This window comes from Cavia porcellus, unplaced genomic scaffold (assembly GCF_034190915.1).
Source record: "Cavia porcellus strain 051 isolate PalLab524CR breed Dunkin Hartley unplaced genomic scaffold, mCavPor4.1 scaffold_7, whole genome shotgun sequence".
NCBI lineage: Eukaryota > Metazoa > Chordata > Mammalia > Rodentia > Caviidae > Cavia > Cavia porcellus.
The window spans coordinates 83,853,572-83,925,660 of NW_026947490.1; the positions used below are offsets into that span (position 1 = coordinate 83,853,572).

General features: G+C 36.4%; 1 protein-coding gene across 1 annotated transcript; it reads left to right on the plus strand.

Moving 5' to 3' along the window:
* Positions 1–5,772: 5,772 nt before the first annotated feature.
* Positions 5,773–32,561, plus strand: LOC134477102 (zinc finger protein OZF-like; the record flags this gene model as incomplete). The annotated part of the gene is made up of 3 exons (XM_063254072.1): positions 5,773–5,958; positions 31,428–31,942; positions 32,027–32,561. Coding segments are annotated over exons 1-3 (1,236 nt in total), but the record flags the coding sequence as incomplete, so codon positions are not given.
* Positions 32,562–72,089: the final 39,528 nt, after the last annotated feature.

Below are 72,089 nucleotides of genomic sequence, written 5' to 3' on the forward strand. Positions count from 1 at the left end.
CAGGTGGTATGTAGTTCATTCAGAGGGTGATTCAGAGTTCAGAGCCTTTCTGTGTGCTTTGATTCTCAGAGAAGTGAGGCCTATATGCACAGGACTTATGGAAGTGGCAGGACACTCATTTCCTCAGACAGGAAAAGCACATGGATCCTCACAGCACACTGCTGCATGGCCTATGGAAAACTACTTTGTCCTCCAGCTGCATTATGTCTGTGTGAAGAGCTAAGAAATTTCTGCCATGTTAATATGCAAATAACTCAATTTGCTTGAGGTAAATATGGTTAATATGCAGTACCTCATTTTTCTGAGGTAAATATGGATAGGTCTGTGGCTAGGTGATTCCACAGCCATCACTTTCTTCTACACCATGTTCCTCCCCATGAACCTAGCATGGAGAATCCTCTCCTTGGCGGCAGATGTTAAATGGAAGGTCATCCTGAAGGTTAAGGTTGCAAAGGAGAGCAGAGCTTGTCAGGAGACACTGACTCCAACCTCTGTCTTCCATTCACAAGTGATAGAATTTTTGGCAAAATTAGATGACAGAAAATAAAGTAAATTTGCCTTTATTTTACGGATGTGGAGAGAAACTACATGACCACCGGGGCCTGGATTTCTCTGGTGGACCCATGGTCTGGGGTCATACATAAAGCTTTGGTCTTAGGTGGTGCCTAAAGGGGCATTGCTGACACCCGAGCACCCTATTGGAATTCATTTTGCACCACAGGTAAATTGTCTAGGGGTGGGGAAAATGATCTCAAGGTAAATGTCCCTCAGTGCCACCTCCCACCTCTGTAGTGTCCTATCTAGGGAAAAATCCTTTCATTCCTCTTTTTTTATTGTTAGGAAAAGGACAAAGTTTTTCTCTCTCTTACTACTTCCTGATTAAAAGAGGTGCCATATTGGGGTTTATGAAGGTTGATGGGATGATGGTTGATGCCCAGGCAGAAGCTGGTGCCAGGTGTTTCAGTCAGGACAACTTTATCATTGGTGAATGCCTGCATGTTAGACTGGAAAAATAAAGAGACAAGGTGCTATGAGGAGACAGGCCACTATCATATTTAAGGACCCAGGTGAGGTAGAAGGAAATATGCCTTTGATTTAAATATCTATAATCATTACCATGGTGAGGTAGAATTCTGAAAAAATAAGTGTGGGGTTAGAAGGAGTGAAGTTATGACAGGTGATTATTCTGGCTTCTGAAAGGGTAAAAGTTAAGAGAGTAGGTAGGGTGGACTTGTCTCTGCTCCAGGAGCTGAGCTGGAAATAATAAGAGGAGTGGGGATGGCCATGGCTATGTCACTGAAGGGAAGGTAAGAGCCTAGCCCTTCAGGGATGTCATGTTTGACCATCAGCTGAGGGTAGAGAGAACTAAGACAGTTGTCACATAGAACAGTATGAAGACAATCTTACACATTATGTGGGAGTCTTTAAGAAAGATTGTTAAGAGTCCTATTGTAAAAAGGATAATTAATAAAATGTAAGAAATTAGGAATCAAACTGGATAACAAAATGACATAGACCAAGAGTTGTGGCTGTGAGGACTTGGTGAAACAGAGATGAGTGGGTGAAAAGATAATTAGATTTAGGGCTGGGAGGGCACCATTTGAGGAATGTGGAAGCAGGATGGCAGTTTAGCAACTCTGAGCTCTTTTGGGGATGCCAAGAAGACCATTGGGCCACACTACCTTGGTTGTACTCTTGGGATGATTTGCTGTACCAGGACTTTAGTAAGTATAACAGTAGTTCCCCTTGTTGTAGAAAAGGCTTTTGTCTATCTTGGAAAAGTACAAACAAAGGTGACAGATATTTGAGAATTTTGTGGCAGGGCAGGTGTGTAAAATCTGTCAGTCTGGACCAGTGTTGTATCTGAGAAATTGATAAATAGGAAAGGAAGGGGTTACTATGTGTCCCTGAGGAGAGATTTTACTAGAGATAACTAGTGTAAGCTGTTGAGCTCTCAGAGTGTCTGGGTCAGTCTGCGTAAACACAAAGGAATAAAAAAGGCATTTTAAAGATCTATTACAAAATTACTAATATGAGTTCTATGACTATGTCTATATATGAGTGGTGAGGCATGGCATGGGCAGCACAGGTGAGATTAGAGGTATGCCAAACTATGGAATTGACCAGAGAAGAAATTAATCTGGGACCTGCATGAATAAGGCCATGTCTATAAATACTGCATAGGCTGGTCATCAACACCTACTATAGAGGCTGAGGACTTAAGTATAGAGAATATCTTAACCTGAGACATCTAGTGGGATTTAGGGCTCTGAAAAGGACACCTTACTGGGGGCTGTGGGCCACAAGACCCATTAGTCTTCAGCAGCAATTCTGAGCAGATCTGGCAGCCATGAAACTGGCAGTGATGGAACTTCCTGTGTGGTCAAGGAATTAGAAGGTGGCTTACCAACTCTCTAGCAGCTAATACAGTCCAGTGGCCCTGGGGCCAGGTCCCAAAGGAATGCCAGGATTGAGACATTCTCTTGTGCAATGTCCTTCCTTGCTGCTCTTGAAGCATGGTCTGGGAGCGGCTCAGGCAGCTCTACCTTTTGTCAGCTTACCTGTCTCAGTGTTCCAAGTGTTGATTAGATTATGTTTTATTTCTGTTGTTGAAAACATATTAAGAAGTTCTCTCTGTGGGTTTGAGGACCAAATTTAGCCTTTTGTCTTGGGATCTGGCCCACAGTGGAAGGTATCTGTCTCTTTTTCTGTAACAAGACATTTGGTTTTTATCTTGCGTAGGTGTACCAATTAAGTCAAAAGGAGACAAAGGCAAAGAATCATTTAAGTATGCAGGAGTCAAATAATACAATCAACAGGGTATTTATGATTATAATTTTAGTAATGGCTTCTCATAAGGAGGATAAGTTCCAGGGAATTCTAGAAACTCACATGCCATTCATTTGTAATATATAAGTACCTCTTATGTTGTTAGAATGTCTAATGGCATCTGATTTTTGGAGCATGGCCTGTTTTATTAATTTTGCTCTTTTATTTAGGAAAGAGATCAGCTACAGTGTCATTTAATGTCAGATGACTATAGTTAATTATGGCTCGGTGGAGAGCTGAGCCAGGGCCAGCAGACAGGCTGGGAAGGGCGCAAACCTGACCCCTCCCCCTGTGCTGGTCTCCGTTCTGCATGTATCATATAATCTTTTTTTTTTTTTTTTTGGAAAATATCCAGTGGATCCTAGCAAAAGGAATTTATAATTATCTCTTAATTTCAGTTGTTGAACATCCAGAAGATTGATAACAATACAGCACAGTATAGGCAGTAAGCTTAACTTGGAATGTTAAATGGCTATTAACCATGGGTATTTTAACATTTGAGCACTAAAGAAGTTTGTGAAGCATCTCTAAGCATATGTCTGGTTTTGAAAAGAAACACTTGTCATCATAATTAAATGACTTTTTGTTTAAAAATTATTTGACTGGTGACCTTGGGTTGGTCTGATCTGAATCTCCTGATTAGAAATCAAGAAAAAGTCATCAAAAACAATCCCAATTTTATATCTGAAGGCATGAATATACTATCAGATTAGCAACAATGAATTGTCTTAGTTATATGACCTTTAGATGAGGTATCTGCCATAAGGCTATGGAGATTATTGGGGGCTCTAATTAATGAACAAGAACTGCTTAAAATTACCAGGTGGCCTCTTTCCTGTTTATCATTTGAAGTCCTGTCCAGTGTCTCCTCACCACAAGGGATTTTGTTTAACCAATTTTTGCATCAATTTGACCAGTTGGCAAACTAGGTGAATCATGTTTTCTAAAACTATAACCCAAATAAAATTTGATTAAATGGTTTGAAAATTGCTAAAAGAGGCAAAAAGATTGTTGAGCTCAAATAAAAATGAACAGTTGTTTACAGAGCAGGCAAATTGATAAACATGGGTAGATGATCTGTACATTATAAATGAACTGAACAAACAGATAACAGATATATAGACTGACACTCATCTTATAAAATTAGAGTTCACTCAAATACATTTGGCCAATCTGAACTATAATACATAGACTAGTTTGAAGCTTCTTGTAGACCAATTAATAGAGATCTCTTGAAATATGAATACCAGAAAAGGAATCTATTTTATGGCTAATCTGAGATAGCTCAGAAAGTTTAAAAAAAAAAGACTGCCAGGGCACTACACCTTGCCACCTTGCTGGGCGACCCTTGCCTCCCACCCCCACCCCATCATCCTGTCACCACCTCTTCTGCACTGCTACCTGGAACCAGACTCCTGGTCTGGCCTGAGCTGAGCCACACACAGTGTATGGGGCTGCCTGGGAGGCACATGGAGCCCACAGGGGAAGTGCAGAGTTAGCACATGGTGTGAGATCCCAGAGCAGCCCACACAGGCTAGTCTGTGTGTACCACGCGCCGTTGCCATCCAACCTGCCTGTGCACAGATAAACACAGTCCATGTGCACCTGCACCCATCCCAGCCACCTTCGTGCACTGAGGAGGGATTGAGAAATTGGAGCGAGATGGGTGAAGAGGGAGGTGAAGACCATGCAGAAATGTCAGGCTTTGGCTGAGAAAGCTGCAGAATTTGGTGTGTGACATTCAGACAAGAAACTGGTAAAGAAAGGAGCTGCATCCTAAGTGTTGGGCGGTGGAGAGATCCTGGAGGAGCAGAGTGAAAGATACATCCTTAGAGTGAAAAAGGCCTAAAGATGAAGAGCTTCTGCCAACTTGCCACCATCATGATGAAAACATACATAAACGATCAGCTTTCTGGTTTTGCATAGCCCTTTAGAGGCCAAGACCACCAAGGTTATGAACCAGGCAGCCCAGAAGTGTATTTACTTGGGAAGAGGAAAAAGTATTTCCCACTATTGAATAAAATTAAAATGAGCCAAAAGTGGAGTTTGGCTAATCCAGAAGCAGGTTGTCACCTAATCTTTTGGATGAACGGTTAATTGGTTCCAACGCTTGCCCTGTAGCCATCACCAAAACACACGGGTTCAGTCCCAGGAGACTACAGTAATGGTTCTGCCTCAGGTAATCTCTCAATTTCTCAATCCCTCCTCAGTGCACGAAGGAATGTGAGAACCACTACCTCAGTTCAGTGATGGAAAAGGAAGATCCAGTGCGGGCCCAGCTCAAAATTATGGAGTGATTCTCGGATGGGGGTTGGCTCACCTGCAGTAAATGAATTAGGGCAGTTCTCTTTGCAGACCAGCAGCGACAAGTTGAGCATCTCCAGCATGTTAATAAATGAGGAATTAATCCAGGAGGCAGTCTAGTCCGTGAATAAGCAGGGGCCTCAAACTGGGAGGACCCCAGGAGTCACTTGCGCTGATGTTCCTGGCCAGGGAACCAACTGATAGGATTTTGGCTGAATTAGATGACAGAAAATAAAGTAAGTGGCCTTTATTTTAAGGATGTGGAGAGAAACTCCATGACTGCCGGGGCCTGCCTTTCTCTGCTGGACACATGGTGTGGGGGCATCCATATAGCTTTGGTCTGTGGTGGTACCTGAAGGGGCATCACTGACACCCAAGCAGCCCACTGGAATTCATTTTGCACCCCTGGTAAATTGCCTCGGGTAGGGAAAATTACCTCAAGGTAAATGTCCCTTGATTCTGCCTCTCACTGCTATGGTTTCAACAGGTTCCTAAGGTGAAGTGCAGCTGGTGCCATCTGGAGTTTAAAAGAGAAAGCCCAGTTCCTCAATGAAGGTCTCCTGTAAGGAGACTGTATATAACTTCACAGACTGCCTCATACAATGTTGTGACAGAGGCCCTGGTCTGTGCCTGGAATGGATGAAATGGACTGATCCAGAGGTTGGAGAAACTGAATATGCTGAGAAGTTCTACATCAGGGGCCCCTCACCTCAGATACATCCTCCAGCAGAGCTTACATGGAACCGAGCAGCCCGAGACTCCAGGACATGGTCATGCATTACTGTTCAAAAGACACAGTATGGCACCATCTGTGTGAGACCAAATGTAAGCTTCCCTATATAGAGAGAAAGTTTCATTATCCAGCACTAGTTTTCTCTATTATTGGCATTTCATGTTAGCATGATCCTTTTCCTTCACATAAAACATCAATCATGACATGCAGCTATTAACTCACAAATTTTAACTGAGTCTATTTTTAATTCCTAAAATGTTATCATACTATTTTGTCAACTAAAAATTTGCTTCAAGCAGATTGTAAATGTTTAATTTAGATTTTTTCTAAAAGAAAATCATATTAATAGGGCTTTTAAGGTAGTAAGTGTATTTACTTTAAATGGAATGTTTTATTATATTCTACAGCTTTGTTTATTTTTATTACCATGTGCCGTATATACAGTACACATTTTGTATGATAAATTAGTGCATCACACTCATGTGTATTCAGGTCATTTTTTAGTGTACATACATATGTGCACAACTACTTTCAAGGAAGCAATTGAAAATTAGAGAGCAAGTTTCTGAGCACAACCTTGAGAAACCACTACATATTACAAGCTATTCTGTTGACATTCCTGAAAACCATAAGTAAAATATCTGAGTGACACAATATTAAACAAGATATGTAGATGGCAAATAGTCATGTGAATGCCAAATTGCTATTATTTTAGTTATGGAAACCCCAATTAATTATCAAGAAAGCACAAAATGCTTTTTTCAGTGAATCCAGTCTCACAAGATGTTACCAGCCTGCTAACCTGCTGAGCAGTAGAAACTCACACTCCTTGCTGCTGGGAGCTCAACAAGACAAAACTACATAGAAGATACTGAGATGCACAGCAGACTTCATCAGAAAGCACACCACAGTGAAGAATACGCCTCAGGTTTTTTTTTTTTATTTAAGAGGAAAAAGAGAAAAGCACAAAACAAAACAAAGCGGTGTAAGGGTACACGTAATACAGAACTACAAAAAAAAACAATAAGAAATCACCTGTTAATAGATTACATATTATCATCTTAGAAATAGTTGCTCAATTCACAGTATCAAAGAATACATTCTGACAGACTAAAAAAGGGACTGAGGGGAAGAAGGGAGATATTGGTGAATGAGTACTGAAGGACTGTTCTATGGAGCAGGAGGTGCTAGTTGCTTTTGCAAATTGAGATCAGTATGGTAACAGTTCCACACTGTGAATTTCACAAAGCTAGCAGAACAGAGTTGGAATGATTTTAACATAAAGGTTAAAAATGCTTCTCCTGATTTATATTCAGCATGAGTTTTACATGTATTTGAACATCACATGTTTTCCCTAAGATAATTAAAAACTTCATGATTTTAGGATACATTTAAAGAAATTCAAATAAAATAAAACAAAAAGTTATATTCGACAAACATTGGCATGAAATTATTTTTTTCTTCTTAACTCATAACTGCCCCATATGACCAAGAACAGTCTCATTCAATATATGAAAAGATAAAGAAATGTGGGACAAAAGTAGACTGAAATGCTCTGAATAATGATGTGCTTTATTTTTAAAGTATGTCCATTTTGCTTTCTGAAAGAGTCACATAGTTTCTTGTCCTCAAGTATTGGTTTTTCTAAATTTGATAAAAGTTCATTTGCTCTTCTATGCACCTTCCTTCCATTGACATTGTGCTCTCAATTGAAGGTGTCAGATCACTCTCACCATCTGAATATAGATACACACAGATTATTACAATTCCCTCTGCTCCCTGAAAGTGTTTTTCTTATTTAGCTCATTTCCCTACTCTTCCATTATACACCCGAGTTAGTGTTGAGGCTTTTGTCACAAGTCTTCACAGTGGCAGAGTATCTATATTTTGGAGCATGATACAAAGGACCAGATGAGAAAATCGATGTGTTGTGAAGATTTTGGCTGGGGATCATTATCAGGGTAACAGAAAATGAACAAGGGTTTCTGTATAATCTCCTTGTATATAAAAGTTTTTGTTTATACTATCACATATAATAAAATCCAGTAAGATACAACACATTAAGACTTATGGAAACAGAACAAAAGCTTGATGGGACTTCAAAACAAGATGATATTAAATCATCATTACATATTATGATGTCATTTCCTCCAAAATAGCTGTTTCTATCATCCAATCTTCTCTGCCACATTTCTGTGGAGATCTATTTCTGTCATTAGTTGTCAGTTTGTCTTCTTCGTTTTGTTTTCTGCTTCATTCATTGTGGCCTCTCTGACACTATTTCTGGATTCTTGGTATTTTTCTTTTTTAGAATATCCTGCAGTATTCTCTGTAGGGTTGAATTGGTGGTTACATATTCCCCTAGTTCCTCTTTATCCTGGAAGCACCTTGTTTTTCCATCAATTTCCAGGGATAGTTGTGCAGGATATATCAATCTTGGCTGGAGGATATTATCTTTCAAAGCTTGAATTATTTCCCTCCACGCTCTTCATGATTTCATGGTTTGTGCCAAAAAGAATGCTGTAGATCTTATGGGTGGTCCCTTTTAAGTGATCTGTTTCTTGTCTCTGATGGCTTTTAATATTCTGTTCTTATATTGGATTTCTGGTATTTTGATTATTAGATGCCTGGGTGTATCTCTGTTTGGGTTGTAGGTGGATGGAGTCCTGTATGCTTCACACATATGAGTATCTTTACTTTTTGCTAAATTAGGAAAATTCTCTTGGATTATTTCTGCGGGTAGCTTTTGTAGTTCATTTTTTTGTGTCCCTACTTCTTTTATGTTCTTAATTCTTAATTTATAGTTCCTCTTATCATCTTCTAGCCTTTGTATTATGGCTGTTTGTTTCTTTGTTATTTTTAAGAAGTTTTTCATTTCATGCTCCCATATTACAAATCTGCCCTCCAGTTCAGATAGTCTATCCTTAGTTTCTTTCAAGCTGTTATGCCAGTTTTTGATGGAGTTTTTCGTTTCCTGGTAATCTGTTTGAACCTGTTTCCCGTATTCTATGTTTTCTCTATCAAACAATTCTCCCCCCTTTTTTTTGTTCTTCCATTCCACCATCTGTTTTTTCTTGGGTGGTGCTTAATATTTCTCCAACTATTCTGCTTATGTCTTGCTTCAGGTCATTAATAACTCCCTTCCTGAACTTGTCTATGAGGCTCTGGAGGTAGCACTTTATGTCTATTGGTGCCATGTCTGCTATTGCCTGTTTCTCAGGATTGGGGGCAGAGGAGCCTTTCCTGTTGCTCTCTCTTCCCCTATTCTTTGTTCCTTATATACAAGGATACATAGGAGGCCCAGCTTCCTTCCCTGTTGCGGCCTGCCCCTCCAGGTCAATCTACCTTCAGGGGCTGGGACTTGGGTTGTGTTAGCCTACTGGGTCTCAGCCAGCAACATCACATAGGCTAGGCACTGCTCACCAATCCCACTTGAGAGGGGGACATGTGACTGAAGTCACTACAGCGTGCTGTTCTGGCAAGTCTTCCCATTCCCAGAATGTCCTCTGTTGGAGCCTCCTAGACCATGGAAGAGTCCCCAGGTCCCTCACTCATCGCCAGTTGATGCATGGCTCCCCACCCGTCCTGCTCTCAACTCCATTCACCGATTCCCATTCGCAGAGCTTTTGCACGTCTTTCTCCCTGCCAAGCCGATTCAGACACAGCAGCGGTGGCAGGAAACCCCAATCACAGCTTCCAATGGCACAGGCTCCAGCTTCCATTCTGAGGCTTTATCTGTTCCTGTTATAGCACCAGGATTGCATTCCCAGTTGGTTTTTCTCACCCAACCCCAGTTGGTTTCTCTTAGCCCAGTTCATTCTTGGGTCAGCAGGGTATATCTCCTCTTGCTTAGGATTCCTCAATCCACAGCATTCCTGGATTCTAAGCTGGGTCTCTCAGAGAGCCTCGGTAGCTGCTGCTATCTGTACACCATGTTCTCCCAGAAGCCCCCAGATATGAACTCAGCCACCAGAATCTGGCTAAAAATTTGGCATGCACTAGGTAATTATCTTATATCAGAGACATCACAGTATTCACTTGTGTAGAAAAAAATCCTGGAGAAGATATCAATATGAATTATGACTAACATGGATGAAACAGTTCCATGCATAGGGGCCAAGGTAGAGACCACCAGTAGCACCAGTAGTAAAATCACTTTCATAAAGGATTTCCTCCAGAATTAGTATAAAAGCCACAGAATGATGGGCTGACAGAAGACAAACCGAAATGCTCATTATTTTCTTTACATGATCATTACATACAGCTTGACATCGTGCAAAGCCACAAAACAGAGAATACATCTGCCAGGGCTGAATCCTGTCGGTGTTGCTCCCAGCCGGCAGGAAAGACACACGACAAAGTCTGGCGGTGTGCAACCTTGTCTTTATTTGTCTCCGCGTGGGCCCCGCGAGGCCTCCGCTCTGCCACCAGCCCTTTCTCGCCGGTGGACTTTCTCTATCTCTCTCTGTGCTTCTCTCTCGTGGCGGGAGAGGCATTCACTTTTATAGGGTAACAGTGGCCAATCAGTTCAAAGCGCGTGATGCGGGCTGATTGGCTAACATCAGTTGTTGCTAGGCAGACTATTCTATTGCGTGGGCTGCTTACGTCACCAGGGCAATCAGGGGGCAGGAAGCAGGCGCCAACTTGGCTCACTCGATGGGAGGGGTAATTTAGCTCAGGCTTTGCTCCTTCCTTACAGGCCTCACGTCCGCCAAGTAAAACGACCGGTGTCGGCCGCGGCTCCCAACAGAATCCCACATCAGCAGTGCCACATTCATCAACTCCCACACATCAGGGCCAGATATGAGGATCCCAGCTCAGTCCCTGATACAGCCCCTGATTCACACATGAAAATCATCCTAGGTGCTAGAACAAGAAATCTCTGTCACCTGAAGGTTGGGAATGGAGGTCTTCATCCTGCAGGCAACATGGAGATGCTGCGGACCCTTCTGTGTCTAATGCCAACTCCACTGAGTGAGAATTCTGGGGTGTCTAGTTCTTTTAGGGGTCAGGATATGGGAAGGGAAAGACTCACAATGTCTCTCCTTGTCCTCAGGTGTGCTATTTGATAGGACACTTTGATAATCAGGACCCAGCCTGGTGAAGCCCCTAGAAACCCAGACCCTCTCCTAAAATTTCACCAGTGACCCCATCAGCTGTAGTTATGCTTAGAGTTGAATTCACCAGCCTCCTGGGAAAGCCCTACTATGGATGAAGTACTAGACAGGGAATACAAACTAAAACTCAGCCTTCCACGACCGCATCTCCATCACAGCTGACACAGCCAATAATTTTTCCTTGCAGCTGAACTCTGTGACCTCAGAGGACATGGCAGTGTATTACTGTACCAGATTTCAGGAGTTTCTCACCTGCCCCAAGTAGCTTCTTCTCACTCCCGCTCCTTCCCAAGTATAAACCAACACTCTACACAATAAGAACATGGCTTAAAGTCAGCGCCTGCCAATTCCACAGCCTTTTCAATCTAGTATTTTCCTGTTCATCTGTTTTATAATATTAGAAAATAGAGAAACACTTTGCAGAAGCCTATTCAGATGTAATTTGTGTCTTTTAGTCTTTAGATTTATTATAATGCTTTTTCCTTTCTTTTGATGTGGTTTGTAATGTCAAGACATCATCATAGGCACAGTGGTTCCCAGACACAGGCATGATAAGGATGGTGTCTTACCCTTTGCCCACAGGGTCCTCATCTGCTCATGGAATTTCTCACTAGTAACATCTTAGTTTGGCAGTGATGTCCCTTTGTGGGCAGAGGGGCTCAGGGTTTGGTTTTCTCTCATATACTAGCCAGCACTTCCCAAGGAATCTAATTCCTTGGTTTAATGTATGAAAGATCTTAAATCTCCCTACAGTTTTAAGCAAAAAATGTGGGTGTTACCTGGTTCAGTGGTGGCAGATACACTTCAAAACAGCATATTGTACACCACAAACACAATTTCAATTGTCTGTTAAGAACTAAATTTACTTTCTACTAAGATCTTCTGAGTTGGAAATCTAATTCCATTCCCATGTCCCCATTGCTGTTCCTATCATGTGTGAGAAACACACTTCCAAAATGTCTTACTTTCCATAAATTTCAGTCGGAATACAAATATTAACAATTGTGTCTCTGTTTCACTCACTGCAGGATCGTTTGCTGGTGGAAATATATGGAGCAATTCACCCAGTGCTTTAGTGTGTGTCCACAAGGAAGCAGAACACTTACAAAGAAGATCCATTTTGCTGGAAAAGAATGAATTGTAAAATTTGAAAGGGGAAAATGGCAAGGAAGAGAAAATGTGTAAGTGCAGTGCTAGTGACATAAAATCTGCAAGAGTATGAGGGCAAATTCTTGATGTGCATAAAACAGGTATCTGATAATCATAGTGACAACAAGAAATCATTTGAAATAATTATAATTATTCACATGAAAGTCACAGAACACAGGACAACTTAGGCATGGATAAATGTCACATGGTCAGTGCTAGGCTGGGTAGCTCCCATACACAGTAATGCCCGATCTTGGATATATTGATAGTCACGCTCGCTCAGCATCCCATATGTTGCCTTTCAACTCATACACGCAAATTAGGCTCTGGGCTAGCAGAATAAATTCCTGTCAGCAGCTAAGCTGTTGGGAATGTCCTCATCCTGCAGGCAACATGCAAACAACATGGGCATTAGGGTTAGTCCTGAGGTGTCTAGATGTTTAAGGGGTCTGGCTGTTGGAATGGGCAAGTTTTCATGACTCCCCTTTTCCTCATGTGTGATGTCTGATCTGATACTTTGTGAGTCAGAATCAAGCCTATTGAATGAGACAAGCTCAAGTCCTTTACCTGCACTGCCATGAGGAGCTCTGTCTCCTGTTATTACTGGAGTTGGAGCCACTAGCCCCTGGGAAAGCTTTACAATGGATGGGATACTTGATATGGAGCACAGTATACAACCTGGCTTTCCAAGTCTGCATCTCCCTCACTGGTGACACAAATAAGAACCACTTTTACCTGCAACTGAATTCCAAGAACACCATCACATTTTCCTGAGCAAAATACACAGAGAAGACCTCAGTGTAAACTCAGAAATAAACCTGGGGTGCTTTTAACTGGCAAGAAGTTCTCCTGATCAACAACAACAACAACAACAAAAGAGTTTCGGGTGCATATGCAGTGTTGTTAAGGATGTCCATATGAATTGTGACATGATACTTGCTACTCAAGCATTTCCATCTCTGTGTCTCTACATCCCTCCAAGTCTGCCATATAGGTATTGACAGTAATCACTGCTCATATTTTGCTACTCTTGTTTCCTATGGGTGTATCTTTAATTGTGCTGGAAAACAAATTTCTCCTCACCAACCTAGCAGCTTCACTCTAGATTCATATATACCATTGTTTTCTTTAATATGGCAATTAATCATCATCTAAAATGAATATACTAATTTTTCTGGATTGACTTTTATCATTGAGCAATAAATTCTTCATTTTAGTAAATTAAATGCATCAAATTCCTATTTCTGAGTTCTGAGAACTCAAAGTCCTCTCTTCTCCCCGGCCCCCTCAGAAGTCCTAATCGCAAGCTTCAGTCCCAGCAGCACACAGTGACCTCATGGAGGAAGGAAAAAATGCAGCCTGGCTGGACTCAGGGCAGAATCCAAGGGCTTTCATGTTCTCTTCCCATGACAGTGCATTGAGCAGAACTTTGGCCTGCTCTTTCCATTTAAACTTTTGAACTTAGCGAATCATTAATTCAGCAAAATACAATGTAGCCATGGTCACACTTATCCTAGGAAGTCAGATGCACATCCACCTCCTTTGTTTGCCTTGCACTTGAGCTGGACCAGCATCATCACTGATGTGGCCTTGTGTTAATGGCTGAGATTTCCTATTCCTGATGTGATGTCCCAGGTGCATCTTTTGTTTTCAGGTCAAAATAAGGACATCTTCCAGAATGCATCATCACCTGAGATTTAGTCAGATTCCCTCTGATGTATCTTCTTAATTCCAGCTAACAATACATCCCTGAAATGTCTAAAACATTCCATTTATTTCCTTCTCTTTCTTTCTCTGTTATTGCATTTTCAGTCATGGATGTGCAAATGTCATTTTCAATTATTGATCTTGTAACCCTAATTCCAATGAGTTCAAATTTTGCTGCTAGCTTTTTCTCCAACTTGTAAAGAAATAGAAAATTATTACCACGTATTCAAATCTACAAAAATCTGGATAAGATAAACATCACCCTCTTTTGATTCACCAATGAAAGAAATACAATAGCAGACTGAATGAACACAAACTGACTTACAGAGGCAGAATATCCAGATCCCAGGGAAGCATTGCTTCCTGGTACAGCAAGTGCCTCAAGCCCACAGTGGAGGGAGCACTGATGGTCAGATGCTGGATGACTGGAGGACAGGAGAGGACCATGAGGAGTTAACATCATGTATTAGGTGCCACAGAGTCCACATATTACCTCCAGAAGCTCTCAGAGTCTCAAGCATAATAGTAATAATAATCATTCAGGTCCCTGATATGGGGAAAAGAGGATTGATCATTGAGAAATGGATACAGAACTTGGTGCAGATGGAAGGCATCTCAAAGGACATTTTCAGAAATGGATCCTGTATAGATATAACATATTTCATATCCAGAAAAACCACCCAGACTTCAAATATGATGCAGAACAATTAAAATAATTCACAGGTGAAATAAATGAAAGCAAATGGGCAGTACTAGAAAGGAACAGTTGTCAGGGGATAATGATCCAAATCCCTAGACTTTTATTGTGGGTGTCATATGATAGGAAATCCTAGGGATCACAGAATCCCACAGTGTCAGGTACAAAGTGTGATGAGAGAGGATTGGAGCTGAAGGAGCTCCAGGACCCAGGTTCAACTGAGAAAACTCAGTGAAGCTGCAGATGGCAGAGGAGACAGGGGAGAAGAGAAGGAGAGCTTGAACAGCATCTGCTTCCACAACCTCCATAACATGCTGAAAGACCCCAAGTGCATTTTTCCTATCCCCTTCATGATCACTGCAATGATTATCTCAGATGGGCATTTGGGGCATCCAGGTGTGCCATGAGGTGCCGCTGAAGTCAGAGACCCAGAAGCACACATCAGACAGGTTCTTTGAACCAAGTAGCCACACACCTGATAGACTCATTGATGTTTGTGTTCATGTCTATCCTGGTTTCTCAGGTCAACAATGGAAAAGCTTAGTATCTGGAGCCCACCACACCAGCACTGTGTCCTTCCTGGCTAGAATGTGTCCTGTAGACTATAAGTCTCATAAAGGGAGATGAACTCTCATCAGGCAACTGTTGCCTTCAATTCATGACCCTGAAACCACTACACCTGGGTCAGTGGACAAAGGTGTTGATACTCAGTGACCTTTTTTCCATGTGTAGCAGAAATACTAGTACATGCATAAGATTAATACACATCCCTGCCTGTGGTAGGGATCGCAGAAGGGATTTTAATGGGGACCTGCCCTGCACTTCAGTAAAGGAAAACTTTCCAAAAAAGTTACCTGTTCCTCAAGGACTTGGATCCGTGTATGATTTAAAATTAAAACCTTGTAAAGCCTGAAATCCTTTAGTTATCTCTCTTCTATAGGGGGCCCTGGGAATGACAATCTGTAGGAATATGGTGCACCTTCATCCACAGATGTGCACATTTTCCATTGGTATCAACAGCAGTTATCCTTGCCAGAGGCGTCATTTTCTCCATAGATGTATGATACATCTTCAGGACCCCAGTGCAGACTGTAGTAAATCTGGGTTGGTATTCAAAGACTTTACAACTTTACTTGCCAATTTGGAATTCTCACTTTGAAGGGACTGCAGTGCCATAAAGGAAGGCCTTGAGAATACTGGATGTGAAACAGGTGAACTCAGAGCCAAAGAAGCATCAGGGACCTGTAAAAGTACCTTTTAATTCTGTCAGCCTTGTGTTCCAGATCAGAGACTCTTGTCCAAGGATAATAAATACAGGGAAAATGTCAGCAAAGGCAGGTGTAAGCCCCTGCAGGAGCCACTTCCTTCTCAAGGAGACACTGCCAGCAGACAAAGGACCTTCACTGTATCCTAAAATGAGAATCCTGGTGATTTCCTGGGGAATACGAGGGGTTAGGTGACAGAGAGAAGATATATCAGGATGGAGATGGACATAGTGTTATCTGAGTTGGATATAGGTTATGTCAAGTACCTCATCTTTGAGTGCTCCACTTGGATGAAAGGCAGCAGTACAGAGTGTCTCTAGTCAATAATTTTGTTTTAGACTTTTCTATAACATTGTCAGTTATCCTCGTATGTTTTCTCCTACTTGTTACTCCTGAACAATTTCTAGGGTTGAAATGATTCGTGCACACTGATGCTGGACAATGTGCTTACTCAGGCTTTAATTCAATATAATGCATTCAATTCCAGAGACCATTCCAAGAGCCTGTTTTACAGCAGCTGCCCTGTGTTACCATGAGGACACTGCTGAGCATCACTGCATGAGAGAAATAGGGAATGAGATCTATATACACTAAGGTAGAACAACCATGGGGACACATAAAACTGAGTTTTAGTGCATGGAGGGGCTGAGCTGCACAGGGATGTAGGTCTTGAGCTGTGCAGAGAAAGAATTGGCAGGTGACTCTTGGTAGGATTGTAGAATCCCTGTGTGTTCACAGGCACACAGACAGAGACACAGACACAGACACAAACAGAGAGAGGCAGGAACACAGACATAGAGATACACATGTGCATATCCTTGGACACTGCATCCTTTGATGTAGCTATATCAGTTCTTACTCTACATGTTTTCCAACATGAGGTGAGCTCCTGTGCTCTGTCTCACATTATGAGATAAAATACACTGAGAGTAAATTTCCATTTCTAATATCTGGATTTTTCAGACACTTTATCACAGTGATAGAATGTTCAGTAACACAAATGCAGAAAGGTAAAAATTCAGATATCATCTCTTCTTGTAGGTACAAAAACACACAGGAGTCCAAAATTCAGAATAACAATTTATTTAACATTAAGACCAATAAAGTACCTTGTGCAGTGTGAAGGTTGTCACAAAACAGAGTGTGCCAATTAATCTGCAGGAATTTTATATGGAACCTGCTAGTTCCAGGTTTACATTTTTTCTAAGGAGTGAATTAGGGACTCAGATAGGTCAGAAGCTTGATGCTTGGAAATAGAATTTTACACAGCTGATGTCAGATACACCCATTATAAAAAATCTGATTAGATATATGATTCATAATTAAAAACTCCATTAGAATACTTATAAGAAAATATCCTATTCAAAAGGCACTGTTACTAGGTGGAGAGCAAGACTGTTATGAATAGCTGACCAATAATTATCATGGAGAAAATTTATTGAACCTGTTAGTTTGGCACAAACTGAGCTCAAGAACTCAAAAATGCAAGGAATGTAGCTGTGCACAAAAGCAGTAACTTAAGAGAAATATTTTTCCTATTTGACTAGAAAATAAAAAAGCAAATAAAAGAGTTTTTGGTTGCTCATTAAGTGAAATCCAAAAAAAAGAAGAGAAATCATTTTCTACCTGAACTAGTCACAGGTGGGGGTGCACCCTATTCCTTTCTTATAGTAAATGAGCAAAAGCAACATTCATAAAAATAAGGGCTTAGAGATAGCAAGACTGAAATGGAAAACAAAAACACTTCATTTGGAAGAAAGAAAAGAAATGTAGGTCCGAAAGCTACCTGTGAGAAAGTAGTGGCCTCATAACTGAGGACGTTTATTCCTGGATGCACTGATTAAAGAGACAAAAAACCCTTTCCCTGGAACTTGTTCAAGGCTCTATGATCCCAACTCAGGTACCATTTCCTGCCTGAAAATTCCTACTTCAGCTTCATTACATTTTCTTTTATACTTTCTATATTTTAGATCTAAAATATATAGATTGGCTAAAAGCAATCTTACACATGAAGTCAAGTCAACAATTAGGCAACAGATTAATGGAAAAATATAATGATTCTAGAACTGAATATATACATACTTGCAAAAAAATGTTTTCACCTACAGTCTAAAGTGTTTTTTGTCCCACACTCAATATAAGGAAGTGATCTAGTGGATCAAGTATGGTACTTTCTTTAAGCAATAATAGTGAACTCTATGCTTGGCTAGGATTATCTTCAAAATTTAGGTATTAATTATGACACTGGGTTCAGTGTAAACCTTTTCTTAAGCAGTTGGAATGTTTGATTTTCCTTTATCTTTACTTTTTCCCAGAAATATGTTACTGTTTATGTGTAGTTTCTTTACTCAGTTTAATGCAATTGGGCAGACTGAGAGAGACCCTGTGAAAATCTGGGCAATAAAGCTTATGGCCTCATTCCTGACAGCAGCCCTTACCTATGCCAGTTTGTCCCAGTCTGACCTCTCCAAATAAACTTTTCTGTCCTCAAGGGATTGGTTCTTCCACAAGACATTCACCTGGTTACATTTGGGGCCCAGCTTCAGGAGAGGGCACTGAACATTTAAGGAAACCCAGGACAGCACTGAAAAACCAAGGGTGAAGCATGAATCCTGACAGGAGAGGGTGACATCACAGGAGAGAGATGGGCCCAGGAGCCAATCATTGATAAAGGTGGGACTGGCTGAACACCCAATCGGGTAGGCCAAGGGAGGAGGGCTCTTTCCTGCCCTCTTGGTGAGTTCAGTGCTGAAAGCCTGGAGCTGAATGAACCTCTAGTTTCTGTAACTTTTTATTGCGGGCTGCAAAGGATCCTTGAAAACCCTCAAGCATCGCAATGGTAACTTGATGTTACTGGAGCTGGGAATGGGATGGAATTTTGGGAGGTCTGAAAGGTAATGTGCAGAACCCCTGTATGCCCAAAATATCTTTTGCGCAGCCTCAGGCACAGCTGTGCTTTGGAGGCAGTTTAATGAGTGAACTAGTGTTTAACGAGTGCAGTGCTTTCTATGGAGGCAAACCTGAATTCTGTCCTCAAAATGACAAAACATTATCATTTGAATTCCTTATTTGAGACCTCTACTCGCAGTAATGTTACAGCATGAACAGAATTCATAATCTCATGATATTGTGTTATGAGTTCTGGAACCAAAATAAAAATGAGAAGGGCTCCTTCACTTTCGGAATGTTTCCTGTGTGGGCAGACAGCCGTGGGGGTACACTTGAGTCTGTGGATTGAAAATAGACCCCCCATCTTTCTTTCTTTTTCTTTTCTACTTTCTGTTTTATTTTTTATTGTTGGGATACAGAGTGTATCTCTGTGGTGTGACCTGCCTTGAGCTCCAGGCCATCCTCCTCCGTCTGTCTCCAGTGTGAGGAGATTACAGTCCAGAGTCACTGCACCCAGAAAAAGAAATCCTTTGAACTGAGATTCTCCAACCCATTTCTTCAGCCTGTGGGGTCTACAGGAAACAGAGTTTAGAGATAAACTAGATGTTTGTATTTACATTTCTGTTATCTCAGGAGTTTAGTAATTAGCAGTTGCAAGCAACTCTAGTAGACTGGAATCTGCATTTTATTTTGAGGGAGAAAATTCACTGTAGGTTCAAAGTCCCAGACATGGTCTATTGTCATTTTAATTCTTATCTTAGCTTCTACTTTTGTGACTTTACTTCAGGCCATTTCCTTTGCTAGTGCCTTATTTATAAGTAGATAAGTACTTTTTACAATTGAACTACTAAAGCATAGCTTTTCATAGAGTTTAAAATGCCATGAGGTATTTGGGGGATGCTGATGTATTAGCTTCTGAGGGAAAGCTTCCTGCAGGGAACAGCTTCCTGTCAGTGCTGCCTGTTAATCCCACACTGAGAAACATAGCAAACTGGTGTCTACAGGGATGTAGAGATGTGATAAATATGAGAGTGGAAATGGAAGTAGGTTTCAAAACTGAAAAAATTTGTTACATTTGGGTTGTGCTTAGATTTGACCTGAAACTTGAAGCACTGAGTGGGATGTGGTGGCACATGGCCTTATTCCCAGCACTCAGGCAGCTGATACAGGAAGATCCTTGCAAGTTTAAGACAAGCCTGGGGCATGAAATGAGTTCCAGGACAAAGCATCCTGAATTGCATCATGAGTCCCTGTCTAAAAAAGAAATTTGAACAATGAGATGGACTTATTACTGAAGTAGGGGATTCTTCACATGGTCAGGATCTTCATGAGTATTAAAGAATAATGACAAAAGTTTTTTTTTTTGTCTCTTTATCAGTACCAGGGATCGAACTCACGACTGCCTGCTTACAAGGCAGGTGCTTATGCCCCTGAGCTAAATCCCCAGCCCAGGACAAAGGTTTTTAATAACATGCACCAATATGATGGAAAGGAAATGAGAGAGCAGGGGCATGTAGAGGGAGGCCCAATCAGCAGCCAGCTCAGGACTTCTGAGGTGAGCTTGACTTACTGTGACAGCACTGAAGGACTGTCTGCTTGCTAGGTCTGAGAGTAGGAAAAAGCTCACAGGTCTATAGAAAGGATGGAAACTTAGTCGTGGATAAAAACTTTCTGTGTCTCCTGATCAGCTCTCCTAGTCATTTCTGAGGTAAGATAGGTAATTAGAACCGTGGTATTGAAGGTTTGAAAATATGTTTGATATCACTACTAATATAACATGGGAAGGACTTTCTTTTGGACACCAAAGATTTTAAGGGACATATGTTGTTTCTTATTCTCCAGTGACTGACTTTCTAACTCTGGCCCTTAGGTACATCCTCCAGATTTAAAAAAGATTTAATTAATAAAAATTTTGGCATTTAGAGATGAGGTCTTACCACTTTGCACATGATCGCAAGAAGAGTTGAGTGTTTGCCAGCACTTTGACTGCTGAGTTTGATATATGGGAATGAAACTGTCAACCCTCTACATGTCCAGCAGAAATTCATGTTCTTTTACATTTAAGAATGAGTTTTAGGTACAACCAAGGTTAAGAGAAGAAGTATTTATTGAGTGAAAGAATGCTTCTGTGAGAGAGACAGAAGGGGTCCCATGTGAGTTGCCAAAGACTCTGCATTTTCTAGGAATTTTTATAATATAAAAAAATAAGATGAGGCAAGTCTAAAGATAGATCAAGAACTCACAAGACAGGCAGGCATGAGGTGGGAAAGAGCTATGATCAAACAATAAGCTTCCTTCCTTAGGTAAAATTGACTAAATCAGAGACAAATGGGGAATTCAGTAACATAAGAAGCTAGCAATCTTTATGGATCAGTGACTTTTTCTGTAGGAGACTGTAATGGCAACTCCTGTCTTCTCAAGGTGATCCATACCTAATCCCTAAGGATTGTATTTAAGGGTGTGGTTGTATTTCTTTGTCATCTATCTTGAGATCTGATCCACAGCAAGTGGTGTGTGTCTCTCCCAAAGTCACCAGATATCTGTTCCTCTGTGGGGGCCCTTCCAGAGCCTAGCCCTGTCTGATGGATGTAATATTTCTAACTAGCTTAACTGCCAGTGAGGATATGACAGAAATATGCTACTTTGGTGGTGAGGGTTGTGCCTCTGCTTTGCTGGAGGGAACTGGGTCTCCTTCTGTAGTTTACATAGTCTTTAATGCGCAGAGGCTCATACATCATCCAATGTATTGCTAGGGACTCAGGCATGCACTGCCATGCCTGGATTAGTGTTTTATTTTCATGTCATGAAATTTCACCAAGAATACACTGTTGGGGTAAAGTAAACAACACTGAGTCGTGGTGGTGCAGAAATTTAATGCCAGCCTCTTGGGAAAGTTAGGAGTGTTTAGAAATCAAGGCCTCCCTGGATAACTGAACAAGAAGTTTTTCAATATGAGATGCACATTGAAAGTTTATGTCCATCTCAAATTATCTTTTCTAAAGTCCATGGGGCCCTTGGATAATGAAGAGAAAATATTTGAGTTTAAACTTATATTGAATTTTTAAGTTGCCATCCAGTTTGTACTAGCGATACATGGCACAATGCAAAGTTTATATGCTCATGTTGGAGGATACAGAGATGAGTCTCTGGTCTGTGAAAAGGGACACCATGGGTGAACAACCAGTGATTCACAGTGTGCTGTATTCAGAGAGCTACATGTGATATTTAGCGTTGTATTATGGATTTCTCTTTCTGTTATATCTGAAATACAGATCAAAGCATTTGTATTTAGAAGGTTGAAAAAAATCTAATACTTCATGATAGTGCTTGCAATAACAGTTTTGTTTTTTTGTGCATATTCAATTCATTTTGTTGTCCATTAGTTTTAGTTTGATCAAGTCATTTGCCTTATGAAACTCAAATATCTCTTTTGCGTTATGCTTTCCAGTCTTCAAATTGTCTCCTGTAGAACAGGAGCCTCACTTACCCAGTTGTTTCCAGTTTAGATAGCTGTATTCACCTGTTTCTCTTGAGCAGCTCTATCACGAGAGCAGTGCAATTCTTTTTGGAAATGTCAACACTACTCTGGGTATTTTGTGTCTATGTTTCCCTGGATTTTTTAAATTATTGTTTTACTGATTTGGCCCCATATAGTCATACTGCTTGACCTATATCCCCAGACAAGAGGATAAAATGGAAATTTTAAATTAGCTTAAACTGAGCTGAGAGGTTAGCATTAAGTTTATAATTAGATACTACAAGTGTTTCTGTAATATATATTTAATGTCATCTGTGTAACATAGCTTCAGGTTTATAATTTCAACTGAGTGGTGTGATTTAGCATCAGAAAGATTCATATTTTCAGGAGATTCATGTCTTTAAACGGAGAGGAGTTTCTAAGGATCTAGGACTTTATTAGAGTATGGGCTATATCCATATTTGTGTGAGCATACAGAAATAGTTCAATAAGGTGACTAGAGCATGAAAATCCTAAATTCAGCTCCTGGGGCCTTCACTCAAGTAGAATGGGGGAGATGACAATGCCCAGGAAAAATAGGCAAAGCACATTGTCTATTTTGTGATTAATTTTTTCCACTTTAAGATTTGGGCATTTTTGACTTTTCATGATATGAATTACTGCTTTATATCTATGAGGGTGATGTAGTACTCTGGAGTATGACAAGCTGCAGAATATTGAAATGATTGAGTGTAATGTACAGATAATTTTGTGAATCTTTTCTTTCTGAGGAAGGGATTCTGGTGGTTATAGGGCTTTATTGGTAAAATGTTTCTTTATCTTTAAGAGAGTTTTAAGATTTAAGAGAGTCAGAAAATAATTACTATGTATGAAGAATATCTGTGAAGGGACTTTTTAGCAAAATAAAGATTAGTATTTTGTAATGATTACTGTGATGTGTCTCATGATGAGTATGAATGTCCCAGTCCATTTTTAATGTTCTGCACTTCTTTGTGAATTACTGATATATCACATGGCAAATGACTCACTTTGTATATGCTTGACAATAGCCAATATGACCTGGTTAGAATAATAAGGGGAAAACAAGTCTCTTACTTTTCTGTGCATGAGCACAGGTATTTGCCATTGCCTTATGATATTGGCCTCAGGTTTCTCATGCTCTCAGAATCAAATCTTCAACTTTCCAATGGAGAATCTTCAGCAGAGACAGAGCCTCAGAGGCAGAAGCCATGCACCAGATGTAATCTCATGGGTCATGCCTCCTTGACATATGAAGCCACACGCAGACAAGTCTTTCCTAATAACCTCAATGTGTTCAAAACTCAGAATGTGACAGTAGAAATCTAGGCATCAGGCATGTGAAGTTGAGTACATTACTTTGGAAAAATTTGTAAGCCACAAGAGATTAACTTTCACCCCTTGAGATGGAAAGGTCTATTATAGAAAATTTATGATTCTGAATCCTTGTCTTCTCACAGGGCCAGAATTGAGGGTGGGACATGCACGCAGACTGCCTTCTGCTCTCCAGTCAGGTTTAGTTTTCATAAGTCTTGAATCCATTGTAGTGACAATGTTGTATATTTTAACACAGTCATAGGAAGTGCCAGGAACATCTAACTATGATAAATAAAATGTGAGTTTAAATATGAGGTCTCAAGCAGACAAAAAGTATCCTTCACATTGAGTTTGATTGTAATGATGTAGAATTCCAGAATCAGTGAACACACCCGCACAATTCTAAGTCCTTCTAGGATGTTTAAAGATCACATGAGAATTTTTTTTAAAGTTTAACATCAATAAATTTTAACAGACATATTACCCTGACTATGATGAATATAATTATTAGGACCCTTGCAGGCATGTGTAAACTACTGTGTTACATCTAGGGTCACACAATAAATGAGTAAACTGTTGAATACATTAGGTTCTATACCTTATAATGATAAAAAATTGGATATTATGTTAGGAATTTAAAAAGCAGAAAGTGATATAATGCTTTAAAGGACGAATTGCAAAGGGGCTGGCTGCTAAAAATACAAATCGATCTCTGAAGTAGAGCATTCACATGTACATGCAATTTTTTTAAACAGGGAATCAAACTCACATTGCCACATTGCCAAAGAAGCACTGTGCTGCTGAGGTATATCCCTGATCTTGTACAAGAACATTTTCTCTATGTGCAGAAAAAGAAGCACCATTGCTCATGTGATTATTATACTTCATTGATAGTGACTGAACATTGTTGAAAAGGACACACTAAATGATACACTTTGTGCTCATTATATGTTTCACATGTGGTGTTCATATTTTTTAAATTTAGTCAGTGTGAATAGCATGTGGTACAATGCTCATAATTTCAATCCATTGTTGATACCTGATTCATATTTACATGGCACATATCTCTATTTCAATCCAGAGATATTGTCTGTGGTACATTATCTTGAAATTTCTATTAAGTTTTTATTTCAACTTATTTTTTTCACCATATAGACTGTTATTTGAAAGTGAATATATTTGTATGCATTCCAACTTATTCTCTGCTAATTTTTCATGTTGTGTATTTTCTGTGTCCACTGACATCAATGTAGGATATTTTTCCTCAGATATTTATATATTTATTTAAATTAATTACTCAGTAATGCCTCTAATACTTATAAGAGTTTCTTCTCTATTTTTCTTTGGAATCTGCTCAAATATAGAGCAATGAAATATCCTATTTCCTGTGTAGTGATTAACATTTTTATATTGCAGCAATTTTCTCTAGTTCTCTCTGGAAACTTAGCTTTCAGAGGCTTGGGGATGGACCTGTTATGTGCTCTGCTGGCCCTAGTCGCAGACTTCCCAAAGACCACCATGCAGAGTGATGCCATGCACTCAGCTCACAGCTGCTCTGTTGAGCTTCCCTCTGCACTGTGTTCTCTAATGTTCTACAATTGAAGTCTTTGTTCTTTTCCAGTACCCACATTCACTGTTTTTAATACATTTTGAGGCATCGATTTTGAGGAACTGAAATAATTCTAAATGTACATTCATTGTCATGGAGTGTGAAATCCTAAATTATTTAAGCTTTTTGTTGAAACATGTTATTCAAAATTTGTGATTTGATCTCTCATTTAAGAGCATTCTTAATTTTTTTTGCTTTTAATTTATAATTTTATTGTGTAAGAGCCTGCTTTGCATGACTTCCACTCCACTGGCTATGTTTCATTCTGTATTGCTGTGCTGAACCTGGGTTACATGTGTGAATACTTCTTGGCTTACTGTGAGGACAGTGTGCTATGTCTTTCTGTGACAAAGCATGCAATAGAATCCATCTGATACATTGCTTTGAATTGTTATCTTATTGAATGTATGTGTGACTTTAAAGATTGCTCTGCCTTCTTGAGCTGCCAGTCACTGATGAAGATGTTTTGAACTCTTAAATATATATTTGGAAATGACTCATTTTTTTTCCAATTTGGTTTCTGTTTATGTAGTTGATTGCTCTGTGTATGGGACATGTATTAAGGAAAGATATTTGTTTCTACATAACTGCTGATTGTACATGTGGAATATAATCAAGCTAATGTAACTTCAGTATGATTTGTTAAATCAATGGCATTGAGGTATGTCTTTTTGCATAGATTTCTATTTAAACTATCATATCAGTGTGCACACTATAATCACTGCTCTCAAGATCATGAGAGTATTTGCCCATTACCTAGTTGTCTAGCTATTAATCAGCTCTGACACCTGTTCTCCCAGTCCCTTGTAATTTGACCTGTTCTCCTGATAATGTCACCTCTCTTGATAGGCTGATGTGTTCTCCTTTTGGTGAACTTCGAATTTCACAACTGTTAGTGCTGAATTTATTACACTGATATTTGTAACTGTAGTTTGCTTATCACTATCTAATATGGAAACTGTCTGATCATTTCCTATCTCAAGACAGATAAACAGAGACAAATCAATTAGTACCTGTATTGCAATTTATTGTTTTATTCACTTAAAGAAAATCTTATTCTCAAAGCTTTTTTGTGATTTAGTGAGAACAATTAAAGAGTCACAGGTGTATTCAGAACGTTTCACCACTGGGTCTTAAGCAAGAAATGAAGGTAACCATGTGAAAAATACCTTCAGGGTAGACAGTATTATTGCATGGTTGATGACAATTCATTGGAAGTTTTCCAAAGTTTACAATGTGTTCTTTTATGGAAATGATTCTTTTGACTTCTTCCCTTTAAGTTTCTAGAAACTACAATTGAAACTGCACAGAGAAATATATTGTGAGATTTTGTGGTATTTATCCATTCCATCATTTCTCACTGTCATTCACAAGGGCTGATATGTGAATCAAGGCCAAAGTTCATTCACATTTATTCTCTTGGTCACTGTTTCTGAGTCTTTCATTTCACTTGAAAAGAAACACGTGTATTTCCAGGAATCATAGAACAAAATATTTTGTAGACATTAGAAAGAATTCACTTGTTGTAGATTTTCATAAACTCCATAGTAAAGGAGTTTGTGGAATTTAAGAATCAATCTAATTATTTTTTTCTTCCACAATTCAATATTGTTTGGTTATTTTCACAAATGTCATTTAGATTTTCTTTTCTATTCATTATTTATCCTGGGTCACATAAGTTTTGTTTATTTTTAGATTTGTTCTCATTGATTTTAACTTTTTGTAAAATCTTTGTATTGTGTTCCCAATAAATATTTTCTTGTTTAATTCCAATCTTCATGGATTTCTATTTCTTCTAATTTTTATGGCTGCTTGGTTTTCTTCAGAGGAGAGTTTTGCATGAACTGAGTGTTTTTCAGTATAAATTTCACAGTAATTCATGTTTCTCTTTCCCATTTCAATAGTTCACCCATGCACATAGGCAAGGATAGTGTGCAGGCCAGATTTCTAGGGACATACCTTTTTCTTTCTGAATGTAAATAAAACATGCTGTGCTTTCTTGCTTAAAAGAATAATGCCAGCAGAATTGTGACATAATATTCTACTTCCATGTGGATGAATTGAAGGTTGTCTTCTTTTCCTGAGATCCATTTGCCCACTGGTATGAATGTTGGATGTCAACTGTTTTCCTGTTTATTATGAAGATGTTTTCTGGCACACAAATATTGAATGTTTGTTGGCTTTTTTCTCTAACATACTTCTACAGTTGTTGAAGTAAGCAAAGATGTGCTTGTATTCTATTTTTGGTACTGGAAATTGTGCTCAGGCCCTTGCAAATGTCAGACAGGTATTTGTACCATTGAGAGATATCCTGGTACAAAGCTGTGATTTGTCAATGACTGTTAATTAATTTTAATGTTCATTTGGTATTGGAGTTTGATGAATGGCTTCACTTTGTAGCCTGAACTGTCCTTATTACATCACCCAAGCTGGGCACTATATCCATGGCAAGTGTGAAATTTCTGGTAATGCTCTTACATCACCATTTCAAGTGCTGAGAGAACAGGCCTATACTATTCCATTAGACTGAACACTTCCTTCTGTATTTAGGGACCAGTTAATTTGCTATGCCTCAATTTTTACTTCATTTCAAGCATTTCATATATGCTTTTTCCAACTTGTCTTCCTTTGTACCCTAGTGGAATTTCTACTGTATAAATACAAGAAGATAATTTAGTATCCCTGAGCTATAGGCTTATAGCTACATTTTCCCTAATTTCCTTGTCTATAGAATGGTCAAATAAAACTTTTCTGTCATTAAATTTTAATAATTTGTAGATCTCCTTTCATATTCCACTAAATATTTATCTATAAATCTAGACTCAAGACAATAATGCTGTTGATAAAGAAAGAGGAACTCAGTGTTATGAATAAATAAGTATTTTGTGAATGGTGGTTTGTATGCTCACTCTTTGAGGTCTGTTTTAAAGTGAAAAATTCCACTATTGGTGGCCCTCCAGGACAAACCATGCTACAGTTCTGTGATTGCTTTGGCAGTGTGTTATAGTCCAGTGTCAGTGTTACTGGGTGATTATGTCTGAATGTATTTGAGTTTTGATAACCATGACATGCAATTCATATTTGAAAGAATGAACTTCAGTTAGACTATTTATGAGAGGAACTGAGATATATCATGTTGTGTGTGCCAGAACTTCAGGACCCTTGTCATTATTTAGGAGACAGTGACCTTTGAGGATGTAGCTGTGAACTTCACCCCAGCAGAATGGGATTTGCTGACTCCATCCCAAAAGAAGCTCTACAGAGGAGTCATGTGGGAAACACATATGAATATTACTGAAACAGGTAAGGATGACATGATTAATTATACACACAGCATTAATTATTGCTCAGTGATACAGTTTAATATACTTAATAATAATATGTGTTTGTATATCTCAAGTCTGATTATACTGAGTATAAATCAAATCAATGATGTTTTAATCTACAGTTATAGTGAATGTATTTTATTTCTATGTCCATATTACAGGAAGAATATGGAATAATCAGCAAATTAAGGAAGAGGACAAAAATTGCTCAAGAAATCTAAGGTAACTGAAACACATAAGAGAAAGGGAACATTACTTGTCAGTGTGTTATCATAAATATTACAACAAAGGAACTCGAAGATATGAGATCATGCTATACTTTAACTTCCCCAAAATATCAAGAGATACACTTGGTTTTATTTTGTGTTATCTGGGAATCCATAGAAATGTATTTCAATGTAAGTATCAGAGTTAATTCTAATACTATGAAGTATATAACACTATCTAATGGTTCAGTTTAAAAATTGCCTTCATGATCAACATCATAGAAATGCATAAGAGTAAATTTAAATATTGTATTCTGATATGTAGGAAATGAACAAATTGTGAAAGTTGGTAGAAACTGATCTTCAAAATACCATTTATGTATACATGTGAATACTGCGATTTTCATGATCAAGAATTATTTTCACATAGAATCAGCATTCAAAATGAAAATGAATTCTACTGTTATAATAACTACTTTGAAAATATCCTATACAATGTTGAGCTGTTCATGTTTAAAATTCCTCGTACATTGTTGATGGATGCATAAAATAGAAATGTGGTAATAAATATTCTGTGGCCTGAAAATTAAAACATATGTTTCATATTGTTTCACATGTATCTCCACAATTATATCCTTTTTTTAAATCTTATGAGCCATGATTTTATACTGTAGTGCAGGTTGACTTTGAACTTACTGTGAAGCCCATAATGGCCTGAAACTCAGAGCAATCCTCCTGCCTCTACCTCATGACTATTGAGTGGGTTGTACTGCCTCATTATGTGTAATGATTCTCTCAGTATATTGTCAAATACATTAAAATCATCAAATGTTAGTGATCCATGAATGTGTTGTTTCTTAAAGCACATGAAAGTGGATTTACAATATCTAATACAAAAACCAACTCGCAATAGCTAATTAATGAGAAAAGCCAAGATGCCTATCACTGGAAGCCAAAGTAAAGAAAATGTGGAGTCAACTCACCATGGTGGTACATTCCTGCAATCCCAGCAGCTGGGAGGCTGGATCAGCAGTTGAAGTTGAGCTTGGGCAAGTTAATGGTCAATAAAATCTCTCCCCACAAAACAAATAATAGATCAGCAAATATAGTTTACTCTATGACTTGTGTTTAACTCCATGTTGAAAAAAATATGCTATACAGGGAACCATGATATAATTTCCCAAGAAACAAAAAGTATTGGACCTTAAGTGAAGTAAATCAGACATAGAAATGGAAATATCACAGGTTTTTTTTTCTTTTCTTTTTTTTTTTTTTTTTTTTTCTTTTTGGTACACAGGCATGGACTCACAACTTCATGCTTGCCAGGCAGGTTGCTTATGCTGCTGAGCTAAATCCTTCACCACAACTCAGGTTGTTTCTTAAATGAGAAATTAAAAACATATTTGAGTAATGAAAGTAAAGAGAGACAATATATGACAGAAATCCTTATGTTTGTAGATGAGAAAGATGATCAGACAAAATACACAAAGGGGAAAATGAAGAAATGAAGATCTAAAAAAATGATCAATGTTTGTTATTCATTTGTACCAGTCTCATAAAATGATATTAAGTATTAAAATCACGTAACAATTTAAAATTGCCAAAATAGAGCATGGGATTTATCTCAGGTGCATAAGCAAGCATGTAGTTGTGAGTTCAATCCCTGGTACCAAAACAAAAAAAGAGTAAAAATTAAAATTGCCAAAAGAATGCCATCCATTTTAGAATGAATAGTACTTTGAAAGAAGTCCTGCAAGGCAGTGAGTCAGTTAACCATTAGAATTACTTAGCAGGAATCAAACTAAATTTGTCATCATAAAATGATTGCCAATTTGGAGCCTTTTACATTGTGATTGATATCATTCTTTGTATTTCTTTACAAATGTGATAAAGATAATTATTTGAGAATTCAAGAGCATCAATATAAATGTAATGAAGATGCAGAGAACTATAGTGATCTCCAGCCTTTTCAGAAGCATGAAATGAGGAAGACTGCACAGAGACCCTGTCAATATGGGCAATATGAGGAGGTCAGATCTGATCTTAGTGAAAAAACTCACTCTGGGCAGAAAATCTTTGTAGGTAACAAAAGTTTGAAAGCCCACACAACACCTAACAATGTTCAAATCCACAAGACATTCCACAGTTTGGGAAACTCATATGTACAAAAACACTATGAGAATAGTTCTATTTCTTCATTGAATATTGAAAAACATGTTAGAAAATATGGTAGAGAGAAACATCATATAACTGAGAAATGTGCAAAAGTATTATCTCACAGTAATTTCTTTAAAAAACATAAACTTCACACTGGAAAGCAACAATATGAATGTAAGAAATGTGGGAAAGCATTCAGTGAACACAGTAGCTGTCAAAGAAATAAAAACATTCACACTGGGGAGAATACTTTTGTATGCAACAAATGTGGGAAAGCATTTAGTACAGCCTCTGCTTGTAAGGTACATGATAGAACTCACACTGGGGAGAAACCTTTTGTATGCAAGCAATGTGGGAAATCTTTCAGCCAAAATCATATTCTTATTATGCATGAAAGAATTCACACAGGGGAGAAACCCTACTTATGTAACAAATGCGGGAAATCATTCATCAGAGCATATGATTGTAAAATACATGAGAGAACCCACACTGGGGAGAAACTCTTTGCATGTAAGCAATGTGGGAAATGTTTCACCCGAAAGAGCAGGCTTATTACACATGACAGGATTCACACTGGGGAGAAACCCTTTGTATGTAAGCAATGTGGGAAGTCTTTTGCCCTAAAGGAAAATCTTATTAATCATGAAAGAATTCACACAGGGGAGAAACCGTATATTTGCAACAAATGTGGGAAAGCATTCCAGACTGCATCAAAATGTAAAAGACATGATAGAACTCACACTGCAGAGAAACCCTTTGTATGTAAGCAATGTGGGATATCTTTCATGCGAAAGCATTCTCTTATTATACATGAAAGACTTCATACTGGGGGAAAACCCTATGTATGCAACAAATGTGGGAAAGCATTCATTCAAAATGGTACCCTTATTAGGCATGAAAGAATTCACACTGGAGAGAAACCCTTTGTATGTAAGCAATGTGGGAAATCTGTCATGCAAAATCGTTCTCTTATTATACATGAAAGACTTCATACTGGGGAAAAACCCTACATATGCAACAGATGTGGGAAAGCATTCATTCAAAATGGTACCCTTATTAGACATGAAAGAATTCACATTGGAGAAAAACCTTTTGTATGTAAGCAGTGTGGGAAGTCTTTTGCCCAACAGGTCAGTCTTATTAACCAGGAAAGAATTCACACAGGGGAGAAAACCTATGTATGCAACAAATGTGGGAAAGCATTCCTGACTGCATCAAAATGTAAAAGACATGATAGAACTCACACTGGGGAGAAACCCTTTGTATGTAAGCAATGTGGGAAGTCTTTTGCCCTAAAGGAAAATCTTATTAATCATGAAAGAATTCACACAGGGGAGAAACCCTATGTTTGCAACAAATGTGGGAAAGCATTCCGGACTGCATCAAAATGTAAAAGACATGATAGAACTCACACTGGGGAGAAACCCTTTGTATGTAAGCAATGTGGGAAATCTTTCACGCAGAAGCATTCTCTTATTATACATGAAAGACTTCATACTGGGGAAAAACCCTACATATGCAACAAATGTGGGAAAGCATTCATTCAAAATGGTACCCTTATTAGACATGAAAGAATTCACACTGGAGAGAAACCTTTTGTTTGTAAGCAGTGTGGGAAGTCTTTTGCCCAACAGGTCAGTCTTATTAACCATGAAAGAATTCACACAGGGGAGAAACCCTATGTATGCAACAAATGTGGGAAATCATTCATCAGAGCATATGATTGTAAAATACATGAGAGAACCCACACTGGGGAGAAACTGTTTGCATGTAAGCAATGTGGGAAATCTTTCTGTCAAAAATTTCACCTTATTGGACATGAAAGAATTCACATTGGGTAGAAACCTTATGTATGCAACAAATGTGAGAAAGCATTTAGTACAGCCTCTGCTTGTAAAGCACATGGTAGAACTCACACTGAGGAGAAATCCTTTGTATGTAAACAATGTGGGAAATCTTTCTATCAAAGAAGTCACCTTATTATTCATGAAAGAACTCACATTGGGTAGAACCTCTATGGTACAACCAATATGCCAAAACTTTCAGTATGCAGAAGTGCTGAAAATAAACCCTTTCCATTGATGTAAGCATTTTGTGATGTATTTTAGCTATAGTAGTAGCTTTTTTGTGTAGAAAATGATTCACTCTATAAAGCATACTTATCTACATTAGAAATGATTAAATTGATTTGTTGATACATTCTCACTTTATAACATCAAAGATCCCACACTGGGGAAAAACCCTATGAACATAAGGAATATAGGAAATCTTTGCACACCATAGAGATTGCCAATACATTTAAGATCTCCTTCTATGTAGTAATTCTATGCATTTGAACAATGGTGGATACTATGTAGCACACAAAAATGCCATCAATAAAGAAATTTTTCACACAAGGAAGATATGCTATGTATGTAGGCAGTGTGGCAAAGATTTGCTGCAGTGTTTCCCTTTTGCAAACATAAGATTCCCCTCATATTGTGGAGTAATTGCATGTAAGAAATATTTGATAAAAGTTCATCTGGCCTCTGCTAACCATACTGATGTCATATTGTTTCCTGAGTTTATGTATGCAATGTGGGAAAGCATTTAGTATTCATGGTTATTGTCAAAAGTGTGAAAGTAAACCTAGTTATGTTAAATCATATGTATGTAAGTGACTATTTTGAAAATAATTTCAAAATTACTCATGTAGAGGAGACCTGGAAAAATATAAAATTATCACTGTCAACATATATTCATACATTTTTGATGACAACTTGAAACAGAATTATCCAAAAGTATTTTGTTTCTTTTTTCTAAATTACACATAAATATTTGATCCATTTGTTTGTAGTCTTTCTTTAATTTTTAAAAATTTTATTTAAAGAAAAACTAAAAAAAAACAGAAAATTGATAGAAGTAATATATTCTTTCAGAGAAAAAAGTAAGAAATCACTTGTTGATGTTTACATATTGTCATTTTACAAATAGTTGTTCAAGATACAAAAACAGAATATATAAAGTGGGAATTCAAACAGTGAGGCCGTAAACAGTTCCGTTCAACTATTCAAAAATCCTTAGTAACATGGTGGTCAATCCTACACACTTAAGCATACATGCAGTTATCCATATTTTCATTTATGTTTAGATTAAACAAGCTAAAGCAGGTTAAAATCATTCTGAACAAAGAATAAGAATATTGCTCTAAAGCAGGTTAAAATCATTCTGAACAAAGAATAAGAATATTGCTCGATTTTATGACATGACAGTCCATGATCAGCATTGGGTACTGTATTGTCTTTTTAAAATTTTTAATTTAAAGAAAGATTAAACAAAACAGAAAATGAGTAGAAATAATGCATAATTTCAAAAAAAAACCATAAGAAATAACTAGTTGTTGATTACAGATTATCTTCTTACAAATAGATATTCAAGATACTGACGTGGAACATATAAAGTGGTCATTAAAACAGTGAGATTGCAACAAGTTCTGTTCAACTATCCAATAAAAACTTAGAAATATGGTTATCAGTCTTATACACTTAAGCATACATGCAGTTATCTAACTCTTGAATTATGTTGAGATTGAATAAACAAAAGCAGGCTAATATCACCTTGAACAAAGGATAATACTATTGCTGCGTTTCACATTATGACACTCCAGGATCAACACTGGGTATTTTAATGTTCCTTTTTCTTCAAAGGGTTATTCATTTCATCAATTGCCATATGCTCAGTTCTCATAAACTGTTTATAGATTCTACACATGCATGAGTCTTAACATATATTGCTATACTTTCTGTATTAGAGGGAGAAATAAAACAAATCAAGGCAAAACAAAACATATTCCTATAAACACATGAAATGAAATAAACATAAGACCATTGTACAAATCATTCTACCATAATTCCTGTGTTGTCTCTTGCTATCTCCAATAGAATTGGGTATATCATCAGACATAGTATAATTTAATATGCCAGTACATAACAATATTAATAAAAACAGAATATTGTATATAGTATAGAACTTCAAAACTGGCAGTTGTCAAACCAGAATGTGTATTGTACAGTCCTGTCATCTTCAGTGTAGTTGCCTATACTCGCAGACTTGATACTATCAATCATATCAGTTTTGAATAAAATCTTTGCCTAATTTCTGTTATGTTCTTTTTTTGCCATCAGTTGTCTGCTTATCTTCTTCATTCTTTTTTCTGCTCCATTCATTGAGGCCTCTCTGCCAATGTTCCTGCATTCCTAATACTTTTCTCTCTCTCTAGAATGCACATTTTCTGTAGACTTGGATTGGTGGTTGCAAATTTCCCAAGTTCCTCTTTGTCTTGGAAGCATCTTGTTTCTCCATTAATTTTTAGAGACAGTTTAGTAGGGTATATCAATCTGGGATGGAGGTTATTTTCTTTCAGAGCTTGGAATATTTTGCTCTAGGAAGTTCTTGACTTGATTGTTTGTGTCGAAAAGTCTGTCATTATTCTGATAGGTCTTCCACTGTAGGTTATCTGTTTCTTGTCTCTAATAGCTTTTAATATTCTGTTCCTATATTGAATTTCTGGGATCTTGATTATTGTATGCCTGGGGGTAGCTCTGTTTTACTTGTAGGTGGCCAGAATTCTGTATGCCTCATACATCAGAATATCATTTCCTTTTCCTATGTTTAGGAAGTTTTCCTTAATTATTTCTGTGAATAATCTTTGTAGTTCCTTTGTTTGTATCCCAGCTTCTCATTTACATTCTTTATACTCAAGTTGTAGATAGATCCTTTTGTCACCTTCTAGCTTTTGTATTGTTGCTGCTTGTTTCCTTGTTATTTTTAAAAAGTTTTTCCTTTCATACTTCCACAATGCAAAATTGTCCTTCGTTTGGATAATCTATCCTTAGTTTCATTCAAGCTGACTTGCCATCTTTCCATACAGTTTTTCACTTCCTGGTGATCTTTGGTTCTGCTTCTGTATTCTATATTTATTTTTATATTCTTCACCCAAGTGTTCTTTCCTGTGTTTGAGTTCTTCCCTTCTTCCATCCGTGTCTGCTTGAGAGGTGCTTAGTATGTCTTTTATTAATCTTATATCTTGCTTTATTTGACTGAATATCTCACTTTTGAACTCATCTATGAGGTCCCAAATATATCTCTTTATGTCCCCTGTTGCCGAGTCTGATACTGCATGTTTACTGTTCTCATTCTCCTTTGTATTTACCTGTCCTGGATCAATGTTTTCTGGGTTGGGGCCTGATGGCTTTTTATTGTTGTTTCCTCTTTCCCATCTTATTTGTTTCTTCCAGGAGGCCCCAGTTCCTTTCTTTGTTGGTTACAATTCTTCTGAAGTGAGCTGGCCTGATGATCCTTCAAAACTGCAGTGTGTAAGTGAGTTGCAGACAGGGACAGTGTATGCTGGCCCCTCCCCTCCAACTCAGTCAAGCTGCTGTGGGCTGCACTACTGTATTACTTTGCACCACCTCCCTCCAGACAGCCAAACTTCCAAGGCCCCACTGGGCCAGTGTGGTTAGAGTGTGCCACCACTGCAGGGTCTCGACCTTAGGTAACCTATTGGGTCTCAGCCAGATCATGTGACCCAGGCCCCGTTCTCTCTGTTCAGGAAGGGAACAATTGGCTGAAGTCACTGCTTCACCTTTAACTTGCCAGCTCTGCCTGATCCCAGAATGTCATTAACCGCCCCCCCCCCCACTTATGGAATGGCTCCACCCCTGTCACTCACTACAGGTCGATGTAAGCTTTATGCCAACTCAGCTTTCCATTGGGGTCACTGGTCCCTGAACTCAATGTAACTGTGTCTTCAGTGAGTTGAAGTGGTGGGACCACTGACAGCTTGGCAAGTTGCGGTGGGACATGGGCCAGTCATGGCAGGACCCCAGGAGGTCACTTGCAGGGCCTGAGCAAGTTGCAGCAGGGCCTCTCGCCAAGTCACAGTAGGACTCTCAGCAAGTCATGGCCGGACGTCTCAGCAAGGTGCAGTGGGACCCTGGCAAGTCAAAGTGTCAACCAGTCATGGCGGGACCTTGGATGGTTGGCAAGTCACCTTAATTTCTTCTTGGGACAAGAGAATTCATCTCCCTCTGTTTGGGGCTCCCCACTCTGTTTACAAAGAAGGGTCTACACATTCATATTCAAAATTATGCTTGTATTCATGGCCTATATCAATGTAGCCATCCTAATGTTAAGATATATCAGCAAAAATGCAAAGCAGACTCAGTCACTGTCAGAAACAGGATGAACTTAAATTAGGGAGAAAACTTATCATGCAAGACATTTAGAAACATGTTCGATACACAAACAATTTATAAAAAATATGATAGAACTCACAGTAGAGAGAAAGCCTATGTAGGTGTATAAAGTGGAAAGTGTTTCAGTCAGTGTAGCAATCTTGTCCATAAAATAATTCACACTTTGGAGAAAACTTATATAAGTCATATTTTAAAAGATCTGCTGATAATCCACATTTTGTATACATAAAAGATCCCACACAAAGAAAACTTATGTGTATAAGCAATGTGGGAAATCTGTCAGTCAAACCCAAAGCATGTAAACGCATCAAAGAATTCACAATGGGAAGAAACCCTATGTAGGCAAGCAATTTGGGAACACATTCAGCTTGTTTTGTACCTGATGAACACATGAAAGGACCCACAAGGGGGAGAATCTGTATGCATGTAAGTAATGCAGAAAACTTGTCCACCACCAGTGATTATAATGACATGAAAGAGTTCATATAAGGAAGTAACCCTATGAATTCCAACAATGTAGAAAAGCATTCAGTGCAAAATAATGCCACCAAATAATGAAATAATGCACACAGGGAAACATTTCATGTAAGTAGTCAAAATAAGAAGTATTGCTTGCAAATTTTTCATTTTATAAATGCTAAATTTCCCACACACTGGGTTATAACTGTGAAAAAATGTATTGAGAAAAAGTTTACATTAACAGAGAGGCTAACCTCCAATATCATGTCTAAGTACGCTGTGTGAGAAAGCACTCAGTATTTCTTGGTATGGTCAAATACATGAAAGTTAGCACTATGAAAAAATTTTGCACATATGTAAGTGACTATTTTGAAAATAGTTTGTAAATTACTCATGTAGTCAAGACCTGTAGAAATACCATAAACATTTGATGTGAATATATATTCATAGAATTTCCAGTGATCACACTTGAAGATGGAAATATTGCAAAGCACATTGATTCTATGCTTCAGTATCACACATAACTAGCTGACCTATTTGTAGTTTTACTATTAAAAATATCACAATTTTTAAAGACAATTCAAGGATTCTGAAGAATTTCCCCCACATTCTTGATCCACCAATATCTTCATAGATAACACCTATTTTTTCCACTCTCTTCCACTTGGATGTCTTCTTGTAGAAGGATCTTCACAAACACATTATCAGTGTCCTTCACAATAGCTCACGACATACAACTATGTGTATATGCTTATGATAAGATAATCACAAAAGCAAAAGAAAATTTAAAATATGTATAATTACATCAGTGCCTGTTTATATTACACAATGTAAGTGTTCATCTTTGGAAGGCATAAGTGTGTATACTATGTGTGAGTTCATTATTTTTGCCTTAACAAACCTAATTTATGTTTTTCCTCTTTCTTGATGCTCTCTATTTTGAAAGAAGTATGCTCCTACTGCCTATTACACATCATGTGCTTTTCTACAAATGTAAGTACCATCCCTCTAAGAATAAGGCAGTCATTTATAAACAGCCTGAAAATGCAAGTGAATCATGATTTCACATAAGTTCCTAGGGTTCCAAGGAAAATGCATGGAATATGATTGCCAGAATAGTACTAGTGAATTATGGAAATGATATTATATCATGATGCCAGAATGAAAGAATCACCAGTGTACAATATATAAGGTAACAACTACAAGTGCATGAATTCAATGCATGAAAACTGTACCATTAGTTTTGTTTTGTCTGTAATGGTCTTGCTATGAAATTCAGGCTTATATTGGTCTCATTTTGTAGTCCAGGCTGGTCATGAGCTCACTTTGTAGTCCAGGCTGATCTTGAACTTCCAGCAATCCTCCTGCATTAGCCTTACAAGTCCTGAGATTACAAGCATACATCTTCATGTCCAAGCTGTAGCATTAGATTTCTAGCAATAAATTTCATGCAAGATGATGATACACCACATTTCCCGCTCTCTGTACAGTTTTTGGGGCATGGCACTGCTAAACTCTCAAAGTATCCATTGAGGCACATGTTCCACAGTGGCATTTCAGCAGCATCTTATGATATTAAAATAAAACTCAGAAATAAATGTTGAGAAAGTCTAAGTCATGTTTCATTTTCAGTACCATAAATAAAACTCATGTTACTTAGAGTCATCTTTTATCTCATTTTCCTTCATTTGAGAGCCATCACGTGATGTCACAACCTGACAAGAAGGTTAAATGCAAGACAGGACGAGATATGAAGAGAAAGAGAACACATTCATAAGATTCTGATTATACTGTGGTTATTATGCCAATTTCTGTATTTAGTACCATTTAATTATTTATATGTATACATTTTCAATATATTACAAAATCATAAATATATATAAAATATTATTTGTGTAATTTTCCATGTGTGAAATATATTACTCTCCAATATTGTAATATACATTGATGCAGTTGGCATTTCTGCATACTTGATCTTGATGTAGAATACTGTTGATGAATTACAATGTAGTTCCTATCTCTAATACTGATGTTTTATCATTTTTTAAAATCTAATGGTCCAGACATAGGAAAGTTGGAGATTTAATTTGATTTAAGCAATCTGGGAACCTGAAGCAAGAGGATCTCAACTTTGCAATTTAAAACAAGGCTTGGTAACCTGGAAACATAGTGAAAACCTGTCTGCAAATGAAAAATATTGATTAAGTGATAGGTCTGTATAAATGTCCTAGATTCCAATATCTTCCCTGAAAAGTTAAAATATGCCTTGCTTTCTCACAAGACAGTAAAATGATTGACCTTATCTCACACTCTGAGTAGATTAGGCCTGGTCTCACCCACCCCGCCCCCGGTTTAGGAGTCATTTCCAGACTACATAATATGAAATCATTGGAGTACAGTTTCCATCTTACTTACTGCATGTAGAAGTACACTTGCAAAAAATACAGTTAGTCAATATCTGCTCTGTAAAGACAAGAGAAACCTCATCTTCAGTGTACTAATGCCCTTGTGGAGCATTGCAGTAGCCAATATGTAATCCAGGAATGGCACCTGCTCATCAGTATAGATTTTGGATCATTCTCTCTGTGCCTTTAGTCTCAAATAGTTGGTCTTTCATCACCAGCTATTGGGTGATGCAGGAAGGCTGTGTGCATTGTCAACTGGAAAAGGCACGGGGAGATGAGGGCAATACATTATGGGGAGTCTTCCTTTATTTTTTTTGCTACCATGTTTTGGCCCATGGTCACATGTTGACAAAAGGCCCTAGATTTGGAGCCCAGTTGCTGGATGATTTTCTTAGAGAGCAGGCATAAAATACTCAAGGAAACAACCTAGAGGCTAGAAATTCAAGTGTGGGATGTGGGGCTCTGAGATGGAAACAGGCTAGATGTTATCTGATGAAGTTGGAGTCTCCTTATAAATATGTGAAGTCTGTGACTTGACCTGTGTATTGGTTTCAACCTGATCCCTTCAGATGTGTGTCTTGAGGCTTGACTGGCAGTTGAGACCCCAGTACCCTGTCCTGTTGCTGCTGCAATTTCATTTTCATGGAAAGTGGCACCCATTTAGCAAATTCTCCTCCAGGTTCCTGTCTTGACACTCTTTATGGTGACTTCATTGGTGCATGTGTAGTCTACAGGCTCATCTGATGTTTCTATTTAAAAAGGTATTTGTGCTTCCATCCTCATTCTCCTTTTGACTCAGACAGTCATGATTACCCTTCATATACTGAATGTTTTGGAAGCAAAGTGTGAAGTTCATGATTTGAATACATAAAGAAGTTTTTATAAGGTAGAAATTAAATTTCAAGTTTCCAGAACATCTGCAAACTGGACATACATAATACATTTGACTAGGTTTCCGGAGAATAAGGAGGCTGTTCCCATCTCTGACATAATCTATGGCATGGAGTGCTTTTAACCTTGTTTCACAAACATGAATACTGACTGAGCTAGAACATGATTCAGTGGACATAATACCAAAATTTAGTGATACATTGAATGTGTTCTGTACCAGAATCTCAATCATAGGCAAAAATAATTATGAAATTGAAACACAATAGTGTAGGGTGTAGTGGTTGATGGAGCATGACAATATCAACTCCTGGACCAAAGAAAGTCTTCCTGAGGTCAGTCTGTCTCAGGGTGGAAATAAAACCTTGACCTGACCCAGGAAGAGAGGAGATCAAAGACCATAGAATGGAAGATCTAATGGAAACTTAGGGAGCAATCTGTTAACTTTAATCCTCCAAATATTTTATTTACAATGCTGAATTCAAACAGTGGAATTTTGGCAAGAAAGAATTGGCTGTAGTGAATCTGGACCTGTGTATGTGTGTGAGTGTGAGTGTGTGTGTGTGTGTGTGTGTGTGTGTGTGTGTGTGTGTGTTCATCTAATTCTAATGGAGAAAGATTTCTTTTTCATGGGCCTGTTTCTCTTAAACAAAAACAACTGGAGTTTTTAATCTTTGCTAGATAGATGGCTGAATGAAAACATTATGATAATTAATAAATCTTTCCAAATATATAGAATCTGAAAATGATTTTATAAGTTCATGTAAATTGCATAGACTAGTGGATTACATTTTGGTGTACTGCAACTTGCATATAATATACATTGATTTTTATGGGAGTTACATTATTGTTATTAATTATTATTTATTTTTATAATTGAGATATACTTAATATTCATATCTATCACAAGAAGATTGTACCTGTACATTATATATTCTGGTTCTTCTTTTTGTCATTCTGTTTTGCTCTCGCTCTCTACAATCCCCTCCTTTCCTCCTTATTTTCAATGATTTTTTCTTTTTCCATTTTTCTCCTTCTAACCTTTTATACTCCCTTCACTAATTCTCTTTGATTTTGAACAACTGCTTACTACTTCATTATAACTATTTTATATTTACTTTCTATTTACGCTTTCAAATCTTCACACCAATGCGATCATGCAATATTTACACAAGTTTTAAAAATTTATGTCACTGAAGGAGATTGTGAAAGTACATCATTTTACCTACTAATGTTTGAAGTATATCATTAATGAATGAGTATCTCATCAATGTATAAAACAGATGTCTTCTTTATATCTTCATCTGTTGAAGGGCATTTTGAGATATTCCCAAGATTTTAGCATTACAAAATGTTTTCTTATAAATATGGGTACACATACATCACTCTGGTAAAATGTATTAAACTATTTTGAGAAGATATTAATTTGTAGAACAGTTGTAACACATGAGCCCTCTAGTACTAGATTTTTTAGGAATGTCTGCATTGATTTCCAGACGTGCATATCTGTTTACGTTTCTATAAACAGTCAAGAAGAGTTTCCTTCCCAAATTCTTCTTAGCAATATTTATTACTTGTTTTCTTGATTACTTCCCTTTTTCTGTAATGAGATGGAATCTCAGAGTTGTTTTAATTTGCACCTCAAAAGACAAATATATTGAACTTTTCTCCATATATTAATTTGCCATTTGTACTTCATCATCTGAGAAGAGTGCATTGAACTCATACCCATTTCAGAATTCTAAGTGAGAGTTTTCATTTTTGGCCACTTACACTGATGTTTGCTCTTGGTGCCACAGCTGGATTATCAGATTAAGATTAAAAACCAACTTTTACAGTTTGTAAGAAAATAATCATAAATGTGTGTTCTTTGTGAAATTATTCTTGTATATCTATTGAGATGAATGTGTGATCTTTATCCAACTTTCCATTGATATATATTACATAAAATATACTGTGATTATATTGACTCTGCCATTGCCCCTCATGTAAACTCTCTTCTTCCCTGGTGTCAAGTTTTATCTTCAATTGTTTTGTTGCTGAACTTGCTCTTAGAAGAACTTCACATGTCATACACCTAGACAAATGGAGATCATTGAGTCCTTTCACAGAAGGAGAATTTTGAGAACATGTATATAGAAGGTACAGAAAGTGTTAATCAGAGTAATTTTTTTTTTTACATATTGAAGAGTTGATGGTGAACCGTCAAGAGTATGAGCTGCACTGTAGTTTGAAACTGGGGAACATTATGTATTTTAGGTTAAGGGAATCTGAAATTTGACCACTTATAGTCTTCTTCATTTGGGTAGGTGTGTAGACTTGCCCTTGTATAGTATGATAATGAAGGACTCAATGAAGTAAACCTATTCCTATATAAGCAGTGATCTCTTTACACATGAAAACTCCATTTGCTGCTAAGAAATGGAAGGCTAAACAACCGTTATGTAAATGGGAATTTTTCCTGTTTATTCTGCTTTGTGAGGAGAAAAAAAACATTAAAATGGGCTCGTGTTTTGAAAGTATAATTTTTATTTTCAAAAGAATAATTTTTACTTGTCTCTTTTTACATATTTTATTTCTTCCATTATATCTCATCTATCAAATGTTTCTTCTCATTAAATTCTGAAAAGGCTACATGGTCCATCTTCTGTAACTGCTTCGGTGTGAGGACAGTGATTTTTGTGCCCTAGGAAGGGATCAAAAATCTGACTCAGATGGAACTATCAAGAAAAGTAGGTTGTAATTGTTGAACAATATTGTTTGCTAGTCTGGAAATTATCCAAGAATTTGTGCAATTCAATGAATCTTAAGCTTTGTTTTATAAGTAGATTTAATAAATTCAGTCAGAAATTAAACTCACAGTATTGATAGTGGTTTGAAAATTTGTCAAGTATGGTAATATTTGGTTTAAGCTTTTGTTAATTATAATGTTTTTTAATCTATGAAGATTATTATATTCTAGATATATAAATGATCACATTCATTGTAGGGACTTTGTTCCTTACATGATTTATCTTTAGTCTTTTTTTCTCCTTTTCCAGTAATCTCTCATCAATTACACTTCGACCCCTTATTTACAACATCTTTATTTTTACTTTTTCTATTTCAGTCCTTATATTACTCTTCTTTCTTTTGCACTTTCAATTTGAAAAGTTTCTTCCTATTTCACAATGTGATTTATAAGAATTGGGCCCTATTACTTTCTTTTTTTTTAAGAGGAAAAAGAGAAAAACACAAAACAAAACAAAGCAGTGTAAGGTTACACATAATACAGAACTACAAAAAAAAACATAACAGTAAGAAATCACCTGTTAATAGATTACATATTATCATCTTGGAAATAGTTGCTCAAATCACAGTATCAAAGAATACAAAGTAGACATTCAAACAGAGAGACTGCAAACAGCTGTGTTCAATGATCCAAAAATATTAATGTAGTCAGCTATTTAACACCCCTAACCACACTTGCTGTTATATCCATTAGAGCTCTTTTTTTTTCCTTCCTTTCTTTTTTACAACAAAATTTACACATTTTGGATTTTATTACTCCTTAGTTCTTATTACTTTTTTTTGGGGGGGGGGAGAATAAAGTCAAATATGGCAAAACAAAGCTGTCAGTCAAAACCAAGGATAGACATAGCACATGATGTAGAACAGAGTACAAGGTCATTAACAATGGTTGTCAACGTTGTTTCTTGTTTCCTTAAAAAGATTTGTCTATCTCATTAGATATTATAAAGTTGGACAAAACAGTAGAGAACAAGACCAATAAAATTTAGGCATTGTAAACATTACAGGACTTCCAAAGGAGACAATAGTCAAACCAGAATGGGCATCTTAGTGAATCTTATTGCCTTCAAAGTAGTTGCCTATACCCTCAGACTTGATACTATTGCACAGAATGGAACAGAGTCTAATCAGTCAAAACAAGATCGTGGGAGTATTACAGGACTTCAAAACAAGTTAATAGGAAATCGAAAAGAGTTACTATTATATATCCTAATTTTTTTTAATTTTTCCCTTAATTAAAATAAACATAAGAAATAACTAAATCATTTTTTTAAAGAATAGTAGTTACCATAGTGTCTCTCTTTTTCCTTGAAATATTTGGATAAAACTTCATATACTATAGCTTCAAATATTTCCATATCAAGAAGCCCAGAATAAAGCCTTTCTAATTAATAAGTGAAATTTTATAAGGTTTCAAGGCCAAAGACTTCTACAATGAAAACTATAATACACTGAAAAAGGAAATTGAAGATGATCTCAGAAAATGGAAAGACATCCCTTGATCATGGATAGGAAGAACAAACATTGTGAAGATGGCCATTCTCCCAAAACTCTTATACAGATTAAATGCAATCCCAATAGAAATACCATCAACATACCTTATAGATCTAGAGAAATCACTCCTAAATTTCATCTGGAACCAGAAGAGACCTAGAATCGCAAAGGCAATTCTAAGCAGCAAAGACAAAGCAGGAGGCATCACAATCCCTGACTTGAAATTATACTACAAAGCAACAGTAGTAAAATCAACATGGTATTGGAATCAAAACAGAGCCGAAGATCAGTGGAATAGATTAGAAGATACAACCACAACTACAAACACACTCAACCACCTTATCTTTGATAAAGGAGCCAAGCAGGTTCACTGGAAGAACAACAGTCTCTTTAATAAATGGTGCTGGAAAAACTGGCTCTCCATTTGCCGAAAACTAAAGCTAGACCCATGTCTATCACCATGTACTAAATTAAAATCTAAATGGGTCAAAGATCTGAATATTAAAACAGAAACACTAAATCTATTGGAAAATAAATTGGGTAGAAACCTTGGAGACATAGGAGTAGGTAGAGAATTCATGAACAGGACTCAAACCGCACGGGAAATACTTCCTATTACTTTCAATTTCTCAAACTAGACAGACAATATACTTTCAATTTCTCACACAAGACAGACAATGCAATATTTATACATATGATTCTGTTTTATTTCACTTAAGTACATTGTATTGAGGTAATGAAAAATTATATTGTTTAGTCTTAATGTCTGAATAGTACCCCAATGCATAAAATTACCACATGTCCTTTGCTTCTGATGTATTGGTGGAAATTTAAGCTGCTTCAAGATTTATGTGTTACACATTGAGGCACTGTAAACATACATGTGAATATATTGCTGTTGTCTGATGTTATTTGTTATTTCAGTAAAATATCAAGTAGGATATTCAATGGATCAAAAGGGAAGACTAGTTTTAATTTTCTTTTTTGGTATCAGACTTTGAACTCACAACCTTGCCCTTGCAATATAGGCCCTTTCCCCCCCCCTAGGAAAAATTGTAGCCCATAATTTTGATTTTATGAATAATCTCCACAGTGATTTTGACACTGATTGCAACACTCTACCCTCACACCAAAAGTATAGAAGGCTTGATTTTTCTACAGAGCTCCCCAAAATTTGCTCTTGGTTGATTTTTTGATAACATGTATTTCTTTGGATTGACATGGTAACCTAGCATTCTTTTATTCATGTCTCTCCAATGACCAGAGGTGTTAAACAATTTTTTCATATATAAATTTGGAATTTCAAATTTTTCATTTGACAAATGTCTAATTAATTTTAGATACCTGTTTATGGATTGAATCTTTAAATTTAGGAGGTCTGAGTTTTATTTTATTTCTTTATATAGTCTAGATATTTGTTCCTTCTCTGATAAAATGCTGAAAATATTAGTTCCTACACCATGTGTTTTCTCTTTACTTTATGATTTGCTTTTCTTATAGGGCAAAAACTTTTTAGTGAAAAGTCACAGTTGTGGAGGCTTTGTGATGTTTTCTGTGCAACTGAGACTTTGCTCATAAAGCTGACCTATACCAGGGTCATCAAGGCTTCTTATTCTATCTCCCTGTACATTTAGGGTTTTGCTTTTACTATTTATATATTTTATCTACTTCAACTATAGTTTAGTGCATGCTGGAAAGCATAGGATTGGTTTTATTTTTTATTTTTTTAATTTTATTTAAAAGGAAAAAGAGAAAAACACAAAACAAAACAAAGCAGTGTAAGGGTACATGTAATACAGAACTACAAAAAAAAAAAACATAACAGTAAGAAATCACCTGTTAATAGATTACATATTATCATCTTAGAAATAGTTGCTCAAATCACAGTATCAAAGAATACAAAGTGGACATTCAAACAGAGAGACTGCAAACAGCTGTGTTAAATGATCCAAAAGCATTAATATAGTCAGCTATTTAACACCCCTAAACACACTTGCTGTTATATCCGTTAGAGTTCTTTTTTTGCCCCTCTCTTTTTACAACAAAATTTACACATTTTGGATTTAATTACTCCTTAGTTTTTATTACTTTTTTGGGGGGGAGAGAATAAAGTCAAATATGGCAAAACAAAGCTGTCAGTCAAAACCAAGGATAGACATAGCACATGATGTAAAACAGAGTTTGTGGAGGTCTGTCTGGAGATTTCTCAAAAAGTTGGGATTGGAAATCCCATTTATTCCAGCTATTCCACTTCTAGGCATATTCCCAGAAGAACTGAAAGCATCATACCACAGTGATATATGTGCACCTATGTTTATAGCAGCACAATTTGTAATTGCCAGATCTTGGAAACAACCCAAGTGTCCATCAACTGAGGAATGGATAAAAAAGTTGTGGTATTTCTATACAATGGAGTATTATTCAGCTATAAAGAAGGATCACATTGAGATATTTATCAATAAATGGGTGCAGCTTGAGACCATACTCATAAGTGAAATAAATCAATCTTGCATGTGTGAATACTGAATAGTTTCTCTAATGTATGTAATGATTCAAATATATAAAAATATGTGGTAATCATGATTCCCCATTATGTGGCCTTGAAGCCTCATAAAGTTTTCACTCATTAATTAGAAAGGCTTTATTCTGGGCTTCTTGATATGGAAATATTTGAAGCTATAGTATATGAAGTTTTATCCAAATATTTCAAGGAAAAAGACAGACACTATGGTAACTACTATTAAGTAAGGTTATTTGGTGGTGAAGCACTAGGTTGCTGAAACAGTCATGCTTTGGCCTGCATTGTTATATTGTTATGTCCTGTTTTATCTCAATCTCTCCCTTATTCTTTAAAAAAATTATTTAGTTATTTCTTATGTTTGTTTTAATTAAGGGGAAAATTTTTAAAATATTAGCAGGATATATAATAGTAACAATTTTTGATTTCCTATTAACTTGTTTTGAAGTCCTGTAATACTCCCACAATCTTGTTTTGACTGATTAGACTCTGTTCCATTCTGTATGATAGTATCAAGTTTGAGGGTATAGGCAACTATTTTTGAAGGCAATAAGATTCACTAAGATGCCCATTCTGGTTTGGCTATTGTCTCCTTTGGAAGTCCTATAATGTTTACAATGCCTGAGTTTTATTCGTCTTGTTCTCTACTGTTTTGTTCAACTTTATAATAGGTTTGGTTTTAAATTTCAGTATGTAGGAGCCAGATTTTCCAAAAACATTTATGGGGTTATCATTCTTCTAGAGAAAATCTATGGTTCCATTTTCAAAGATAAGTTGACTGATTGTGCTTGAAAGTATTTCTGCATATTCCAATTTGTTCCACTGAGTCTTGGGTGATTTTCTTCTGCTATGCCAATAGCAAAGTGTTTTGTTTTAATCCCAGTAGCTTTGCAGTCCCATTTCAAGTCAGAGATTGTGAGGTCCCTTGCCTTGTTTTGTTCTCAGAAATATTTCTAGTATTCTAGGTCTCTTCTGATTCCACATAAATTTTAGAATATTTTTCTCTAATTCTGTGAGATATGCTACCATAATTTTTCTATGAATTGCATTAAATCTCTATAATTGCTCTGGAAGCATGAATATTTTTACAATATTCATTCTTCTTCCACAAGTATAACAGGTATCAACCCATTTTTGATATCCTCTTCAATCAATCTTTTAGAAAGCAATACTTTTCAAGAAGAAGTTTTTTATTTTGTTTGATTTATTTCCATGTATATTGTTTTTTAGGATGCAACTATGGGCATTAATTTTTCCAATCCCTCTACAAAAATCTAAGAATGAAGAGCAGTTTTAATTTTTTATTTAATGTAATATTATTGCTGAATAACTGACAACTTAAAATAATTGAAGGACTTGGTTTTTGTGCTTGACCTTTTCAGACCTTCAAGCATGAATACATGAAATTGTCTCCTATTTTGATGACCTAGGCAGCTGTTAGACAAATCAGTGTCTTGGATAAGTGTTGATTGGCCTCGAATCTGAACTGTTTATATCCCTGGCTGTCTTCTGGTCTTCACAACTAAACAATATGATGTTAATCCCTGATGTAATACCAGCTTAAATTTCTGCCTGTCTCTCAAGACAATTCAATGTTTGATTTAAGAGTTATATTAAATCTTTCCAGTGTAGCTCATGGGTCTGAGGAAGTCATCTATAGATATTAATGTGTTTATCAGTGTCATCTGAAACTTTCCTAGATTAAGTTTAACCTGCTTTACATCTGTGAGAAAGAGAGAGAATCATGAATTTAGGGAGTTTCACATGACACAATTATAGTTTGTGCATAAATAATAATTACTTCTTTTGTGAAGAAAGGTTGAACATAAGTCGACTCTGGACTTTTGTCAACTTTTCCACAATGTTATCCTAGTTATGGTCAGGCACCATGATTAATTATTCTGTGTGTTTTCCATTTTGGCTCTAGAATAGATGTTATTCCTGTGAAGCTTCAGGAAATAGCAAATGGCACTGTTTTTGGTTTCAGAGATTCAACTCATGACCTTGTGCTTTCCAGGCAAGCTCTTGTGCTACTGGATGAAACACTGATCCTCAAATGTCACATTTTCACAATTGAAGGGTATAGTATTTTGCAGTGCTTAAGAATATATTCCAAAGGAGTAAGACATATTGATCTTGAATTGATCATTTTTAGAAAGAATAAAATATCAAATATTTGCACTAATTTCTATTTGATTTTTATAACATAAAATCATTCCATAAGGAGATTAAATTCCATCGCAGATTGACTCCATCTACAAACAGCTCAGAAGATAAAATCTGACAAAACCATCTTTGCTTAAAATGGTGTGCAATTTTTCTTCTCCAGAAATTTGTATATGTACATAAATGTTATGTAAGGATAAGTTGTGATTGATCTCAGGTATATCAACCTGTTTAAAGAAGCAAGCACTGCTTACTATTAAATTAATTATTTGTAGTTCTTTGAAATCAGGCAAATACCAAAAAATGAGTTAAAATATTTTGGAACAATATCCAGCCTACAAAGGAGGTCACTTCTAGTGACCAATAGGTAAAATGGCTCGAAGAAGAATCCTACTCTGTGTTTCATGGTGAAAAATTCTGTAAGACATTTCTGTTATTTGCCTAATCATTTAAACAATGTTTTATACCACTAAGACATGACTACATTTTTTAAATCCATTTTAAGATTTATATATTTTTGAAGTTCATGGGTTAAATTTATTTCCATCACCTAATAATCACAATTTACTTGTGAATAAAGGCATATTTATTTGTCTTCTTCCATATGAAAGTTAAAAAGCTGACTAAATCTCTTGCTTACTGTTAATCAGCATATGTCCTGCACATATGTTAATCATTTCCCTGGTAGCTGTTTTCCTCATCCAGAAAAGGCAAAAAGTTGTTCAAAGCAATAGGCCTGATGTTTAGAAGATATGAAGGCTAATGACAAGTTTTCCCAACAATTTGGAAAAAAATGTGGAATTTCAAACTGGAAACACATATATAATAGACAAATGGAAACTCTTCTGCATCTAGGAGCCAGTTTCAACTGAGGAAATTTTAAGTATCTGCCAGAGAGCAGCACTGGCCATGACACCTCAATAAGTTGCTCAGTTACTTGATCCAACACAACCAGATATCTTTCTACAGAAAGGAATCCAGCTGCTTGTCACATAAAAATTCCATTGGTCATTTGCTTCAATAGAGGACCAACAGAAATATTTACTTGCTTACATACATATTATAAGTAATGTATCTTTTTGCTTGTATCCCCATGTCCTTTCAAAGCCTCATGTATTTATAAGCAAGACTTCTCAGAGGTGTGTAGACTTAAGGCCTATGAATGTATTTTAAGAGCATGTGCTAATGAAATGGCTATAGTATAGATCTGGGAGCAGATAGTGGAAATATCACCCTGGCCTGCTTGCATTATATATGGTTTAATCACTGCATAAGGAAGTTTTGTTTTGATTATTAAAAGCATTGCTGTGCTTTGGTCTATTTCCAAGATATAACCAGCTAGCAATATTTGCAAAACATTCTGCCAAATCCTTCAATGTAAATTTTCTGGAAAACTATATAATTTTGTTTTCTCATGCAGTTTCCCATTCTCTTGTCACTTCTGATGCAATTCAATTCCCTTCTCATTGGGCAATGCCCCCCAGGAGTCAAATCTATTAGCTCTTCCAAGTAATCCTCACCCACAGTCACAATCATATGGTTAGTTGATTCAACCAGTTGGCCACAGGAAGGGTGAATTGATTTCTTTTTCTTCTTGTTACTTCCCCTAGAGCCAGCATGGTTTGTGCCAGTCATGGGTAGGATGCATTTGGCTTGTCCTCCTCCCAGGACTTGCATGACTGTGACAGGTCATGGGAAGGGAAAATTGGATTCGTTTACTTCTTGTTACTCCTCTCAGGTCCAACACAGCTTCTGTTGACACACAGGACTAGGAAATTTGGCTTTTTCTTCTCTCAGGACCTGCATGGCTTGTCCTAAGTAACTGGAAAGGTGAGCTAGTTTCTTGTTCATCTTGATAGTCCTCCCACACTCAGAATGAGTTTGAAAGTATTCTTGCTTTTAACAAAATAGGTCATTTAAGAGACATGTAGCGACACTGAAATTTATGAACTCTTTCAAGCGTAACATCACAAAGGAAATTGCAGGAAACTTGTTTTTACATGTCACAAGAGTACCTTCAAAAACATCAGCAAACTTTTAAAACTAAACAAATAGATAAGTAATATAATCATTTAATTTTGTTAACAACTGTTATCCTTATACATGATTGTGAATTACTCTATGTGTTTGATTGTGCAATATTGAAGTCATTAATTATAGTAATGTATATTTATATTGTCACAGCTCACAAGAGATAAGATATTAAAGTGAACTATTTGTACTCAGGCAGCATAAAAGAAGACTGAAAATGTGGTGTGCCTACAGAATAGGGGTATGTTTTACTTGTTCTGAGGAAAGTGATTGGATCTTGAGAAAATAACTGTAAATTAATTGTGACAAAGAAAGTTACATATGACACTATCTGTCTAACATAGTAGACACATTGGAAACAATTCAAAGAATAAAAGAAACTTGTTAAGGAAATGAAAAGTACCTTCTGTGGAAAGGTGAAGAACTTTGAGGCAAAGGGAATGACAGAGAGAATGTAAAAATGACCAAGATGTGACACATAATTTTTATATATCACAAACATATATTGATAAGTTATTTATAAAGAATGTTGGATACAAAAGATAAAAGAAATTTGGAACATTTTTCAGGTGAAAATGATAGCCTAGAATGTTGGTAAGAGAAGAGAGGCATCTGTGATATAAAATGGAAAATGGGGGCATTTCCAAAGCAGTATATGGCAAATGCAAAAAGTTATGAAATGTACACAAGGATATATTGTAGAATAAATATTCAAGTAAAGACCTTGAAGATATGAGTTTACTTTCCCTGATTGCTAATTGCTGAAAATACTGGATTTATCAGTTGGACTTTTCTATTTTTGACTCAGAAAATTCTTTATTCATTTCAATTGCCTATTTCTTGATTTCAGGGTGATCAATTCTTTGAGTTCTTTATTCACTACATTCTTGATAGTCATCGACTGTCAGAGGAAAAGCTGGAAAAAATGTTGCACCAGATAGCTGAAATAAATCAGAAAAGTTTAAATACTTCATAGTTTATGTTATGAAAGAAAACAAGGATATAAATCTGTTAAATAGAAAAAACGAGGTAAATACAAAGATATTTTGTAAAACTAAAGGGAACTAGGAAATGGAGGAATGTTAGAGGGAATCTGGTTAAAGAATTCAAGACTTTTACGCACATGTGTGTCTACATTAAATGCATCCATTATATACAGTAAACACTATTGATAAAAATTTTAAAAAACACAAAAAATAAAAAACAGAAAAATTTGAGACAGAGGGAGGTAATCACAAGTGAGTTTAAGAAACTGATTAACAGTTTCCAAATGAATGCTTGTGCTGTTTTCTCTCAGAAAAGATCAGAACATAAGGCTGGCACACACATTCTCACCACGGGGGGGGGGTCCTACAAAATGCAACAGAAATGTCAAAGAGTGGAGTCATGGACCAATCTGCCCTTAAATCAGAAGAGTATCAACTTAGAAAACAGGGAAAGCTTCACACAGCATCAGATCCTAAGTGGATAACACAACTGTTCATGGCACTCAGTATTTCACATGTTCACAAAACAAGCATCATTAACATAAAAAGAGTGATCTGAATATACAGACAAAAATGAAAGCTGACGAATAGTTAAAAACACAACAGAGTACTGTCACAATAGCTATCGTATTATCTTGAATACGTCTTTTTTGCCAGACTTCCCCAGGGCACTCATATTTGCTGTGGGCACTATCTGCTCTCAGGGTCCAATAACAGCGCTATTTATATAGCAGGGATAAATTCAAATGAGGCTTCCCTGTACCCATGAAAACCAGTCCAGGCTTGGTCCTGAGCTCTGCACAGAAGCTTAGTCCTGAATGCTCAACTATTACCACTAAGTGATCAAAACTGAGTACAGACAATCACTATAGATTGGGGCTGAGTTGGGTTTTCCTCTTTGTATTTCTGAAAGGTAAAATGTGCACAAGCATTGAGTGGGATAAACAGTGGACATGTGTGACAGTTTCCTGACCAGGATGTTCTTTTGTTTTCATGTGTCTGGCTGATGAGCAGCTTGTGGAGTAAGGGGAGGCATGGTGCAGCCTGCCGGCTTCCTGAAACTCTCCTGTGCAGCTTCTGGATTCACTTTCACTAGCTATCACACTGGTTCTGCCAGCCTCGCAGGAATGAGCTAGAGTGGAGGGCATGCATCAATTATGATAGTAGCTATGTCAGCTACGCAGACTCCATGAAGGGCCAATTCACCACCTCACCAGCAATGGCAAGGACACGCTGTAACTGTAAATGAGTAGCTAAGACCCGAGGACATGGCTCTGTATCACATTGCAGCAGACACTGAGTGAGGGGAAATCACTGTGAACCCATACAAAAACTCTCCTGGCTCAGAACCAGAAGGGGGCGCTCTTTCCATTGGGAAAAAAAGGCAACAGGAGCAGGTGCAGCAAAGGAAGCTAGCACTGAGGGCTTTCATTTGGCCTCTAGGATTTTCTTTTTTGTTTTAACATCCTGTGAGCTGAAGAGACCCTGAAATACATAGCCTTCAAGTGACTTTTGACCTATCCGAGGTCAAGTAAACATGCTCGTTTAACATTAATTTTATAAGTGCATATACATGTACTTACCTTTTTCATTTTCTATTTAGGAATTTCACTTAATCCATTGCCATCTCAAGGAAACTTAAAAGTTTTGTGAAATGAGAGTTCTTTTAAATGTCAAATTAACCGATGTGGTGGCTCATTCTTGTAATCCTAGCACTATGGAGGCTGTGGCAGGGGAATCAATTGCAAGTGTGAGACCAGCCTAGGCTCCAACGCGAGTGCAAAGCCAGCCTTAAATGCGTAGTGAGATCATGTCTCCAAAAGACAAAAAAAAATGTCGAATGAACTTGATCTAAAAAGAATTTGCTAGTTTTATTCTGATCATGAGATGTAAAATGCCAAAATAATTGCATAGCAGTAGGAAATTAAATCCATGACATCGCTGTTTATAGGATCTGAAAGTACATGACACAATCCCCACCTTGGCAATGTAAATATACCCAAGCTCAGCCCAGCCCCAATAGGAATGCTTTCCTCAGGGAGGAGAGGAGAGCAGGCAGATAGCTAGCTGATCTCAGGACAGAGTCCACGGGCTTCAGGGAACACTTTCTGTCCAAGGGCACTAGCAGGACTTGGGTTTCCACTTTCCTTTCAGACCTTAGAATTTAGGAATTCATAAAATACAGCATGGTACAGCGTAAACATTCTCTTCCCCGCTTCTAATCTTTTCCCTTTTCACTCTCTCTGTCTTCCCTCATTTAAATTATTTATAAATGGAGAGTATGTGAGAGCAAATACTCCAGTTTCCTATATTCAGTTTATTCCTAAACTGCTGTTGACAGTTATAACTATGCCCACTTAGTCTATTTTATGTCTCTTTTCATTGTTAATTCAGCATTTTTCAGTGGTATTTATTTTATTAATTTTTAATTTAAAGAGATCAAGACAAGAGATTACAGAACAAAGAAGATTATAACAGAACAATGTAAGCAACACAGTACTTCACCACAAAACAGCTGTATATTAACAGTAGCTATTATGTCTCTGTCTTCGAAATAGTTGAGCCTACCTTCACATACAATAGTATCAAACATAAAAAAATAGTAAAAAATCATTCGGGAGAATGAAAGGATTACAGGACATCCAGAGCCAAATAATCAAAAATAAACAATGGCTACTCTATTATCTGATTTTCCATAAAATTTTGTTTATACTATCACACAAAATAAAATCCATTAAAATAAAACAATGGAAACATAAGAAAAAAATGGTAGCACTTCAAACCAAGATGATATTAAATAAGCAATGGCTATTTTAATGTTTTATTTTTTTAAAATATCTGATCATACCATCACAGGTAATAAAATCAAACCAAAATAAAACCATGCCAACTAATGAAAGAAAACATGAAGTCAAAGCAATGTAATAGGGAATCATGATTACCAAAAAATCTTATGTACACTTACCACTTCTTACACCGGGGAGAATATATGGTATTTTTACATGTGAGTTTGATTTATCTTGCTTATGAGTATGGTCTCAAGGTGCATCTATTTATTTATAAATATCTCAATGTGATCATTCTTTAGAGTTGAGTACTACTCTATTTTATAAAAAATACCACAACAATTTTATCCATTCCTCAGCTGATGGACACTTAAGTTGTTTCCAAGATCTGGCTATTACAGATTGTGCTGCTATAAACATGGGTGTACATATATCACTGTGCTATGACATTTTTAGTTCTTCTGCGAATATGCCTAGAAGAGGAACAGGTTGGTCAAATCGCACTTGGTAGTTTTCTTTATGCTGGCCATTCTTTCTTGAGTGAGACCGAATTTCAGTGGTTTTAATTTGCATTTCTGTAATGAGTAATGATGATGAACATTTTTTCATGTCTTTATTTGCCATTTGTATTGCTTCATCTGGATCCTAGTGTGAAGGCTGTGGCTTCTTGTATTTCCGTCTCGGTAATATTGTTGCTAGTTCATAGGAATGCTACTAGAAAAGGAGGAGCTGGTCAGGCCCAAAGCTAAAAGAAGGGAGGAAGTTAAAAAAAATCAGAGCAGAAATAAATATAATACAGACTAACAAACAACCCAAAAAAAAACCAATGAATCAAAGACTTGATTCTTTGAAAGAATAAATAAACCTAATAAGCCTCTAGTCAATCTTATTAAAAAAGGAAAGAAACCATGCAAATTCATGCAATGAGGAACAAAAACGTTGAAATCACTGTAAACTCTTGAAACACAGAAGATCATTAACCCCTATTTCAAAAATGTCTACTCTCATAGATTTGATAACACAGAAATTCATCTGGAACCAGAAGAGACCTAGAATAGCAAAGGCAATTCTAAGCAGCAAAGGCAAGGCAGGAGGTATCACAATTTCTGAATTGAAGTTATACTACAAAGCAACAGTAATAAAATCAAAATGTCCCTGGAATAAAAACATCTGAAGATAAATGGAATAGTTTAGAGATATAACCATAACTACCAACACATTCAACCACCTTATCTTTGATAAAGAGGCCCAAAGTGTTCATTGGAAGAACTACAGTCTATTTAATAAATGGTGCTGGAAAAACTGGCTCTCCATTTGCCGAAACTAAAACTAAACACATCCCTGGCACCATGTACTAAACTAAAATCTAAATGAATCAAAGATAAGAATATTAAAACAGGAAAACTCAATCTGTTGGAAGATAAATGAGGTAAAAGTGTTGAAGACATAGGGTTAGGTAGAGACTTCTACCTTGAAGACACAGGGGTAAGAACCAAACCGTAGGGGAAGCGCTCCCCAGAATCAATAGCTGGGATCACGTCTTATCGCAAAGTTTCTTCATGTCAAAAAAAAAAAAATCTCCAGCATAGTGAAAAGAAAATCCACAAATTGGGAAAAAAATCTTAGTTAACTGTACCTCAAACAAAGGTCTACTGTGTAAAACATATAAAGAATTTTTAAAAAATCAGACCCCCATAATTCAAAGACCCAATCCAAAAATGGTCATCTGAGGTGAATACACACTTCTCAGATGAAGAAATACAAATGGCAAATAAATACATGAAAAAAAATATTTTTTTAACATTTTAAAAAATTTTATTTAAGGAGAAAAAAGAAAAAAAACAGAAAAAAACAGAAAAAATCAGAAAAAATAAACAGTAGGAAATGACTAGTTAGTTACGTATTGTCGTCTTAGAAATAGTTGTTGAAGTAACAAAATTAAAGCATATAGAGGGGACTTTCAAACAGTGCGACTGCAAACAGTTTTGTTCAATGATCCAAAAAAACTCAGTAATATGTTTTTTTAAACATTTTTTTATTTATGAAAAAAATATTCATCATCATTACTCATTAGAGAAATGCAAATTAAAACCGCACTAAGATTCCATCTCACTCAAGAAATAATGACCAGGATCAAAAACTACCAACAAATTCTGGAGATAATGTGGGTAAAAAGGAACTCTCCTATACTGTTGGTGTGTGTGTAGACTGGTGCAACCATTGTGCATGTCAGTCTGGAGATTCCTCAAAAAGCTGATATTGGAAATTCCACCAGTTCTAGCTATTCCATTTCTAGGCCTATTTGCAGAAAAATTGAAAACATCATACCACAATGATATCTGTGCACCCATGTTTATAGCAGCACAATGTGTAATAGCCAGAACTTAGAAACAACCCAAGTGTCCGTCAACAGAGGAATGGATAATAATGTTGTGGTATTTTTCATAAAATAGAGTACTACTCAGCTATAAAGAATGATCACATTGAGATATTTATAAATAAATGGATGCAACTTGAGAATATACTCATAAGTCAAATAAATCAAACTTACATGTATAAATACTGTATATTCTCCCTTGTGTAAGAAAGGGTAAGTGTACATAAGAATTTATGGTAATCATGATTCCCCATTACATTGCTTTGAAGCCTTATTAAGTCTGCATTCATTAGTTGGCATTGTTTTATCCTAGTTTGTTTGATTTTATTATCTGTGATAGTATGAACAGCTATTTTGAAGAAAACAAGACATTAGACTAGCCAGAGCTGATTTAGTATCATCTTACTCTGAAGTGCTACTATACTTTTGTTTTTCTGTTTCCTTTGGTTCTATCATATTGTATCTTATTGGAAATTATTATATGTGATACCATAAACAAATATTCTATGGACAATGAGATAATATAGTAGCCATTTTTCATTCTTTGTTGCTTGGTCCTGAAATCCCTGTAATGATTTCATTCTCTTGAATGTTTTTTTATACTGTTTTGCTATGCTTTATATTATTGTATATGAAATTATGCTCAATTATTTCAAAGAAAGACATTATAGTTGTTACTGTTAAGTATGGGTTGTTTTGTGGTAAAATGCTGTGTTGCTTGCATTGTTCTGATCTGATCTGATCTGTTTTGTTATGTCCTCTTCTGTCTTAATCCCTTTAAAATAAAAAAACTTCCCTTTTCATTTCCACTTCCCTATCTCCTGCTTTATTAATATTGCTATTAAGCTTAGTTAATCTTTAAATAATTAGTTAATTCTATTTTTTCTTGTTATTTTCTATTGTTAATGGTAGTGTCATTGTTTCATTTAGTATACATTTATTGTATATCATAATTAAAATTCACTTCTGTGTACATTATTATTATTATTCTACATTTATTTATATTTATGAATGGCCAAGTGGCACTTTATTTATTCTTGTGTTACACCAGTATCCAGTTTCTCTTTGAGTCTATTGTTATTGATTTCTTTCCTATTTTTGTGATATAATTGTAGCTAGGATTGGAGTTTAGTATGTGGTAATACCTGCTTTGTCTTGTACCACCAATACTACGGTGGTTTAGTTTTAAGAAAATAGCATTAAGCCAATTACACCACACCCTTTTTCCTCAAATTAACAGACATGATGATATGTTGAGTTAGGAAAAGTATTAAAATTATTGATGCAAAATTTAAAAAAATTATTGATGCTGAGTTCATCACTGAACATAAGATCCTAATTAAAGAGATCTACGTACTAGCAATAAACTCTTTCCACTCATAGGAATTCTCAAATCTTAATGTGCACACACACGCATGTGCCAGCACACAGACACACACTCACACAGAGTATTAAACATGCACAAACAGGGCAAGAAAATATCTCCAATAGACTCAGTGCCCCAAAACTCATCCACAGAGAATCCATGAGGAGAAAAATTTAAAGCCAAACATTTAAATTATATCAAAACATAAAAGAGAAAACAAAAACTGATTGATAATGTGTTTGGTAAGCTCAAAGAAGACATAACTAAGAAGATAATGGACTTAATAAACAAAAGATTTTAAATAAGACATGATTGATTCTGGCTGTGCTTGGAGAAAAGTGTAGTTTCCAGCAAGCAGGGTGGCACACACTATCCCTGGAGCCCAGCCTAATTGGCACTCCTGGACCGCATGATCTGGGTGCAGAGGAAGGGCTGGGTGGATCCGAGATGCCGGCATCAGCCTCCCCATGTATCTGGAGGACTGTGGATATCTCAGCAAGCAGGCAAGCATCGCAGGCTCCAGAGGCCCTCTGGCCTGCAGTAAGTGTTCAGTGCACTCTGCCCAAAGCCCAGACTGTTTGGGACCCTCCAGTCTTCCGGGTGCAGTGAAGTGGATAAGTGAGTTTGAGGCATCTACATCCGCCTCCCCATTCTTGCTGCACTTGGAAAACTGTGGAGCTTCCAGCAAGAAGGTGTGTGCACAGTGTCCCTGGAGCCCAGCTTATCTGGAACTATGGAGTTCTAAATAGGCAGAAGAGGGCCACTGGTTCTACAGGCCCAGGGGCTTGGGGGAACTGGGTGCCAGAGTCCCAGGAGCTGCGAACATAGAAGTGGATTTCCAATAGATCCTGAGGAAGCTTTCAAATAGCACTTGAAACACAAAAATATAGGAAAATGGCAAAATGAAAGACCAAGTTACAACCTCAAACTTCCAGTCCATCTCAAGAAACCCTAGGAGGGATGTATATAGAAAAAAATATATGCCACTCACCACAAATATCGGACATAATAGCTACTGAAATTAACAAGCAACTCCAGGAAACTTTAAAGGAATTCAAACTCAAAATAATCTCCCAGGTAAGAAAGTAATGATAAAAGAAATGAAAGAGATTCTGAATATATCTAACGAACACACAGTTAAAAAATTGGAGGAACTAAACAAAAAGATAGAATCCCTAGATGAGCAATATAAGAAACAAACAGAATACATAATGCAGATGCACAGAAATATACAGGAAATAAAAAAAACCCCACTGAAAGTTGTAAAAACCACCTCAATGAAAGTGAAGACAGAATTTCAGACCTTGAAGACAGGATTGCATCTAGTGAACAGGAAAGGAAAGATATTTTAAAGATAACAAGGAATCAGGAAATAACAATTCAACAACTGCAAGATGATGCAAAGAAAAATAACATAAGACTGATAGGGATTAATGAAAAAGAAGGAGACAACATAAAGGATGTCAATAGAATATTTAGAGAATTAATAGCTGAAAATTTCCCAAGCATGAGATCAGAAACCGACATCAGGATCAGTGAAGCATATAGAATTCCAAATAATCATAACCAAAATAAAACTACACCCAGACATATCCAACACAAGAATAGATTATTAAAAGCTGTCAGAGAGAAAAGACGGATCACTTAGGAAGGAAAACCTATCAGAATCACAGCAGACTTCTCAGCACAAATAATAAAGTCAAGAAGAGCATGGAGTGAAGTATTCCAGATCCTAAAGCAAAATGATTTCCAACCTAGACTGATGTACCCTGAAAAACTATCATTCAAATTTGATGGTGAAATATGGCACTTCCATGACAAAGAGAAGCTGAAGAACTTCATGAACACCAAGCCAACTCTGCAAAACATATTGAAAGGCAGTTTAGATAGACAAAGGAATAAAAACCACTAAGCAAAGCAGATAATTAAACAGAACAGAAAGATAAAGATGCAACAGCCGAGAGAGAACATGTTAACAATAAAAGAGCATTTAACAGTAACAACCATTAATGTAAATGGTCACAATGCACCAATGAAAAGAAACAGACTAGCAGAATGGATCAAGAATGAAAATCTAAGATATGCTGTTTACAGGAAACACACCTAACCCAGAAGGATACTCACAGACTAAAAGTCAAAGGATGGAAAAAATTACTTCATGCAGCAGGAATCCAAAAAAAAAAAAAAAAAAAAAGCAGGAGTAGCCTTTCTGTTTGCAGACAACGTGAACTTTAAACCAACAATGACCATAAAGGACAATGAAGGTCACTACATACTCATTAGGGGAAAACTCCAAGAGGAAGAGATAACTATCTTAAATATATATGCACCAAACCCCAGAGCATCCAGTTATATAAAACAACTATTAACAGAAATAAAAATTCAAATTATCAGTAACACAAATGTAACAGGAGACCTTAATACCCCATTGACCCCAAGGGACAGATCAACCAGACAGAAAATAAGCAAAGAAATAACAGAACTGAATCACACCTGTGAACAAATGGATTTGATAGACATATACAGAATGTTCCACCCACCAACATCAGAATACACATTCTGCTCAGCAGTACATGGATCATTCTCTAAAATAGACCATATATTAGGTCACAGAACACATTTAAATAAATGTAAAAGAGTTGAAATCATCCCTTGCATGTTATTGGATCATACTGCTCTGAAATTAAAAATTAATGATAAAAGATACTGCAAAACTCCCACAAACACATAGAAACTGAATAACACACTCTTCAGTAATCAGTGAGTCACAGAAGAAATTAAAGAAGAAATTAAAAAATACCTACAAGAAAATGAAAATGCAGATACAACTTACCGGAATCTGTGGGATGCAATGAAAGCAATCTTCAGAGGAATATTAATTGCACTGAGTTCCCACATCAGGAAAACAGAACGAATACAAATAAATAACTTGATGCTACACCTCAAACACCTAGAAAAAGAAGAGCAAGCCAAGCTCAAAGCCAAAAGAAGAGAGGAAATTAAAAGAATCAGAGCAGAAATCAATGCAATAGAGATTAAGAAAACAATCCAAAGAATCAATGAATCAAAGAGTTGGTTCTTTGAAAGAATAAATAAAATCGATAAGCCCCTAGCAAACTTTATTAAAAAAAGGGAAGAAAAAGCTCAAATTCATGCAATAAGAAATGAAAAATGTGAAATCACTACAGACTTTACAGAAATAAAGATGATCATCAATATCTATTTCCAAAACCTCTACTCTCAAAGGTTTGATAACACACAAGAAATAGACAGATTCTTAGAAACATATGAAGTACCAAAGCTAGATCAAGAGGATGTAAAACTCCTGAATAATCCAATCTCTATTAATGAAATTGAAAATGTAATTAAGTCCTTACCTACAAAGAAGAGCCCAGGCCTAGATGGATTCACTGCAGATTTCTACAAGAAATACAAAGAAGACCTAATGCCGACACTCCTCAAACTATTCAATGAAATTGAAAGGGAAGCAATCCTTCCTAAGTCATTCCTGGAAGCAAACATTACTCTAGTACCAAAACCTCAGAAAGACTCAACTAAAAAAGAGAATTATAGACCAATCTCCCTAATGAACACAGATACAAAATTCCTCAATAAAATATTGGCAAATAGGATGCAGCAAATCATCAAGAAAATTATACATCATGATGAAGTGGGATTCATCCCAGGCATGCAAGGATGGTTCAACATACATAAATCAATAAATGTAATCCACCATATCAATAAAGCCAAAAGTAAGAATCACATGGTCATTTCTATAGATGCAGAAAAAGCCTTCAATAAGGCCCAATATTTATTCATGATAATAACTTTACAGAAAATTGGAATAGATGGTCATTACCTCAATATAATAAAGGCCATTTATGACAAACCAACAGCCAGCATCATACTAAATGACCAAAAATTGAAAGCCTTTACTGTAAAATCAGGCACAAGACAAGGATGTCCTTTGTTGCCACTCCTATTTAATATAGTACTGGAGGTACTAGCCAGAGCAATTAGACAAGAGAGAGAAATAAATAGGTAAAGGTAAGAAAAGAAGAATTTAAATTATCATTGTTTGCAGATGACATGATACTCTACATAGAAGACCCCCTAAACTCCATTGAACAACTCTTAGATATAATAAATAAATTCAGTAATGTAGGTGGATACAAAATCAATACTCAGAAGTCAATAACATTCCTATAAACTAACAGTAAAATCACAGAGAGGGAAATAAGAGAAACCACACTCTTCACACTAGCAAGCAAAAAAATGAAATACTTAGGAATTACTCTTATGAAAGAAGTGAAAGACCTATACAGGGAAAATTAAAATATACTAAAAAAAGAAATTGAAGATGATCTCAGAAAATGGAAAAACATCTCTTGCTCATGGATAGGAAGAACAAACATTGCGAAAATGGCCATTCTCCCAAAACTGTTATACAGACTCAATGCAACAAAAATACCATCAATGTACCTTATAAATCTAGAGAAATGACTCCTAAAATTCATCTGGAACCAGAAGGGACCTAGAATAGCAATCGCAATTCTAAGCAAAGGCATGGCAGGAGGCATCACAATCCCTGACTTGAAGTTATACTGCAAAGCAACATTAGAAAAGTCAGCATGGTACTGGAAACAAAACAGAACCGAAGATCAATGGAATAGATTAGAAGACACAACCACAACCACAAACACTCTCATGATAACCCACTATGTGGCCTTGAAGCCTTATAAAGTTTTCACTTATTAATTGGAAAGGCTTTATTCTGGGCTTCTTGATATGGAAATATTTGAAGCTATAGTACATGAAGTTATATTCAAATATTTCAGGGAAACAGACAGACATTATGGTAACTACTATTAAGTCGGATAATTTGGTGGTGAAGCACTAGGTTTTTTTAATTAAGGGGAAAAATTTAAAAAATTAGAAGTATATATTTTAGTAATATTTTTTGATTTCCTATTAACTTGTTTTGAAGTCCTGTAATACTCCCACTATCTTGTTTTGACTGATTAGACTCTCTTCCATTCTGAATGATAGTATCAAGTTTGAGGGTATAGGCAACTACATTGAAGGCAATCAGTTTCACTAAGATGCCCATTCTGGTTTGGCTATTATCTCCTTTGGAAGTTCTGTAATGTTTACAATATTTAAGTTTTATTGGTCTTGTTCTCTACTGTTTTGTTCAACTTTATAATACCTGATGAGATAGACAATTCTTTTTAAGGAAGCAAGAGGTATTATGGTAACCATTGTTGATAACCTTGTACTGTGTTTTTACATCATGTACTATGTCTACACTTGGATTTGACTGACAGCTTTGTTTTGCCATATTTGACTTTATTCTCTTCCAAAAAAAGTAATAATAACTAAGGAGTAATAAAACCAAAAATGTGTAAATTTTGTTGTAAAAAAGAGAGGGAAAAAAGTGCTCTAAAGGATACAACTGCAAGTGTGTTTAGGGGTGTTAAATAGCTGCCCATATTAATGTTTTTGGTTGGATCATTGAACACAACTGTTTATAGTCTCTCTGTTTGAATGTTCACTTTGTATGCTTTGATACTGTAACTTAAGCAACTATCTCTAAGATGATAATGTGTAATCTATTAACTGGTGATTTCTTACTGTTTTTTTTTTTTTTTTGTAGTTCTGTATTACTTGTACCCTTACACCACTTTGTTTTGTTTTGTTTTGTTTTCTCTTTTTCCTTTTAAATAATATTTTAAAAAAAGAAGAAGACATGATTAAAAGTAGCTGAACAACATAATATATTTCAATACATGAATGACTAGTCTAGCAAAAATAATGGTCCATCAAAGTGCACGATATGGAAATCCAGGAGATTTTTATAAAGATCTAATGAGAACATTGGCAGCAGAAGTCAATGTCATAACAAGAATTTAGGGCTCATTTTTGTGAACATAGACACAGGAATATCTTAAAAAAACAAGGGACCAAGGAAAATGGATCAATAGCTACTAGATAAGGCAAATAATACTGACCTATAATTTATTGGAATTCATGAAAAATCCTTAATGCAGAGAACTGCATGAATAACATAATATCAATCTGCAGAAATCATACAAGGAAAGTTTCCAGGAATGTAAATATAATTTAAAATATAGGTAATTATGTAATATTGAATCCCCAAATAGCCACAATCAGAAAAGCACCTCTCCTCAACATGTTACTGTTGAAATGCCACAAGTCCAACAAAAGGACCAAATCTTAAATGCTGCAAGTCAAATGGAAAAGTAAATGCACCACAATTGCATTCCTAACCAACATAACATTTAAAGTGCAGAATAGCATGGAGCAAAGAGTTATAAGCCCTAAAAGTAAACAATTTCCAAACAAGATTAATATGCCCACAAAACTATCTTTCACAGTTAATGGACAAATAGGATGTTTTTTGTCAATGACCAAATAAATTCAAGATCACAAACCCAACACACCAAAAATCCTCAGGCTAGGGATGGCTTGTATCTGGTTGTTCCTCAAAGTTCCATGACCTTATGCTTGGGGTTTTGCAAGGTGGCTGGTTCAGTGTGTGTGAATATGAATTAAGGATGTGTGATTACTTATTACTCCACTGATTGGCTTAGCACAGTTCTAGGTGTGTATATGGGAAGGCCACCTCTACTATGGTTGGTAACAATGAATATGCTTATAGTCTAATACAATCAAGGAAAAAAGAAAAAGTAAGCAGACTGTTTTTGCTTATCCAACCATGGACTACTTCTCCTGTGTGATGATGCAGTGAGAAAAAAAAAACTCAAATACTTTCTGTAATGATTCTCAAGTGAATCATGTCAACTCCCAAATGAAAGGACACTCATTGCCAGATTGGACTAAGCACAACCAAAACTAATTATGTACTATGTACAAGAAACACCCTTAATCCAAAATTAAATAAGAAATCCATAAACTTAATTTTATAAGTTGAATTCAACATTCCATGCAACCTGAGCCTAAAGATGAGAGCAACAATTATCATATTTTCAGTCTAACTGGACTTCAAGCCAAAATGGAGCAGCAAGCAAAAAAAGGGCGCCACATATTAGATAACATTCTGAGTTAACAGGAGAATATAATATTTATACACCAATAGTGGAGTGCTGAACTCAAAAAACAAATACCCCTGGGTGTAAAATCAGATATACATCAACAGAGTTATAGTTAGGGTCTTTAATACCTCACTATCATCAATAAGCAGATGAACTAGACAAGAAATAAACAAAAAATATGGGAATTGAACCACACATTCAAACAAATAGATATAATAGAATTTCTACTGAGAATTCCACCCAAACATGAAAGACATCTTATTCCAATCAATACATGAAATTTTCTCAAAAATAGACCTCATATTATTCAAAGAATCATGCTTAAAATAACATATAGTAACAAAGTTTTCTGCACACATTATCAGACCACTGTGCAGTAATACTAGAAATCAATGGCAAAAGAAACAAAAAAAAAAATTAGGCGAAGACACGGAAATAAAATAGCATTTTATTGAATCACTGAGTCACAAACAAAACAAGGAAGATACTGTGACAGTTTACAGGATCGAGGTATCTCGTTACAACATACCAGATCCTAATGTACACAATGAAAATGATTTTAAGAGGGAAGTTTATAATCATGAACATTCACATAAAAAATAGCGTTATGCCTTGTACCTACTACTTCAAGTGGAGTTTTCTGAAATGGCTGAATCTAGCACATGTGGCACTGAAATTAAAGCTCTGCGGTACTACATTAGTCCACAAATAGGAAGTAATGTAGTTACAGATGTGGACTGAATGAAGACAGAAACTTTCCTCAGTTTACTGGGCCCCACCCAAAAGGCTTGCATCCTTGATGGAATAAAGTGGAAAGACAAGCTGCTCCTTGCTGCCTTCCTCTGGTCACACCATCAACTGTTTTTCCTCTATGATGTACCGCTGCCATGGCACTCTGCCATGAAACCAGCTGACCACAGACTGAATCTTCTACACATTATAAAATGAAGTAAGTCTTTCCTTCCTTACTTTTGGGTTTCAGGCATTTTGTTTCAGCAGTTAAAAAAGTAACCAAGACACAGAACAAGTACAAATAAATAATCTAATGATAAATCACAAAATCCTAGAAAACCTTGAACAATTCAGATGCAAAGCTAGTTTAAGAATGAATTAATAAACCTCAGTTCAGACATTACTGGATTTGAGACAAATATACAAATAATCATAGACTGAAGAGCTGTTTCTTTGAAAGAAAACACAAAATACAGTCACTTGTATGAAAAAGGAGAGGAAAGGGCCAAACCAATGCAACTAAAAATAAAAAAATGAAACTACAATACTCCGCTAAAATCGAGAAGATTGTCAAAACTACTTTGAAAACATGTACTTCAATAAATTGCAGGATCCAGAAGAAATGGATAGACTTCTAAAACCACATGAATAGCCAATAGTGAACCACAAAAAATAAAAACATAAGCAATACAATAATAGTCAATGAAATGGAGGCAGTAATTAAAAGCCTAAACACTAAAAAACACTGAGACCTATCTGATTTATCACTCAATTCCACAACACTAGGCAAGCCCAAATGGTGATCTACCTCTTCTGTATTAATTATAAAGATGAAAAACAGAGAAAATGATATCAAGGATACAGAATTTGAAGTAAATAAATTTTTAATGAATAAGGGAGAGATTGAGATAAAATAGGACACAACAACATAACAAGACAGATCAAAGCATGACTTTTGCAGCAACCTAGTGTTTCACCACCAAATAACCCGGCCTAATAGTAGTTACCATAGTGTCTGTCTTTTTCCTTGAAATATTTGAATATAATCTCATATACTACAGCTTCAAATATTTCCATATCAAGAAGCCCAGAACAAACCAACTCAATTAATAAGCGAAAACTTTATAAGGCTTCAAGGCCACATAATGGGGAGTCATGATTACCACATGCTTTTATATATTTGAATCATTCCTTACATTAGGGAAACTATTCAGTATTCACACATGCGAGATTGATTTATTTCACTTATGAGTATGGTCTCAAGCTGCGGCCATTTATTGATAAATATCTCAATATGATCCTTCTTTATAGCTGACTAATACACCACTGTATAGAAATACCACAACTTTTTTATCCATTCCTCTGTTGATGGACACCAGGGTTGTTTCCAAGATCTGGAGATTACAAATTGTGCTGCTATAAACACATACATCACTGTGGTATAATGCACATATATCACTGTGGTATAATGCACATAAATCACTGTAGTATAATGCTTTCAGTTCTTCTGGGAATATGCCTAGAAGTGGAATAGTTGGAATAAATGGGACTTCCAATCCCAGATTTTTGAGAAATCTCCAGACTGACCTCCACAAAAGTTGTACCAGTCTAGACTCCCACCAACAGTGTAGAAGAGTTCCTTTTTTCCCACAGACTCACCAGCATTTGTTGTTGTTGGTTTTCTTGATCCTGGCCATTCTTTCAGGAGTGAGATGGAATCTCAGTGTGGTTTAAATTTGCATTTTTCCAATGAACAATGATGATGAACATTTTTTCATGTATTAATTTGCCATTTGTATTTCTTCATCTGAGAAGTGCGTATTCATCTCAGATGCCCATTTTTGAATTTTATCTTTGAATTTTGGGGGTCTCAGTTTTTTTTTAAATTCTCTATATGTTTTAGACAGAAGTCCTTTGTCTGAGGGACAGTTGACTAAGATTTTTTTCCCAGTTTGTGGGTTTTCTTTTCACTATGCTCGAGATTTCTTTAGACATGCAGAAACTTTTTAATAAGAAGTGGTCCCAGTTATTGATTCTGGGAAGTATTCCCCGTGCAGTTTGAGTCCTGTTCATGAATTTTCTACCTAGCCCTATGTCTTCAAGGTTTTCAGCCAATTTGTCTTCCAATAGATTGAGTGTTTCTATTTTAATATTCAGATCTTTGACCCATTTAGATTTTAATTTAGTACATGGTGATAGACATGGGTCTAGCTTTAGTTTTCAGCAAATGGAGAGCCAGTTTTTCCAGCAGCATTTATTAAAAGAGACTGTTGTTCTTCCAGTGAACCTGCTTGGCTCCTTTATCAAAGATAAGGTGGTTGAGTGTGGTTGTAGTTCTGGTTGTATCTTCTAATCTATTCCATTGATCTTCAGCTCTGTTTTGATTCCAATACCATGTTGATTTTACTACTGTTGCTTTGTAGTGTAACTTCAAGTCAGGGATTGTGATGCCTCCTGCCTTGCCTTTGCTGCTTATAATTGCCTTTGCTATTCTAGGTCTCTTCTGGTTCCAGATGAATTTTAGGAGTGATTTCTCTAGATTCATAAGGTACATTGATGGTATTTTTTATTGGGATTGCATTGAATCTGTATAACAATTTTGGGAGAATGGCCATTTTCACAATGTTTGTTCTTCCTATCCATGAGCAAAGGATGTCTTTCCATTTTCTGAGATCATCTTCAATTTCTTTCTTCAGTATATTATAATTTTCCCTGAATAGGTCTTTCACTTCTTTCATAAGAGTAATTCCAAGATATTTCATTGTTTTGCTTGCTAGTGTGAAGAGTGTGGTTTCTCTTATTTAATTCCTTGTGGTTTTGTTGTTAGTGTATATGAATGCTGTTTATTTCTGAGTATTGATTTTGTATGCACCTACATTACTGAACTTATTTATTATATCTAAGAGTCTTTCAATGGAGTTTAGGGGGTCTTCTATGTAGAGCATCATGTCATGTGCAAACAATGTTATTTAACTTCTTCTTTTCCTATCTTTACCCCTTTTATTTCTCTCTCTTATCTAATTACTCTGGCGAGTACTTCCAGTACTATATTAAATAGGAGTGGTGATAAAAAAAAACATCCTTGTCTTGTGCCTGATTTTAAAGTAAAAGCTTTCAATTTTTGGCCATTTAGTACGATGTTGGTTGTTGGTTTGTCATAAATGGCCTTTATTATATTGAGGTAAAGACCATCTATTTCAATTTTCAGTAAAGTTCTTATCATGAATGAATGTTGGACCTTATCGAAGGCTTTTTCTGCATCTATAGAAACGATAATGTAATTCTTACTTTTGGCTTTATTGGTATGGTGGATTACATTTATTGATTTACATATGTTGAGCCATCCCTGCATGCCTGGGATGAATCTCACTTGGTCATGGTTTATAATCTTCTTGATAATTTGCTGCATCCTATTTGCCAATATTTTATTGAGGATTTTTGCATCTGTGTTCATTAGGGAGATTGGTCTATAGTTCTCTTTTTTAGTGGGGTCTTTCTCAGGTTTTGGTACTAGAGTAATATTTGCTTCCAGGAATGACTTAGGAAGGATTGCTTCCCTTTCAATTTCATTGAATAGTTTTAGGAGTGTCAGCTTAGGTCTTCTTGTATTTCTTGTAGAATTCTTCAGTGAATCCATCTGGGCCTGAGGTCTTCTTTGTAGGTAAGGACTTAATTACATTTTTAATTTCATTAATAGAGATTGGGTTATTCAGCAGTTTTACATCCTCTTGATCTAGCTTTGGTACTTCATATGTTTCTAAGCATCTGTCTATTTCTTCTGTGTTATCAAACCTTTGAGAGTAGAGGTTTTCGCAATGGGTGTTGATGATCTTCTGTATTTCTTTAGAGTCTGTAGTGATTTCACCTTTTTCATTTCTTATTGCATGAATTTGAGCTTTTTCTTCCTTTTTTTAATAAGGTTGACTAGGGGCTTATTGATTTCATTTATTCTTTCAAAGAATCAACTTTTTGGTTCGTTGATTCTTTGTATTGTTTCCTTAGTCTCTATTGCATTGATTTCTGCTCTCATTTTTATAATTTCCTGTCTTCTTTTGGATTTGGGCTTGACTTGCTCATCTTTTTCTATCTGTTTGAGGTATAGCATCAGGTTATTTATTTGTGTTCATCCTGTTTTCCTGATGTGGGAATTCAGTGCAATAAATTTTCATCTGAGGATGGTTTTCCTTGCCTCCCACAGATTCTGGTATGCTGTTTCTGCATTTTCATATTCTTGTAGGTATTGATTAATTACTTCTTTAATTTCTTCTGTGACCCACTAATTACCCAAGTGTGTGTTATTCAGTTTCCATGTGTTTGTGGGATTTTTGCAGTATCTTTTATCACTAATTTCTAATTTCAGAGTGCTATGATCCGTTAACATGCAAGGGATGATTTCAACTATTTTGCAGTTGTTTAAATATGTTCGGTAAGCTAATATATGGTCTATTTTAGAGAATGAACTATGTACTGCTGAGAAGAACGTGCATTCTGATGTTGTTGGGTGGAACATTCTGTATATGTCTATCAAATCCATTTGTTTGCAGGTGTGATTCAGTTCTGTTATTTCTATGCTTATTTTCAGTCTGGTTGTTCTGTCCCTTGATGTCAATGGCGTATGAAGATCTCCTGTTCCAATTGTGTTACTGATAATTTGAGTTTTCATTTCTGGTTATAATTATTTTAGATAGCTTGGTGCTCTGGAGTTTGGTGCATATGTATTGAAGATAATTATCTCTTCCTCTTGGAGTTTCCCCCTAATGAGTATGTAGTGAATTTCTTTTTCCTTATGGTCATTGTTGGTTTAAAGTTCAAGTTGTCTGCAAACAGAATGGCTACTCCTGCTTTTTTTTGGATTCCTGCTGCATGAAGTATTATTTTCCATCCTTTGACTTTTAGTCTGTGAGTATCTTTCCGGGTTAGATGGGTTTACTGTAAACAGCATATGGTTGGATTTTGTTTCTTATCCATTCTGCTAGTC